Here is a 71701-nt window from a genome sequence, read left to right on the forward strand (position 1 = left end):
AGATTAGAATCAAGAACTTCTTTTCATCTATGTTATTTCGAGGATAATGCAGGATGAGGGTAATAGAGTAAAGAGAGATATGATGACGTGGACCGTCTATATATATTTCTAATGCAGTATGGATAAGAACAAATCCCAACTCTATTCTGAATAGCACCGGCTAAATTGCAAGTTTCAGGCCACCTAAACGGAAATGAAACTTAAACATAAAATCAATGAAAATTAGAAGCAATAAGTTAGAATGGGAAAATTATAAATATTAATCAATTGTTTTAACTAATTTTCCAGGGGGATAAAAGCAAACTGTTTTCCATGGGCACCGATTTTCGGTTCGAGAAGTTTGAAGGTCAAAATATTTTTGCTTTTTGATCAAATGCAAGGGGTAATTGGGCCACCATGGAAATGGTGTGGGCCGAACCCACGGCATTTTCTAGGCTCCTTTAGCGCAATATCATTTAGCCCAATAATGGGTCTATCGAGGGCCAAAATTCCGAGCCACAAAAACTTGCCGATGGATTCATTGGCTAAGCCTAAGACTTAAGAGGGAACGCATGCGGGCCCAGCAGATTGCGATGGGCTGAAGCGTGGAAATTCAGCCCCGGGAAATTTCCATATGCCAAAGAGATTAAGATTTAAGAGCCCATAACTTGGGCCTCTGCCGTGTATTGAAATCCATGCGGGTCCACAAGAGCGTTCTAGGCTAAGTGTCCCAAATCGAACCCAACCAGATTTCGGAGTGACAAAAGAAAGCACTGGTTGAGACTTGGGAAGCATATTGGGCTTACGAAAACATAAGCATCCCAATACTAATATCAAGTAACTAATCAACTGGCATAAACCAGTTAATGTGAATTACATGTATGGAACCTCATTTAAATGTACCAAGGTACCTGTTTGACAGTTAAAAAAATACGAAACCAAAAAGCGAACTCGTGTAATATTCAGTTAAAAGTTAAAACGGAAAAGTATGAATTTGTCCAATGCAGATTTTTTATTTATTCTGCAGGGCTATAAACATTCAAATGGACCGATACCCACACTTTCTGCACCCACGTCTACCCGTAAATTGGCATCGATTTCAAGCTGGCACCTACCCCAAACATACATTAAACCTACAAATTCTGACACTGGGGGTATCGATCATTCTCCGAAGTTAAAACAAAGTCCTGTCATTTACATATATGGCCACTCAGTTAAATATAGGTGGGGAGGGGGGAACAACAAAGTAAGAAACAATTAATTGGAGCTCACTGAAAATAAAGAAAGTGAGACATAGGGTCTGTTTGGCAAGTCTTTTTGAGAAGATCTTCCCATAGCTCTGATAGTCAATAGACACATTGAGTTTTTGACAGAAGATCTAGGCAGCCTGAAAACTGTTTGGTAGACACGCATCTTTCCGTTCATCGTTTCAAGTCTTTCCGCTCGAGATTAAAACGTGAAAGATGCGGGAAGCTTCATTTGGAGCTTCTTGAAATCAGCCCAAAATGGGCTTCCCGCATCTTTTCGGTGCCCCATCTTTTGGCGACGAGATCTTCTGCCTGTCAAACGGGAATAGACCAATTTTCAGTCTTCCCAGCTTGTAAGGAGTCGAAAGACCGCGCGAAAAGACGTGCCAAACAGGGCCATAGCTGATGAGGGCGGATTTGGCCCTCCAATGACATTGTGACACATGGCATCCCGAAACAGTTGGACGACACCCAAACGCCACCTAGGCAATGATTTGGAGTCCTAGATCGTAGTTCATCTTTGCCCCGACCTGGCAACCTGCCTTTACCGCCAACCTAGCGACTTCGACCACAACTTAAGCCAGTTAGGAGCACCTCGTCTAGGGCCAACATGTACCACCTCATCACTGGCCGGTGTGACCTCGACGCGAGGAATGACCTCCCTCGAGTTGTGAGTTGTGCTCGTTGACAAATTCAGTATGCATATTTCGACACTCCCAAGTTTCTTGGAAGTTGGCCCACATACCGAGTGTTCTAGAGGACGACCAACGTGTGTGGCAGTTACCTCTGGGATCTCGGACTAGTTAGGCAACCTCCCAAAAATCTCGGATGTTGTGCGTGAAGCCCACGCCAAATAAAGCCTATAGAAAGGCACCAACCCCAATGACACGAAAGGTAAACACGATTTAGTGCTTTCTAGCTCTCATTGTTTTCAAACTCTCAGCTCACATATACTATTACTGACTTAAGCATCGGAGCGACCTCGCCGAGTTAGCCACCCCGAGTTCTCTGATACCTCCATTTCCCTACAATTCGAGTGACCTACTTAGCGACAGGCGTCCGAGCTGCCCTACAGCTAGGAGCATCCAAATCACGCACCATCAATAACAACCAAACATAAAAGGAATTTCAAAAAATCAAAATTAAAGTAAAATAGTGGAAATGAGATCTAGATTTTAGAATTTTTTTTAATTAAAATATTTTTATTGTTGAATTTATTCCCACTTTATTATGAGGGCAAAAAAATATAATTTGAAGTTCTGAACTATTATTTATATTAAATTCATTTCATTCCCTCTTATTAAGTATAAGGTATTGGCTTTCATCCCTTTTATTAAATCTTATACTTACTATATATTAATTAAATGACATATGTGAACTTTTTTTATTGACTAAAACTTCTTTACTTTCCCATGTGATGCGACGCACAAGAAAATTTGATATTCAATAATGAAGGAAGAAGGACCAAGCAGTCAAAATTTTAACTAAGGGTCCGTTTGATTTCCAGTTGGAATCTGAATCGGAATGGTCCATTCTCATAGTCTATTTGGTTCAAACAGAAATTGTAATGAGAATTAGAATCAATAGGAATGGCATTTCATTCCTAAGGGAGGGGTAGGGGATGGCCATTTTCTCAAATGGGGGAATGCCATCCTAGCAGAAACGAGAATAAGATTCCGATTTCGCCCAACCAAATAATTGGAATCAGAATACCGATTCGAGACCCTTTTTTCCCGCCAAATAGGGCTTTAATTACATAAATAGTAGAGGGAAGGTTTTTACACGACTCAAAAACATAGGGGGAGCTTTAAGTTATTATGAACCAAGTAGTCATCATATGTATTTAATAGACAAAATTAATTATAATGATGTTAATTACTGTAGATTAAAAAAAAAGTAACTATTGAATTACTATTATTTTTTTAATTAGCAATTACTGTAGATTAAAAATCAGCCTTTGGCAAATTGGTTTTCTCCCATTCTTGCAAACCTTGGCAAGAAAACAAAGAATAATCAAAGCTGAAATTCCTAATGAAAACAAAGAAAGTTCAGAACCAAAGTATACAATGTTAACCATAACGAACCTACAAGATAGATCCACTTGAAAAAGATGAAGCAAAAAACTAGGAAAATGAAGAAAAATAAAGATAGAAACAACACAAAGAAAACCACCAAGAGGAACACGTCCATTGAGGCGTTGACGTCTTCTACTCTTTGTCGAAGATTGCTAATAATCACCACTTCTAGCATTCTCTTAGGCTATGTTTGGTTTAAAGGAAAAGGTAGGGAAACGAAGGGAAAGACAAGGGAACTTATACAGGGTTTGTAAAGGTTTTCTTATCTTTTCCTTCCTTTCCCTGCATTTTTCTGAAACCAAACATAGCCTTAACAAACCATGGAAACTAAGGAAGATAAGGAAAAGGGGAGATGTGAAAGAGAAGATAAAGGTGGGGTATATGGAGAAGAGAGGCAACGTTTTCCTATTAGAGAAAGACATGTGTAGAAAACATGAGAGTGCTTAGGTGGATACGTGTCAACAAGCCAACCCAAGGAATATACTAAATACTTGATTCTCAATTATCAACCGTACGCATCTAATGCTTTAAGTATATACTTATATACTAGTAAGGATGGGGATGATTTTCCCCTCGCGGGGAAAGAGATGGGAAAATTTTCATCCCCGATGGCATGAATGGGGAGAGCACTCCGCCCCATGGGATTCCCACTAATATATATGTATATATACATATACACATGTCTATATGTTAGTATTTTAAAAATATGATTGAATATGTTTGAATCTTTTCTAATAGGATTGTAAATTATAATTATTTTATTTTTTAAATAAAATTTAAAATAAAAACATAATGGTTAAAATTATAAAGAATCACGAGGAGTGGTGATCCCCGTAGAGACGGGGATGGGGATAACTTTGTCCCCATTAGCAAAGATGGCGATAGGGACAAGGAGGGAGATTTTTGCGGGGACAGTGATGGGGAGAGGCTCCGCGTCCCTGTCCTGCCCCGTTGCCATTCTCAATCAAACTAATAAAACTAACCAACCCGATTTCTAGTATTTGTAGTCGGCTTTGGTTCAACAATTTCCCAACCTGACTAGGTTGGATTAGTTTCGCTTTGGCCATTTGTAAACTAACTAAAATTGAACAACTCGACCATAGATATTTATTAATATTTATATTTTAAATATATTTTTTAATACGAGAAAGTGGAAAATTTTCAGTATTTCTTATGCTAAAATATTTTATATCATAAATTTATTTTTTTAATAATGCCTTGTATTTTTTTAATTTAAACTTAATCTTTAAATTTATTCTTTTTTAAGTTTAAATCTTTTGAACTAATCAACCAAACCAAAAATTGACCCAAACCGATATAACCTAAGAAACCAACTCTCACACCTCACTAGGTTGATTTGGTTGGCCAAACAACCTACAATTGGACCAAACTAACCCGTAAACAATAGTTTAATCTCCAATAATTATTAAAATTTTATAGCAAAAATACACACTAAATTAAATTTAAAAAGATAAATAACAATAGTTTAAACTCCAATAATTATTGAAAATTTTCTATTAAATAACAAAACAAAAATAGATTTATACATAATTATTGAAAATAAATTTATCACAAAAAACAATAAATAATTACTGAAATATAATAAATATTAGTTGTAATATATATAGGTTAAGTTTTTAAATTGTTATTAATAAACAATAATTTTTTTGAAAGATATTTTCTAGAACTATTAATTGGTATAAATGAAATTAGTTATTTACAATTTTATTTATTTATTGAAGTAATATCTTTATTTAAATTTTAAAATGTTAATTACTTGTTGAATTTAATAACATCATTATTGAAAATAGTACTATTAATACATAATTTTGTTATTTTAATTATTTGAAATTTAGTTATGTTAAATATCTCATTATTTAAAATATTTAGTTATTTAACTAAATATTTAAAATCTTAGAATATTATTATAGCTGAAATTTAATCAATAACCATTTAAAACATATTATTAATTGATTTAAAACATTAATTTTAATGTTTTGTTATTTAAGATATTTAGTCATTGACATATTTAAATAATATTTCATTTTTAATGTTAGATTTTTATTATTTGAAACATTTAGATTGAATAATCCAGAAAATCATAATTTATATTGTTTGTACATAATTTCGTAATGAACTTTGTAAAAATATATAATTATTAATAATACAAATATTATTATATTATTAAATAGATTATAACTATTTCTTTGTCTTTTCAATAAATATTTTAAAGTTATTATATAATTTCCTTAGAATATTTAAATAATTCTTAAATTTTTTAGTTCAAACTTTCTTTAGATAGATGTAGATAAAAAGTGGAGAAGATAAATAAGAATTAGAGAAAATTTTGGAGAGAATCTCTCTACTAAATTAGAGGTAACTTAGGAGAATGGGGATAGTGGTGGAGGTTGTTTAGGAGAAATTTTAGGATATTAGATTATTTAGGTTATTGGAACGTGTGGGAGAAATTCTAACTGCAATGGGAGGTCAAGGTCAGGTTGTTTGACACGAGGCTCAATGATAGTAGGAGAAGGAAGTCTAAGGTTGCTTTCAAAGTTTCCTAGAATCAGGTGATTCAATTGTTGTGGACATTCAGCCTCAAGAGTATCCTTCCGTTTACGCCTTATAAACCACTGTTGCCAAGACCACTGGAGAGGAGGAGGAGGAGGAACAGAAATACTGTTACTACAAGAGGAAGACAAATTAGGAATGACCATAGAGGTAGGAATAGGAAAATAAAAAGGAGTATGATCTTCACAAACACTCTCCCCCTGAAGAAAAGGACGAGTTGACTGAAATACAGAGTAGACTCAAGGAATGCAACATCCTTAGATACGTACCTTCAGCCAATATGGGAATCAAAGCACTTGTACCACTTTTGGATTGGAAAGTAGCCCAAAAATATGCATTTGACAAATTTAGAGTCAAGTATCAGGCAAGAAAGACTCATGTCATGAACAAAGCAGCTACAACCAAAGACTCTGAGATACAAACTGAAAATAAGATCCTTAGGAAACAAAAGTTGATAAGGTGATTGAAGAGAAAGGGATCATGAAGGAACTCTATTAATGAAATACATTGCTGCTTCAATTGCATCTCCCTAGAATCGAGTTGGTACGTTCATTTGGAAGAGAAGGCCTCTTGCCACCTCAACAACATGTCTATTTTTTTCTCTCTGCTACACCATTCTGTTGCGGAGCATGCGAGCATGAACTTTGATGAATTGCTCCCTTTTCTTCAAGGAATAATCGCATGTGTTTTTCAAAATACTCCTTAGCGTTGTCAAACCGTATTATCTTGATTTTTCTTTCAAATTGTGTTTCCACCATCTTGAAGAAGTTTTGAACAATGGAAGGGACCTCATCTCTACTCTTCATCACTCCTATTACTTGCAGGATATATAGTTCTACATTGTTTTGAGAGATGACAAACTTCACATTGCATACCCGAACTAGACTTAGACTGGCATAAGTTTGGAACAAAAATTTAATGGACTTAAAAGGCACATGATTGAGGCGACAATGCCACAACTTTAAAAAACTCAAATTTTCATCATGACATGACTCGATCTGGCATAGTAATCCTTGCTCGGAGGTTTGATAAAAAAAGGTAAACTCCATCAGCTTCATGTCCAGTTCTAATCATCCTCCCCATTCTTAGGTCCTGAAAAATACAATGAGAAGGGAAAAGGTCACTGAACAGTTACGAGATTTGGTAAGAGTGCCAACAGATAAAAGATTCTTGTACAAGTGGGGGACATGAAGGACAAAGCTCAGGGAAACATCACGAGTAAGCTTAACCTCCCCCAGACTAGAGATAGGGATCTGAGATCCATCAGCTACAGTGATTTTTTCTTCCCCTAGAGCCAACTTATAAGAGGTGAAGTGGGACGACATACCAGTCATATGTGCACTAGCTCTAGAGTCCACAATCCAAGAGCTAGTAGGAGAAGATTAACAAGTAAGTGCAATACCTGATTTTATATATGCATTGGAAGGATTACTATAACTAGTAGAGGCAGAGAGCCCAAACTTCTCAAGTTGAGTCAAAAGAATCCTAAGCTTCTCCATCACATCAGAGGAATCATGTGTGGGAGCCTATACATTAAGAGGGCAATCAACTCCAACAGTAGCAAGATGAGCATTACCCTTCTTTGCGGTTTTAAACTTGTTGGAAAACAATATCTACTTTTCCAACACCTATCATTCGTATGTCTCAGCCTCTTGCAGTAATCACATACCACAACTTCATGCTTTTTGTTAGTGCCCTATTTGTTTGTACTTGACTTGGACCTTGAAGACATGTAGGCAAAATGATCCATCACTGAGGTTTGCATCATAGCAACCCTTCTACTCTCCTCTCCTTGCACTAAGGAGTATGCAGTAGCAAGGGAAACAATATCTGCACTCAAGATGTGTTGTCGGGTAAAATCATATTCACCATTCAATCCAGCCAAGAAGTCAAACACTCAATTCTTCTCAATATACTTCCAATACCATTCACCGTCCTCAGGGTTCTTCCATTGCAAGTTCTCCAAATGATCCATTTCTTCCCATAGAGACTACAAGATGAGAAGTACATGGCTACAATCATCTCCCCCTGACGTATATTACAGGCTTCTCTTTGGAGTTGATAGACTCGGGCTATATTTTTTTTTCTTGAGAGTAGGTGGTTGTAACACGATCCCAAATATCATTGGCAGTGGAGAGGAACATATAATTGCAAGCAATATGTGGCTGCATTAAACACACCAGCCATGACATAACCAAGGAATTATCATGTTCCCATCTAGCAAGTTTGGAGTCATCAGCTTTTGGTTTCTCCTCCCTACCAGTAATAAATCCAAGTTTACCCCTACCTCCGATAGTAAGATTGGTTGATTGAGACCACTCTAGGAAGTTGGTTCCATCAAGTTTTATAGTGGTTATCATACCACTAGAGACATCGACTTTACCCAGCAACACTCCGAAAGTAGTTTGTAACTCCTTATGCACATCATTTGAGTTGGGTAGGCCTTTTAACAGTTCTACAACACTACAACCACTAACCAACACACACAAGACCCACAAAAGATGGGAAACACTCGGCTAGAATCCAATGGGAGGCCCAAAACTGAACTGGCGGCAAGATAAGGAAGGAAAAAGACCTCCCGTAGAAAGATCAGCGGTTATAAGGATGTGAAACCACTTCCCATACCTTTAGCAATGCCAAATAAACCAAACCAACAAGTTTCAAGCATGCATCGAACTCAAACATGGAGGAAAAAGACCAAACATCGAACTAGTATTTTTTTGTAATTTTTTATTATAAAATACGGGAAAATCATAGACACATTAGACGAAGATAAGAACCATACCACAATAACCCTAAAATTAGGGCAAACCAAAGTATATCAAATTCAAGGGTTGCCGCTGGTTCTTGTACGGATTGCTGACATCATCCGACAACGGTCTGACGCCAGTAGGTCTTCATGAGTTCGGGAGTTAGTAGAGGATCTAGTTCGAGACTTCTTCCCGCTCTGATACCAAGTTGTCGAGTGTAGGAAGAGGGAAGGAACAGGGAAGAAGAAGAAGAAGAAGAAGAGAAGAGAAGAGAAGAGGAAGAAGAAGAGTTATGAGAGAGAGCTTGGGTGTTACTATTCACACCTAGAATATTCTATTATATGATAAATCTGAAATTACAGCCATGTCCCTATAAGGGCACCCAAATACAAAAAAGGAAAAGACAACAATACCCCTAAAGCCAAATACACATTCTCAACAATAGGCTACTTTGTCTTCGGTTGTGCTCCTTTCAACATGGTTGACTATGGTAGAGGAGGCTTGAAGAATTTAGGTGAGTGGTCCGAACTTGGCAGTGGGGGTTGTGGCATGGGCGTCATTGCTCCCGGTGCAGGGAAAGGAGTAGCACCACCCTTGCTGCCACTACAACCGCATTTTAGCTTGTTGCAATCAACGGGTCATGCAACCTTGAAAGAGCACTCACTCGAAGATTGTTGATATGCTTTACTAGGAATGCAGTTCTTCCGGTCATCCAGCAAAGCCCTTCCTACACCGTTGGAGATCAATGTAGTACACTCCGGTGCTTCATTGGCGAAGTAGTTAAAACACTACCGCCAGTACAACCCCAGTAAACATGTTGTAAGCCACGTTGAAATGCTCCAAGCTCTTCATCTACCCAATGGTGGGTGGAAGTGGGCCTTGGATATGGTTGAAGCTGACGTCAAACACCATGACATTCTTAAGCAGGCCAATCTCAGAGGGCAAATAGCCGGTGAGGTTGTCATTCATGAGAATGATCTCGTTCAGGGTGTGACCCATCTTACCAATGCTGTTGGGGATGCAATCGCCAAGGTTGTTGTTGGACAGCACAATGATGGAGACGGGGGAGTTTCCAAGGTTGTCTGGAATGCCGAATCAGAAGCGGTTGTCGTTAAGGAAGATGGCATCAAGTCCTTATTAAAGAGCCAAATCCACAAAAATGGTATCTGGGACAATGCCATAGAAATGGTTGGAGTTGAGGTGGAAAAGAGCCAGTTTGCCAGATCTGTTAAGAGGCCAAGCTTGGGTAGGAGATACCTAGCAATGTCAGTGTGGTTGAGATTGATGTTAGAGACTTATGGTTTATGGTGTAAGTTGCTAAGGCAATAGGGAGCCGCTTGCACACTCAGCAATGGAGATCGAAGATCCTCCTCTGTCAGTCTTCCAACCCAAGACTAAAGATGGTCCAAAATTAAAGAGAAAGGATAAAATGGTCCAAAATTATCAACAAGGGGAATTTTGGCATTTTTTGAGTATTTTATCCACATATGGTGTCACATGATGGTGCTGGTGGATGGTCCATTAATGGCAGGTACCGGATTGTCACATTTTAAAAGTTTGAGTATTGGATTGTCGCATTTTAAAGTACGAGGACCAAATTACCACTTGAACCAAAGTACATGGTACTGGTTGGGAATTTTCCCTTACATTTAAAACTAATAACTTTCTTAATTTTTCATCAACAAATTTGTAGCATCATTTTATTTTTTTTAATGAAATTTAAGTAGATGTCAAATTATAAGATTTAACTTTCAAACTAAAATTTTCTTAATTTTTGTTGTTTTACTAATAAACATGTATTAATTTGTATTAACTTTATTTTTATGTATGAAAATTTTAGAAATTTTATTACATTTTTGTAGTTTTTAAAAATTACTGAAACTTTATTTTTAAATTGTTATTAAATAATTTCTTTACAAAAGTACAGTAATTTATCTTTTTTTCCAATATACGCTGATCACTATTTTCATTTTCCAATTTTTTCCAAAACTATATTAATTTATATGTTGAGGAAATACAATCCTTTTCCAATATAAGTTAATCAATGATTCCCTTTTCCAAACCTAATTTATCCTTAATTTATCTTTTGAAGAAATTTTCCAAAAGTACACTAATTTATCTATAATTGTCCAAAATGTAATTTTGTGAAAATTATGGAAAATTTATTACATTTGTGTAATTTTGACAAATTATTGAAATTTATTCTTAGATTCCAATTAAATAGTTTATTTACAAAGTTAACACTAATTTATCCTTTATTTTCCGATATATGTTAGTTAATATTTTCATTTCTGAAATTATACTAATTTATCTTAATGCATTACTACATTTTGATTTCAATTTCCAAAATCATAATACATTACACTATTTTTTGATAATTTTACACTAATTTCTAATAATTTTCAGTAATTAATTATTAAAATCAGAAAAGAACAATAAATTATAATAACAAATGAAATATTAAATAACAATAAATTAAACTAATTGTTGATAACTTTACTCTAATTTCTGATCATTTTCAACAATTAATGTTTAAAAATTGAAAAATAACAGTAAATTACAAAAAAATAAATATCAAATAAAAACAAATTACACTAAGTTTTTGAAATTTTCCAATAATTAATGATTAAAATCAGAAAATATGCAGTAAATTACAATAAAAATTAAATATTAAATAACAATAAATAACACTAAGTTATGACATTTTTCAATAATTAATGATTAAAAATCAGAAAATAACGGTAATTATCACAAAATTATTCCTATTTAAATAAATACAAATATCAATTTTAACAATATAAATAATTAATAATAATTCTAATTTAAATATTTTGAAAGGTGTTTGAAAACTTATTAAATATGTTTGAAAATATTAGAAAATTTGAGATTATTTGTGTATTGTTTAGTAATGGAAATCATTTGAGAGTAAATAAAGGATAAAAATAATAAATAAAATATTTAGTTTATTTAATGAAATAAATGTTAAAATATTTATAGTTTTTATATAAATTATAAAATAATTTAAATTATGAATATCAAATAATGAAAATTATTGCAAACCAAATAATTAATAAAATAATAGTTAATGGTTTATTCAAAGAAATTGAAAATTGAAAATTTAATTTTCTAAAAATTAATTTTCTGAAGATTAATGTATTCTAATTTAATAATATATTCCAATAAATTAAATTTTAATTTACGAAAGTAAATGAATGTTCTAAAAATAGGGATCATTATAGACATAGGTGACAAATCTGGTTTAGGTTTTGTCGGGCCTAAGCCCAAATTTTTTGTGCCACAACCTAGATTGGGTGGCCTCAGGCCATTGTAAGATCGATAAAAAGACAAGGTAGACGCTTGCCGTGTCAATCCTATCAAGCATCAATATTACCCAGATTTTTATATAATATATTTATTATGTTTAGCATCAAAACATAAAATCAAGGCTATGAATGGGTCGGGCCGAGATTCAGAGATATGTTGTATTTGAAAAACCCAACCTAAAACATCTATCTTCTTCACCCTATATATAGCTATAGTGGTTGCTCTAGGGTGACGCAACAACCATAGTAGTGCAAACAAGGGAGCCCATCCTCCATGGTTTTTCATTTGAGATCGGATTTGCTCCTCACACAGTGTGCCTTACACCGATCTCACACGCACATCCTACCATGCACTGGGAACATCTCCCGTATTTATAAGTTATTATTCACAGGAGATGTTCCCAATGCACGGTGGATGTGCTTTGTGAGGCTCCCCTGTGTGAGGAGCAGATTGCATCCCTTTTCACCCATCCACATTTTATTCTTGACGGGATCCGCTTCTCACACAGGGGCACCTCACAGGCACATCCACCATGTATTGGGAACATCTCCTGTGAATAATAACTTATAAGTACGGGAGATGTTCCCATGCATGGTAAGATGTGCGCGTGAGGTCGGTGTGAGGCGCCCTGTGTGATGAGCAGATCCAGTCTCGATTTATTCACACCAGAATAATGCTTATGACATTATTCATGTTGGAAAACAAAGATTTTTCACTCGGTTTTGGATTTTTATTGGATGGTAACATGCGCCCTTGATTCAGTTTTTGACGCCTGGTAGACATTATTCAAGTCAAAAAGAGTTCAAATGACATCGGAATAGCACAATTAACATACCTGGGATGTGATGCAAGAGGAACCTTTCACAATCAAGCTTTTGTTGTGAGTGTTCAACTCCTATTTTGAGTGCTCCGCCCATGTTTTGTGAATGTTCAACCAAGCTTCTACAAGTCTTTGAATCTCCACAATCTTCTATGATTCACTCACTGAGTGTTTCGTCTACTCCTACTTCAAACAGAGAGAATAGAGTGAGTCAATGGAAGGGAATAGAGAGATGATGGGAGAAATAAGTTGGCCTGTTTCTTATCATATCATGATTGTTGATGAGGGGCAATTTAACCCTCCAATGACATTCCGTCACGTTGTGGACTTGAACAGTTGCTTAACACCTTGGCGTCACGTAGGCACTTTATCCAAAGGTCAAGTTGACAATCTCAGGATTAGGTCACCCATCACATGACTAAGTCGCACATCGCAGGACCAGGTCGCCCATCACAGGACTGGGTTGGCCATCACAAGACCAGATTGCCTATCGCAAGACCATGTCGGCCATCACAGGACCAGGTCACCTATTATAGGACCAGTTTGGCCATCACATGACCAAGTCGACCATCACAAGACCAAGTCGCCCATCGTAGGACCAAGTCAGCCATCGCAGGACTAGGTTGCCCATCGCAGGATTGAGCTAGGGACCTCGGCATGAGGGGCGACCTCTTTCCATAGACCTAGCTGAAGCGCAGTTGGCGACTTGACAGACATGGTAGCCAACCCCCATCATAGGTGGGTTACCATCTTCGAATCCTCCGGGATCACATCACCCCATTGACGGAGATGACTCCCACCCCGCCCACTTTGAAGGCAATTGAGTGAGCTCTATCACTTTACGTGGAAACCACCTCCAAGTGAGGTGGGCCAGTAAGTCACGTCCCTCCTGCCCCCCGCCCCCCAAGAGATTTTGAGCGTGCAACGTGAAGCCCATGACAATCTGTGCCTATATAAAGGCATCCTAGTGATCAGAGAAGGTACACACAATTTAGCATTCACAACTCTCTAGCTCTCTTGCTTTTTATCTCTCTCAAAACTCTTTGTTGACTTAAGTATTGAAGTGCCCACCTTGAGTAAAGCAGCCCAAACACTTTGATCACTTCCTTTGCAGCTCAACCAGGTGACCTACTCAATTTGGTGTCCGAGCTGTCTACCAGTAGGGAGCACCAGATCATGCACCATCAATTGGCGTCATTTGTGGGATCATGGCATACAAAAGCTAAGTTCTCACCTATTCTCTGTGCCTCAAGCAACAATAGTAACACATGGATCAAAGGAACCCCTACAGAGGGCAAAATTAGAATGATTAGCTTAGACAAAATCTCCCAGCCTTGACTGTGAGGCCGCCCCCTTGGGTCAAGCCCTCCATGCTCCCTATGAGAGTTGATGGCCAATAGATTGTGAGGCCACCCCCGCAAGTCAAGCCCTCCATGGTTCCCATGGGAGTTGATGACCAATAAACTATGGAGTTGATCTGTAAGTTGAGCCCTTCATGGTTGCCATGGGAGTTGATGGCCAACAAATTGTGGAGCCACCCTCACAAGTCAGCCCTGCCAAGGTGACAAGGTGTTTGTAGGCCAAGGTGCTAAGAGTGAACTGGCCTATTAAAATTTTGATGACCTAACTGAGTCCTACTTTGGCGACCTGGACGAGCTGACTCACGATACACACACTTTGGTGAAAATCTACGAATGGGAATGCAAACCGCGTTTAGCATTAAGGCTCCCTCAAACCAACCTATTCGAAACACGACAACAATAGATGACCGGCCCACGCTTAGCACACTTTGACTTGCTCAAACATGAAACATCATCCTTGTCAGCATCATTCTTGTTGCCCTCTTCGCTATCCTCCACCTCGGTTTTGGACTCCATGCTGACCTCGTTGGCCACCCCTACGAGGACCGGCTTGAGGAACACTGCGTAAAAGCCTATGAATGGAGTGACCTGAGGAAGCAGTGGCATAGTTTGAAGCCCTTCTTGAGGACAGACATGATGAACTCTGCTCTTGAGGTGTTCGGGCGAACAATGGAACTCCTCAATGACTACATCCCTAGCTCAATGGATGTCCTCGGAGTACCCTCTCCGCCTCCTCGTGTTGGCGAGTTCACTCTTATACCCCGATGGTCAAGATGGCGATGTGTTGTGCAGTGTCACATTTAGCCCTTAGATGCTTCCAGTTCAGGCGAACAAATCGGGCCAACACCAACAAACCAACTGAACTAAGTCACTTTGGGCCAGTGACCTATAAGGAACTACTCCCTTCACCGAACCGACCTCGATTCGGGAGTGGGGGCAATTGATGATGGGTGATTTAGCCCTATAGTGACATTGTGCCATGTGGCAGCCCTGAACTGTTACTTAACACCTCTGCGTCATGTAGGCACCTCGGACCAAGTAACCCATCACAGGACTAGGTCTCCCATGGCAAGACCAAGTCGGCCATCACAAGACTAGGTTGCCCATCACAAGACCGGGTTGCCCATTGTAGGACTAGGTTGGCTATCTTAGGACCAGGTCGGCCATTATAGGACCAAGTCGCCTTTCGTAGGACTAGGCCCCCCATTGTAGGACTAGGTTGCCTATCACAGTACTGGGTTGCCCATTGTAGGACTAGGTCGCTTATCGCAGGACTTGGTCGGCCATCACAAGACCAGGTCGCCCATTGTAGGACGAAGTCGACCATCATAGTACTAGATCACCCATCGCATGACTAGGTAGCCCATCGCAGGACTAGGTTGTCCATCATAGGGTTGAGCTAGGGACTTCGGCATGAGGGGTGACCTCTCTTCATTGACCTAGTAGAAGCGCAGTTGGCAACCTGTAGGACATGATGGCTGACCCCATCATTAGTAGGCTATCGTCTCCGAATCCTCTAGGATCATGTCACCCCATCGAAGGAGCTGACTCCTACCCCACTTGCTTCGGAGGCAACCGGGTGAGCTCTATCGCTTTATGCAGAACCACCTTTGAGCAAGGTGGGTTGGTAAGTCACATCCCCCCGGAGATTTTCGCCACAACAACCTACGCCTATATAAAGGTGTCCTAGTGATTAGAGAAGGTACGCACGATCTAGTATTCACATCTCTCTAGCTCTCTTGCTTTTTTGCTCTCTCAAAACTCTTTGTTGACTTAAGCATCAGAGTGCCCACCCCGAGTAAAGCAACCTGAGTACTCTGATACTGTTCTTTTGCAGCTTGACCCAATGTAATCACTAGCTCGACATCCGAGCTGTCCTCCAATAGGGAACTACTAGATCGTGCAACATGAATTGTGAATTGTGGTCAGCTTGTTTCCTAATAGGTTAGGATCTCTTCTTAAGTTTTTAGCAAAAAAGAGGAAATAGACATGCTAAGTGCCAACTCCATGGACTTTGGGCTTCTAGAGGGAATCTTGCTCCCCCTCTAGAATTGATCCCTTAGGTTGTGTTTGGTTTGAAGGAAAAAGTAGGGAAAGGAAAAGACCTTTACCTACTTTTTCCTTCAAACCAAACAGAGCCTCGGGGTAATGGAGCATAAAGAAGTCACATGACGTGACATAACATTAATTTAGTATATACATAAAGAGAGAGATCTGTGTATTAATAATATGTAAACATGTCTTTATATATATGCAAGTACTTATGTATACGTATATATACGTGTATGTACTTATATGCATGTAATGTATATATGCAACTATGCATCCCTAAAATGTTCGCCTTGCATTATGCATATAACTATCTATCAATGTACATGTATGTATATATCCATCTACCTATCTATGTATATTTAAGGATGTATGTGTATATTTAAGTATGTATGTGATAATGCTAAAACAGAATTGACCTAAACCTTTGAGGTCAAGAGATGAGAACATGTGGATGTGGCAATTGGAAGTGGAGAAGTGGGGCCAACTCGAACCTAAAACGATCTCAAACTTCGGGTTGGGGACTAACCCGGCCCGACTTGCAGTCCGCCAGTCCCTGGTCTCAGCAGTTTAGAAAACAGAAAGAGTTCATTACTCATTAGTAGGGTTTTCAAAATTACATTCCGCGTCCGCTTCTTCTCTCTCTCCTGTTTCTTCGCTGTCTCTCTAGGGTTTTCAAATATTGTCACTCGAGAGACGCCCTTGACCGTGTAGAAGGATACGCGATTCATTAAGTAAGTTCTCATCTGAAAATCCATTGTTTCTGCACATAATTTCAATTATCGATTTGAATTTTTCATAAGAACCACTATTTTTGTAATATCGCCTATGTTGTCTCGACTTAGGGTTTAATGTATGACATCGATTTGGTCTCTGAATTAGGGTTTCTTTTTTTTCGGGGTCCTAAGAGGTTTTTGAAGTCCAGGGGTTTTGATGTTAGGGTTTTGAACGTTTGGTGGTGATGTGTTAGGGAAAACAAATTGACCTTTTTGTATGGCTGCCTCGTTGGTAGTCGTTTTAGGTTTGAAATAGCAAATAATCAATGCCCGTAAAAGGTATAGTCCAAGTTGAATCTATTTATTCTTTTTTGTTTCTTCTAACAGAGTAGAACTTAGATTTGAGAGCTTTTTATCCCGCTCTCTGATACCAGTAATCGTCTTGATTGGGATTGTGTATTCTGATCTGGTTTTGGTGATTTAGTCACAAGTATTGATTTTCAGATTTTAATTTGTAGAAAAAACTGATAGGCTGAAACCTCATAGAAAGAGTTCATTAGCATTATTGAACTCTTATTCTTCTATTTTTTCTATATTATTTTTTCTTTCTTTTCAAAACTATCCAGATCTATGATCTTTTATGATTCTGACATATTTCCACTTGTACGATCAAATATTAAAATGGGTATTCTTTTCAATGGAGAAATGTAATTTTTCTCAAGTTTTGTGATTTGGACAGACCCTTGGTTGAGTTTTCCTGGAGTGATTGACTTCGTTAACTAGCATGGAACATTTTTATTTTCTTTTTGGATAAGTAATGAGTGGCTTTTGTTAAGCCTTCCTTATTAGTTTTGCATCTGTGCTTTTACAGATACAATATGGCAATGGAAGTCACTCAGGTTCTCTTGAATGCCCAAGCAGTTGATGGCACAGTACGGAAGCATGCAGAAGAAAGCCTGAAGCAGTTTCAGGAGCAAAACCTTCCTAGCTTTTTGCTATCCCTCTCTGGGGAATTGACAAATGATGATAAGCCTGTTGATAGCCGTAAGTTAGCTGGTTTGATCCTCAAGAATGCCTTGGATGCCAAAGAGCAACATAGGAAGTTTGAGCTTGTTCAAAGATGGTTGTCCTTGGACTCATCTGTGAAAGCCCAAATCAAAACTTGCTTGTTACAGACCCTTTCTTCTCCTGTACCTGATGCTCGGTCTACCGCATCTCAAGTCATTGCAAAGATTGCTGGAATTGAGTTGCCGCATAATCAATGGCCTGAGCTGATAGACGCTCTCTTGGCAAACAATATCCATCAGGTTCCTGATCATGTCAAGCAGGCTACACTTGAGACTCTAGGGTATTTGTGTGAAGAAGTCTCTCCAGATGTTGTAGATCAAGATAAAGTAAATAAGATACTTACAGCTGTGGTTCAGGGTATGAATGCTTCTGAAGGGAACAATGATATCAGGCTTGCTGCCACAAGAGCATTGTATAATTCTCTGGGATTTGCTCAGGCTAATTTCACCAATGATATGGAGCGCGACTATATCATGAAAGTTGTCTGTGAGGCAACTTTGTCCCCAGAGCTAAAGATTAGGCAAGCAGCTTTTGAGTGTCTGGTTTCTATTTCCTCGACCTATTACGACAAGTTATCTCCTTATATGCAGGCCATTTTTAACATTACAGCAAAATCTGTGAGGGAAGACGAGGAGCCTGTTGCTCTTCAAGCTGTTGAGTTTTGGAGTTCAATTTGTGATGAGGAGATAGACATCTTAGAGGAATATGGAGGTGATTTAAGCGGTGACTCTGAAACTACTTGCTTTTATTTTATTAAGCAGGCTCTCCCTGCTCTTGTGCCTATGTTATTGGAGACACTCCTTAAGCAAGAAGAGGATCAGGATCAGGATGAAGGGGCATGGAACCTTGCCATGGCTGGGGGTACATGTTTGGGTTTGGTTGCAAGGACTGTGGGAGATGATATTGTTCCACTTGTTATGCCTTTTATTGAAGAGAACATAACAAAATCAGATTGGCGACAGAGGGAGGCAGCCACTTATGCTTTTGGTTCCATCTTGGAGGGTCCAACGCCAGAGAAGCTTACATCTATCGTTAATGTTGCTCTAAACTTTATGCTCAGTGCATTGACTAAGGACCCAAACAACCATGTGAAGGACACTACTGCATGGACCCTTGGAAGAATTTTTGAATTCCTTCATGGCTCAACAATGGAGACACCTATCATTACCCATGCAAACTGTCAACAGATTATAACAGTGCTACTTCAGAGCATGAAAGATGCTCCGAATGTTGCTGAGAAAGCATGTGGTGCTCTATATTTCCTAGCCCAAGGTTATGAGGATGCAGGCTCATCATCCTCCCCACTAACACCTTTTTTCCAGGAAATTGTTCAGGCCCTTCTCAATGTGACACATAGAGAAGATGCTGGAGAATCTCGCCTCCGGACTGCTGCTTATGAAACTCTAAATGAAGTTGTTAGGTGTTCAACAGATGAGACAGCTCCGTTGGTGGTGCAATTAGTTCCTCTCATAATGATGGAACTCCATCAGACACTAGAGGCCCAGAAACTTTCATCTGATGAAAGGGAAAAGCAGAATGAATTGCAAGGTCTTCTCTGTGGGTGCTTGCAGGTCATTATACAGAAGCTGGGGGCCTCTGAGCCAACAAAGTATGTCTTCATGCAATACGCTGATCAGATGATGAGCCTCTTCTTGAGGGTTTTTGCTTGCAGAAGCGCCACTGTACATGAAGAGGCCATGCTTGCCATTGGAGCCTTTGCTTATGCAACAGGCCAGGAATTTGCCAAGTACATGCAAGAATTTTACAAGTATTTAGAAATGGGTCTTCAGAATTTTGAGGAGTATCAGGTCTGTGCTGTCACAGTAGGTGTAGTTGGGGATCTATGCAGGGCATTGGAGGATAAGATACTTCCGTACTGTGACGGGATCATGACACAACTCCTGAAGGATTTGTCTAGCAATCAGTTGCATCGGACTGTGAAGCCTCCTATCTTCTCATGCTTTGGTGACATTGCCCTGGCGATTGGAGAAAATTTTGAGAAGTACTTGATGTATGCGATGCCCATGCTCCAGAGTGCAGCCGAACTGTCTGTCCATGCATCTGGTGCTGATGATGAAATAATAGAGTACACCAATCTTCTAAGAAATGGGATCTTGGAAGCATACTCGGGGGTTTTCCAAGGCTTCAAGAGTTCCCCCAAGACACAACTGCTGATGCCCTATGCCCCTCACATCATCCAGTTCTTGGACAGCTTGTACATGGAGAAAGACATGTGAGTTTTATTGGGGGCCTCGCATATTGGTTTCCTGTTTACTTCATTTCTTCAGTCTTTAGTTACTAACCAATTTATTGGTTTATTTATTTATTTGTAGGGACGATACAGTGACTAAGACGGCAATTGGAGTACTGGGAGATCTAGCTGATACACTGGGTAGTAATGCAGCATCCTTGATTCAGCAGTCTGTCTCAAGCAGAGACTTTTTAAATGAATGCTTGTCATCTGATGACCATTTGATTAAAGAATCTGCCGAGTGGGCCAAGTTGGCCATCAGTCGAGCCATGTCTGTTTGAGGCTGCTGGAAGTCAGTATTTTTCGGAAGTCCCTGCATGCATTTGGGTGTGTTGAGTTGGGGTCCAGGATTGCATACCATGTTTTTGGGTTGTCACCATTTTCACACTACAGTAATTGGGGTCGTTGTCCACTAGCTCTTGTCTCGGCACCATGGAGTCGGTCAGTGGGTGTTTTTTAGTTTGCGTGGAAATAGTGGGTGGTTATGACCCACTTAGCCTATGATAACTTTGCAGAAGTGGGCAAGCCTACCCTAACGGAAGAAGTACATAAAAACGTTAAAAAGAAAAAAAAAAGGTGTGGGAGGAATGGGGGAGGGGGTGATAAGAGCTGTGAAATGTTGAGGAAACACATCCCTGACTGGCATTAGTCATTACCACCACAATGTCCGAACTGGTTCTATTTGAAATTGCATCTTCTAAAGACCCCTCCCAATTAGCTGGTTCCTTCCTATGCGCAAACAACTGGAAGGCTTCAGTGTTTGGAGTGGATTACACCCAAAACACTATTCAGGTGTTGTTTCACTTAAAGACACCCCAAGAGAGGAATATTCAAAATTTGCTTATTGATTTGCATCATTTCATCTCTACCCCCTTTAAAATTTTTGTGTCGAGTCCTGCATTAAGTTGTCCGTCTGTCTTAGTTGGTCCGGTAGCATTTCCTCTCTTGCCTTATTTTTATTTTTATTTTTTTTTGTATACTCAATATGTGCGGCTCGGAATCGTCCACAATTTTAGGGCATTTATTATCCACTGTTGATCATATTTCATGATTATCCTCACTTTTTGCGTAGTAAGTTATGTCAAATATACATGCATTCCATTTTGCCCTTTGTTTCTTTTTTTGCCATTATATATATATTTTTTCATTCTTAGCTTTGTGGGTCAATTATCTTCAATTCATTGCTGTGTGAAATGTAATCATTATGATTACTATCATGGAAGGTAATGGAATGTACAGGCATATTAGGAGTTTCATGACATGAATATGTCTGGAAAGAGGGTTGGCGTGGTCCCTTCTTGATAGGGGTTGTGTATCTTTTTGTAATATTGTTTGTCGTATTCTGGTATAAAGCATATACAAAAATATTTTTTGAGTGAAGGTAACCCACCGTCGAACCTCTGCTGCTGTGTTCGTTTGCTTTGTTAATTCAAGGTTTTTCTTTTCTCTACAAAAAAATAGTGAAGAGAAATTTACTCTCTCTCTCTCTCGGACTTATCATGGCCATTCTTTCTTTATTTATTAAGCGTAAACAGGCAAAATTTGTACTTGTATACAAGGCCTGCGTACTGGATAAAACATATCTAGATACAAGATGAGCGGCCATATTGTCCGACTTGGGAGTACATCTTCACTGAACATCGGGATATGATGGAGGAACTTGAAGCGCTGCGCACTTGGTTTGGATTGAATTGTGTTGGGTAGCAAGAAAAGCAGGAGAGAAGAAGAAAAGAAATAGCCCGGGGGACCATCACTGTAAGTAATTTCTGATGGTCTTCATGTTGCTCCCATAACTTCTCCCAAGTCCCATCGACCATGTGTATGCATGTTTAGGAACATTGCCAGTTTTGAGAGCATACTCGATCTGCGTAGTCGTAGGGGTCCTTGACATGCTTTAGAAATAGGTGGGTCACACAATTGGATGGGTGGTTGATTTAGAAATAGAAATTGCCACCTCTACTTTAAACCTTGTTGATACCATAATAATAGTATGGTCTAAACCCCACCAATAAACAAAATGCCATATGTCATGTTTTACTTTTAAGCATTAGTGGCAAACTTTTAAGCACTAGTAAGTGCACTTGACAATTTTTTCTGATGACGACGATAATGGTAAATAATGCATATTCAAAATCTTCTATATTTTTTTATACTTTTATGGTTATAACTATTATTCTTATTTGTCAGACTTATTTTTGTTTAATACGATGAATATATGATATTAGAGATGCGACCAAATGTTTTTACAATTTTTTTTTTGTATTTTATACTTTTGTGTGTTTTTATCTTTTATTATTATTATTATTATTTAATTATGACATCAAAGATATTTTATGAGAGGAATTGAATGATGAGAAATGTTGTAGTTCAAATTATATTTGGTGCCCTCACAATTAGAGATAGACTAAATTCAAAAATAGGGGTATTCTAGTTACGAACAGGATTTAATGAATGTTAATAAGAATTAATACCTTAAATATAAGGCATAATTAGAGGCATTTAAATGAGAAGAGTGGTTGGTCCAATTACATTTCTATAATTATAATTAGAGAGGAATCAAATTCAAAAACTGGGATATTTAACTCAAGGTAAGTTTGATTTGTTATTTGAAGAGATTGACAATAAAAATTTTGGTTCGATAGCTTGTGAGCCTAGTTCGATTAACATATATATACATACATACATACATACATTATAGAATATAAAAATATATTTTATAATATATTATGAAATATATTTTTATATTATATATATATATATATACATGGATAGATAGATAGATTCATTTTCGAGTTTTTGAACCAACCTTGAGCTCATTGAATATTTAATTGAATTGAGCTCGAACTCGAGCCTAATAGTATTTTAGTCAAATTGACCTAAGACATGAGGAAGTTTGGCTCGCCTCGACTCAATTGCATCCCTAATTTCACTCTTTGATGTGTATTTCTATATTATTGCAATTTGAAGTTTTGAACATGGGTTCAATTATGATGCCATAAAGACATGATACCTAATAAACTTATAACCAATCAACTGTTATCATAAAAGTAAGAATCAATTAGGTGGGTTTTCACCAAAATTTAGGGGCAGGATAGTTGCTGTTAGTTCTATAGGCTCAATTTAGGTATACAAATACAAATATGTAGAGTGCAAAATCTTGTATTTTGTATGTATTTGTATTGTATATATTTGTATTTGTACTCTTTCAAACCGAGCCTAAAAGATAAAAGAAAGCTGATTAGAATTGTGACAAATCATTTGCTTAGCTTGATTCATTGCAATATCCAATCAGATCCAGATCTTCAACATTGGAGAAATCATGGTCAATCCAATGAAAGTGTTTGCACTATTTTTATATTATATATAGGGAATTTGCTTAGTGTAATGGTAAAATTTCGGACAATAGCCTGACAACGCAGGTTCAATATGAAATGGATGGGTTAAATTTGGTTAAGGGCAACCTAAGCCCGGGATGGAAATGTGTATTTGGTTGGACTTGGGCTGTTTGTTCAGGTTTGAATGTGTCTTTTCAATCATGTTTTGCAGTGGTTTTTTTTTTTTTAATTTTAAATTTAAATTTTGGCTGCATAATAAGATAAGATACAAGTACAAAATTGTAAAACCAAAGTAAAACTATTTACGAGGAAGGGGCTCTTTTTCACACGGGATGGGACGTTAATGCTACCTCATCTAACACTCAAAACTTTTTTAGAAAAAACTAAAAACCTTATCATTTACCATATAAAAAATAATAACTTGCAAGATTGGTCCATTCTTGGGAATGCTTTTAGGTTCAGTTTAAAAAAAGTATAAATATAAACATTTAGAGTATAAATATATATAAAATAATACAAAAAATGTATTACAAGATTTTGCATTTTATGGAAAAATCTATGATACGAAAGAGAGATATGGTATGGAAAGAGTTTTGATTGATCAAAAGTTTAAAACCCATTCATGATTTTTGATAAATAACACCTTATTTGTTATTATATTTATGATTCAAAGTTGTTTTTTAGATATCATATATTTGTGGAATCCGCACTTATAGATTTTTATATTGTACTCCTTTCAAATTAAACCTTAGTTACATGGTGAATTTGGAAATTGGATTGCATTAATATAACCAAAAACTTGAGGAGCAAAGTGAGTAGGGGAACCGTTTAGGAATTAGGAGGGGAGGGCTTCCTTGGTGATTGAGCTTTCTTCTTGACTGCACTGCTTTTCAAGTGAGATCTAACTCCAGACTGCTGTATAAAAACCTACAGCCAGGATTGTAAAAGTTATAATCTAATTTATATACTTAAAAGTATTTGGGGGTGTAAGATCGATGGCCGAACATTCAGAAAATGGAAATTAACGCCTACACATTTAGGAAATGGAATTTTCGCGTAAAGAGAGCATGTGGAACGAGGGCTGGTTTTTATTCGTGCGGGTACACAGTACGTGTGACAAAAGTATGTAATCTTGAGTTTTGTTTTGCTTTTACCGAGAGCGTCATTTGTAAAAAACAACCATAAAGCTGCCCATCAATTACTTCCTATCAACCGATCAACTATCTGATACACAGTCATTATATGTTGAATTGTTAATGCTTGATGCCTTCACCTGCTGGTACCGGTAAGAACGTAATAGTTACAAATGTCATCCTGACGATCTCGTTCCCGACGTCTACCGAACTGTTGTGTTGATCCATCTGACAAAGTAGTTCAGGGGCCGAATTTATTCCCAAAGGAAAAGAAAGGGTGAGAGTGAGACCTGGGAGTTACAGCGACGCAGAGAGAGAGAGAGATGGCGGCCATGGAGAAGCTGAAAATGTTCGTCGTTCAAGAGCCCGTGGTCGCAGCTTCGTGCCTTATCGCTGGTGTCGGTAAGTATTTCACCTCTTTCAAACTCTAATTTCAACATTTGTACCTTTTTTCTTATCTCTCTCGATTTTGTTCATTAATTGTCGTTTGCTTAAGTTTTCTTCCTCCTGTAGATTTTGGTATAATTCAATTAACATGTAGGAATATGTAAGATGAATAATAGCATATTCTCTTTTTCAGTATGCAGATGAATCGGGTTTTGATTCCTCTTTTTTCGACTTTTCCCAGTCGATTTGATTTTCTAAACTATTATTAGGGTTTTCCCTCCCATTAGGGGTTCATTATACCCATGCTCTCTCGTGTTTTAAGTTTCTCCGGTCCAATTGTTAAATTACGACGAAACACATCAGCTCTTGCAATATCTATTGTTAGGCTTCTTCCAAAAATACGTTTTTTTTTTGCTTGAAAATGTAGTGTTTCTGTTACGATCCATTTGTCCCACATTGGTAGTATGGGATGGTAACGTGAGATAGATATCCCACATCGGTAGTATGGGATGCTGTTGTGGGGTATATATATGCTTGGGTTCCCTCCCTCTAACAGTTAGCTTTTAGGGGCGAGTTCTCCAGGAACGTATAAGTTTCTTCCCGTTAACATTAGCAACAAGGTTGTTTTCTAAAGCTGTTGTTTAGGACTTAGGAGGTCATGATACCATAAAGGCATAAACACCATCTTTGATGTAGCCTAGGGGATATTTGTGCTTTCATAAATGCCCCCCAACTGGAGCTTCTCCTAAAGAATGACTGAATTGTTTGGTTTCTAAAGGCTCCAACAACCAAGCATCGTAAAGATATGCTTAATGAAAACTAAAATAAAATATTTCATTCAAGTGGTTTCCACATCTCATATGGAGTATTATTCCAGGTGGAGGAAACCTAGCAGTGCATTTAGGAAAGCATAATGCAAAAATGTAATTGGAATCTCTATGTTGTATGAAGGAGAAGCAACATTACATGCATTAGGTTCTAAGTTGAAGTTTGCTCAATGATAAGCAAATGGCATCTAACCTGTGAAGTCAAGGTGTTAGCTAGCCTACTCTCACTTTCATCTAGGAAATGACTTATGTGGGCCATGCACCCAAAATGATCATAGGGCTTTAAGTGGATTAGATCCAGAGTACCTAGATCTGAATCCAATCCCATTAATAATCGGATTCAATTATATCTGTTGGATCCAACTAGGACTTGGATCTGATCTAGATATTATATATCACTAATAAATTAAAGTAAAGAATGTTTAGAACATCATGCATTCTTAATAACATGAACTAAAATTTGACTATGATGTCATTATCCTTAGTAAAATGAATTACATTTTAACTTCCAGAAAACTTCCTAACACACTCAATAAAACGTACACCTACTAAATCTGCCTTGCTAATGAACATGATCAGTTTTATATAGATATATGTATATACACTGATATTATCAGGTTTGGGTCTTGATTGGATTGGGCTGGACCCAATTCTGATTCAATTATAAATGGATCTTATAATTGGACATGGGTGGTGTTTCATCAGATCAATCCTCTGATAGCTTATACCATCTACCGGGTTCAGGTTGTAGAAGTGCCAAAAAGAGTTAGGACTTCTATGATGAGGTGGTGGTGAAGCCCAGCGGTAGAGGAGCTTGTAGTACTAGAGGTAGGGGTAGAAGAAGTAGAGGAAGATCAGCAACTACTGGCTAGTCATTTATTGGCTGAAATGTTTTCAGTGTATACTGTTGAGTTTTTGGCTACTCACTTACTGGGCTTCAGTGTGCTTGATGTTGTCTTGAGGAGTTGTGTGTACACTAGTTCTGGTTTTGGCCGTTCATTCTCTTAGTCTGGGTGGTCGTTTTAGGGCCTAGTCCTGATTCTATGTTGGAGTGGGTTTTGGCCCTTTTATGGAGTTTTGGTTTTGGTCTTTTTTGGTTTGAGGCCTCGAGCCTCCCTTTGTATACACCTTGTATACTTTTTTCAATAAATAATACCTTACCTTTTTTAGAGAAAAAGGATCTTATATTTGAGATTTGAATCTGGTTTAATCAGATCAGATTTTGGATTTGGACTTGGACAATCAGATACCATTGACATTCCTAATGGTCACCTAGGGATGATTGGACACCTTGAAACAAGATCAATGTTGATGAGAAAATATTTTCCTTTTTATGTTTTAGTGAATTATGCAATAAGCATAGTTGTCAAGGCGACGCCTAGGCGACAAGGTGCCCTTTGAGGCTCGCCTCGCCTAATCGCCAAACAGTTTTGTACTATGTATTATAAAATACTTTTTTGACATTATAATTATAAAATAGGCACTATTAAACTAAAATATTCATTTTGTTTGTTTATATACTAATTTCTTTTTATTATTTTCTTATTTGTTAGGGTTTAATCAATATAAACATTTCTACATGCTGTATTAAATCCCCAAAGACTTTAAAACCTGAACCAATAAGTAAGGAAGAACTTAAAATTTTGTCTACTACTATAACAAAAATAAGGGTTCGGCCCTATATTTTTTGAAATTTCTTTTCCTTCTTCTTTTTCTTCTCACGAATATGTTGATCTTCTATACTTTAACATGAACTCTATACTTTTCTTATGAAAATTATGAATAATTATTAAGAAAATATGGTTATACCTAGGGAACTACCATAGGATCTATGTTTTCTACATAAAAAAATCCATCGCTTAGGCGACCCCCTTGTCGCCTAGCCTCGCCTTGGCACCTTGAAAACTATGGGAATAAGTTAATTATACTAGATCATTCTACATATACATGAGAGGAGATGTAACGCAGGACTAAAATTACACCCCTTCCCAGCTCAAAAGAAAAAAGAAGAAAATAAAAGACCAGAGCACAAGATGCTAGGATTTTGAAGGAGAAAATAGTAGAAAAGGGGACTAAGAGAGAAGCAGCCTCAATGATCAAGGGCCATGCTATTATAGGGAGGGAGTGGGTTTGTTATATCAATTGTTAACTTAGGTTTGAGAAGTTAGGCAGTTATTATAAATTGTGCAAAATCCAATATAAGGATGTGTATAGGGCTGATGTAGACTGCAGGATGACTGGATGAACATGTGTATAGGGCTGATGTAGACTGCAGGATGACTGCAGTTATTATAAATTGTGCAAAATCCAATATATGATGAACTGTTCAGATTGGCTGTAAGATTACTCCACATGGTAAAGCAGCCAGGGTTTTCTAGGGTTTCCCTACTTGACCCAATTGAGAAGCCTGTTTAGTGAAGTGTTTTGTCCCTCTTACCATTTAATGTATTAGTTCTTTGGATTTGTATAAATATGGGATTTTAGTTATTGCCCAAATCAATTTTTATTTGGTTTTCTTATCTCCTATGTACCTTGTCTAGAGACAAATGCTTAATCATTTTGACTCTATGTAGCAGATGATGTGATTTTAAGATTATGTGGTTCATCCCCTCTTATTTTGGGCTTTTGGCAGCTTCCCCATCTTTTCCACCTTCATCGGTTGATTTCCATCATATTTGCAGCCTGATTCATGGCTTCACTGTGATGAAATTGAACTTCATTTATTTAAAGCAAAATTTCAGACTGCTGCTATGGCAGTGATTTAGCTACTTGAGGAGATTTAAGGTCCAGAGAGGTGCAAAATAAAACATACTTCCCTGATTCTTATATCCATTAGCAAATATGGTTCTAGATGCTTCAATATTTGTTTAATAAAAAAAAAGATGATTCAATATTTCAAGAACAAAAACTATTATTTTCTTTTGTGAAGTTTCCATCTGATCTATAGTTGCTTCTAGTTGATGCTTCCCTCATGGTTGTGTGGTATATACATGATAGCATGTTGAGTGTTGGAAGGTTGCACATCTTCTTCTCCATTGGATGATCCTTTGCTTCAAAGAAGGTTGTTGTTCCTGGGTGGTTGCACAGATAACAAAGGAGGTTTACTTGTCTTCCAACATAAATGTCAACCTCAGTTGGTTTTTCCATCAGCCATCTGATAATTTTTTGACTGGAAGATGATTGGCAAATTGTTATGATGCCAGAACACTGTTTTGCATAATATGCTAAAAATATGGCAATACATGATCAATCTCACTTTCTGAAAACAAGCAAATTTATGCTTTGTGGAGCTGCATTAAAGTGGATATACATTGAAAAGCTTCTTGTTTTTCCCACATCACCAAAAGTATGCATAATTTTATTTCTAATCCTTCTCTTTAAATTTCCAATCAAATTCAAACCAACACATGTAAGGGCTAGGTCATTATGAAGGAGATATTATTATTATTATTATTTTGAAATCTGAGGTATTGTATTCAATTATAATAGTCAAAGGGATTACATTGCTTACCAATGTACAGCAAAGCAATGTACAATGGGTAATATACAAAAAAGAAAAGAAACATCAAAAAGTATTGCTGCTCACAAAAAGGGTTTCAGCATCAAAACAATAAAATAAAATAAAAGAGAACTATGTGGCACCTCCTTAAAGATTATGTGGATTGCAAACCATGAGCACAAGGTACCTTTGATTCTCCTCATTATTGTTTCCTCATACCTCACTTTATTTTCAAAATTCAACAAAGCATATTTTGATTGATATGAATCCTAATTAGAATTACCTTCTCATGTGGACGTCCATAACAAGTGTACGGTAGCTCATCTCTATGATCCCTGAAAGATGTGAAACCAGAGATGATTCCTGGAATGGCTTTTATGAAACACCAGCATTTTATGCCAGTATAGTTGTTTGTAAGATGACAAGTAGTATTTGTGCCCAATTAGTTAGTTTAAATAATTTGTTTGGTGGGATTTGTTCATCTAATCTGGTCATTCATTTGAATTTCAGGCCTCTTCCTTCCAGCTGTGGTCAGGCCTATCTTGGATTCCTTTGAAACATCTAAGCAGGTATCACAACCTGCTTTAGGTGATGTAAGTATTTAAGTTGTTAATCGAAGTGTTCATCCACATTACTCGTCTTTAGAAATTGTTTTCATTTGTCCTAATTTGATAAATTGGCTGTTCAAGACGTCTGACATGATTGAAATGCTCATCTAAATGCTATGTAATTTGTCTTTGTATGAAGTATAAATTGTAAGAAACTGCAACTCCAATGCTTGTACCTTAGATAAGCATCGGAGTTGTAATGCTTGATTTGGTCACAAGCCTTTCAACTTCTACAATGTTAAACATTTTATTTTACTAAAATCTACTGTTTTGCAAGAGATGTGTTTAGTTATAGGTAATTAATTACTTTCTGATTATATCTTTGCAGGTGGTTGCAGGAATGACCGGTAAAAAACAGTAGCTGAGGCATTCCGGTCCTAATCACTTATGGAATAAACCTTTTTTGTGCTCTTCCGCTCTTCATAACTGCATGATCATGTAGATTGTTGCACATTTCCATTTTGTATTTCATGTTTGTTTCCTTCTCATTTTTTGGCAAGCATGTGAATGAATGCAAACCTTGAACAAAGTTCTGATCCTTTTCTTAAACCCATTATATTGCTCTAGACAATCGATTGGAGTGAATGCATCTAGTACATGCCCTCTACTATTGAACTCATTTGATCTAATACTTCTATGAGGTGTCCTGTTTCAATCTTTGGTATTAGGAAAGGCAACTGAATAATGGTAGGGTTACACGTACAACAAGAAAAAGCAAGCTATTCAACAAGGGAGTTGGGATTTCCTGCACTCGGTTTCCTTTGCGCAGGGGTGCACTCCCAATCAAATTGGGACACGTCAGAATTTGTATAGAACTCTAATTCAGATATGTGAGCCATTTAAACGGTCAGTTTAAATCTGTTAGTTTTGCTTTTTAATACTTAAAAAAAAAAAAAAAGAAAAGTGAAAACTTAACAGCAAGACTACATTCCATCGCAAATTTTAATGTTGTCTGTAAAACCGTAATCCCCTTTTCTATATTTAACATAGAATGAAAGAAGAAGAGATCGGAACTCCAAATAGAGAGCAATACGCTACTTCACATATCTCCCGAAACATGGGATGAAGAAATTAGAAAATTTTATTATCGATGGGCATAAATCTATAACTCCATAAATGCCGACTTCCACAGGTGAAGACATTGCTATAGAAAACTCAAGAAATTTGTGAAGCATATGAAATCTTGACTGATGAGTACAAAGAAAACCATTGTTAACCTGGTGTATTAACAAATGATTGCAGACCAAATAAGGGTGGAAGTCATTTGCAAGTAATTGTTTCATGTGCCCATAATTTCTTCTTCACTTGAGTACTCTGCTTTTTTCAAAACACCTGCCAGCTCTTTTTGAATTGGATTTGGTAATGGCTTCCTTTTTATGGAGTAATTAACGTTTATTAATTCTTCTCTTGAACTTATCTCAACTTCAAGACTTCTAAATCTTTACCTCAATCAAATGGATATAGCATACACTGAAGTCATCAAAACAGCAAGATTTTCCGGTTTGTTTCTTCTGTTCTCATTTGTGGAATAAAAGACACTGAACCTTGACTCAAGTTTAATATGGATGAGCCATGCTGGCAGTTTAGTATAAACTTAGAGGTGGTCAAAATATCTATTTTACTCTATTTTTTACTTTTTAATTTGAAAAAAAATGTGATATTGAAAAAAAAGTGGTGCAAACGGTCCGTTTAAAGAACTTTAGACATGTGACCTCAGATGCCATGCAAATTCTGACGTGTTCCAATTTAAATGGGAATGCACCCCAGCACACATGTAACCAAGTGCAGGAAATCTGAACTCTCTCAACAAGGAGCTTTTTCATTGGTAGTAATGACTCGATGCGGGACTTACCATTTCTGGCATCATTTGGTTAAATTGATTTGCAACCATCAACTGTAATAGAGAAATGAAATACCTACTGAGATATTTCTAGGTTGTGTGGTTTGAGAGTAAACAAGAGAATCAGAAAATTGAGGGGAAGCTTTTCAAGAAATTTCATAAAATCCTTGAGAACTTTACCTAAACTATCTGAATTTTCTCTTACTTTCTATCAAACCAAACACATCTTTGGTCTACTTTGGCTTCATTTGCACCTCTTTATATTTGGCACTATTGCCTTTTGTAGTTGATCAATACAGAGGAAAATATGCTGTTAGATCACACGAGAGACATTTATTGATCATTGCCCTCTAGGCCTAATTTGTTTTTTGAGAAGTCATTTACCTTGTTAAAAAGCATTTATCCGTTGAAATGTTTTTTGAGAAACATTTATCTGGACAAGTGTATTTATTAGTATTTTATTTCTTGTTTTTTAGGTAAAGTTAGACAATGGCCGTTTTATCTATTAAAGTCTCATTATTGAAGAGGCAATTGCTAGTTATAGTTATCCTGATAATTGAGTTGCTTGGGAATCATTCTTTTGTGTGTGACCTATTAATATTAAAACATGAACAGTTGGTCGATTCTTGTGCGGACCAACTTATCTATCCTCACACGGGTGAGTTGGACGAACAAGGCCTTAGAGTTGAAACCTCAGATTTGATGTTTCACTACTAAAAGCAATGACATGCATGTTTTAATTTTAGTCTCGTATATATGTGAATGATAAAGACATATTTTCATCAATAATGGTATTGATCAATCCCAAAGTAGTCAAGAAGAATGGCAATGGGTACCAAAAATTCTAACATCGGACCGTGGGGACTGCAAGTTTGGTAGTCTTCTGAAGCACCATCACTTTGGGCGCTCAAATGGGATTTTCTCTGGTAACAACTTTGAGAACTTTTTATTATTCCCCATCGTTGTCGTTGAATTGAATAATGACATGCATGCAAGCAATGTAAACTATTCTTTGCTAATCTCTGAGCGGTAAACAGCTGCTTGTCTCGTGGCGGCCGGCAGGATTTCTTGCAAGCAAAACCTGATCTGCACATATAGCATGGAAATAAATTCGGCTATGAGCAGAGCTTTTACTTGTAAAACATCTGTACTGTACTGTACTGTCTTGTGATTCGTGCTTTTTACGTTGCGGTTGGAACTATTGGAATAGCCCATACGCAATTTTTGGTACAGCCGGTTCAAATGGTTTTTGTCAAACATATATACTAAATTTTTAGCACATCTTTGTTTAACTTTAGTATTGCTTTGGTGTAATGGTGTCTTTGATAGAGGAAGAGGTAGAGGTAGAGTGCACGTATTAAATTTTTTGAATAAGATGTAATTATTCTGATGATTCTGATCGCCGTTGATAAAAAACAGTGTTTAATCCTTAATTATACTATACTGCTAATCACAATACATTGCTGGCCATACTCATCCAGTCACATATATGGAATATCGTCGGTTGTAATCCAATTTCAGTTTTCAGAAAGAAAAAAAAAATTAATTATTACAATTAGTATATTTTCAAGCATTAATTCCTTCCAAGTTCCAACCATTAAACAATGTTTCACGAGTGTATATGCGTGGTATCCGACTAGTTTATGATACTTCACACTAATGAAATATTTTTTGTAGCTTCTTAAGGTTTTATTTGTATTAAAATTGCCTTGCAATGGCATTGCCCCGCAAACCAAACCAACCCTTATCATCGATCGGCTATGTTATATATTATATTCCTTGACGGTTTTGGAATTAAAGCAAAGGCGGTACATGTGCAACCACGATTTCGATAGATTGTTATTTCAATATCTCAATGCTCGTAATTCATTCAATTAACGCGTAATCAATAAACCCCAACACCATGCACATACATTGGTTACATTAATTCCTAAATAATTAACTTAATTACTCTTTCTCTCTCTCACACACACACATCGCACACACCCACTGTCTATTCCTTCTCTAACCTCCATCCCTCATTTAATGGTCTCCATGTAATATAACATACATGCATCCATGCATTTCTTGTTCATTTGTTATTTTTATAAATATAAACTACAAAACAATTATGACCCCAAAACTGTGATGCAGGCAGGATTCGATCACCATTACAACCAGTTGTGTTTTAACTTTGGAACTCGATTAAAAGAAAAACTATATATATATATATATATATATATATATATATATATATATATATATATATATATATATGATATATTATGATTCATGTCATACATATTATCAGTTACTGTTTTATGAATTATGAGTTATGACTAGGAGCAGCATGAGAAGAGCATTCAATCTGACTCTGTACGTCCCCTTGGTTTTGATTGGTAATAGTAAAGGAGTGAATACCATTAATTAAAATCCTTCCCCATATTCCATAAAATAATTGTAACACCCTCCCAAGTCATGCGCACCAACTCCCACTCTCCTCCTCAACCTCAATTTAAAGGGACCCTCCATAGTCCATACCATTTCTCTTCTGATTCCATTCTCTCTCTCTCTCTCTCTCATATACAGTACAAACACACACATGGATTCTAACCATGTAAAAGTGGAGAGCGAGCAAGTGTTTGAATGGTTATACTTGCAGCAGGGAGAAGGAGAATCACATCTAAGGTAATAATAGATTAGCATACTTGTAGATTGTTAGTTACTTAATTTCTCTCTAATAATTTGGAGAGTTAATCACACTCTTTGGTGCATCTTCCTTTCTAAAGCAAAATATATAATCCTTCCCTACTCCTAATTATCCACTTCCACATGGATTATTTTCACTGTTTCTCTTTAATTTGCTGCCTTTCTATCTAACGAAATCCAAATGTGCATGCAGTACTGGATCCACTGTGCCAGTAGAAACCTTAGAGCAGTCATGGCATACTTTCTCGGAACCCCAGTACGAACCAATGGAGTTGATGATGTGGTGGCAATGGCAGAACCAAGTACAAGAGTTGTTGTTCAAATATGCCAATGATGATATATATAGTGATTTTGGATCGTTCGAGGCTAGTTTTCCATGTTACCATGAAGATAGTCAAGATAATATTATAAGCAAAGTGGCTCCCCTTAATGCAGTAATAATGGATTGGAGTGACGACAGTGACGGAAATGGTTCTTGCATTGAAATTCCTACAGGAATCACAGGAGCAATGGTAGAGAGCTCTTCTTCTTCTTCAAGCACCCAGCAGCAGAAAAAGATTTGGACGGTCCAAGTCGATTTCAATAGATTTGGAAGAGATTAAGAGACATTTCAACGTTCCAATAACAAAAGCAGCCAAGGAAATGAAGGTGGGCTTGACAGTTTTGAAGAGGCGCTGCAGGGAGCTTCAAATAAAGAGATGGCCCCATCGCAAGATTAAGAGCCTGTCTTCCCTCATTCACAACGTTAAGGTAATTACTGTATATTACCAGTTCCCACGTACGAACCCATGAGAATCATGATCATGAGATAGGGTCATCAGATAATCCCAACCATCTGTCATTGGCCTGGGTCCCAAATTAGTCAACTGATTAATTAGATGGTTGAGGTTTCCCTGGCGCTGTCTACTCTGAACTCTCCTTCGGGACAGGCCCACCGACGATGATGTTATTGTTACCAGTCAGCTTACTTTTTGGGTAAGAAAGAATCCAAAAAAACAAAAACAAACAAACAAACAAAACCGGCTTACTTGTTGCCTCTATCTAGTATCCTTATTTTGTTTTTCTGTTGAACAACTGCTAACTTAGCGTAGAACCGTGAATGTGAGAAGGAGTTGGGAATGACAGAAGAAATACAGAAGCTGGAAGAACACAAGAGGGAAATGGAGAAGTTGCCCCAGATGGAGCTTACAGAGAAAACCAAGAAGCTGAGGCAGGTTTGCTTCAAGGCCAAGTACAAGATGAGGAGATCCTTGGCTGCTGCTGCTGCTGCTGTTGCTACAGACTAGTTTTTCTTGAACAATTTTTCATAATAGGAATATGAGAGAGCAATGGTTTGCTTACTTAGGAAATTATAATGAAGAGGGGGCAGGATCATTTATAAAATTAAAATGGAGTTTTACAAAATGTCCCAAATTTATTAAATTTGAATCTCTGAATGCAGAAAATGGTTGGCTCATTATTCATAGTATTATTGTAAATCCTGTAATGATTATCAAGAATTCAAGATTCAAGGGAATCCTCCCACTTGATGCTTTGTTCTCAATGTCTTGTTTATTCATGAAATCATCCATCTCTTATTATATGCTCTTTACCTTGAAATCGATGACCAATTATTGTATTACTAATTAGGATAGTAGTTATTAAAGTAAAAGGGAAAAAGATGCAGAAGAGAATCAATAGTAAAACTCTGGAATTAAATAAGCAAATCTACCCTTGAGAAACCAGGAAACAGTAGAACTAGTTGCTGGATGCTGACTTTGTATATATACTTACAGATGCTCTTATGGACTGCAATTTGTTACCAGAAAAACAAGGTGGTATATCCTTCTTGAGATCCTCCTGCAACATCCTGTGAAATAAAAATGGAGTAGGAAGATGCCATCCTAATGATATTCCTACATTCGGTTGCTTTAAACCTACTAACTTGTCTAACTGGCTTAAGCTTTTCTTTCAAGATAAAGTTTATGAATGAAAAGTGGCAGGGAAAGTTCTTCACATACAACTCTGGATTTACATAGTTGAGGACTACGAATTCAACCAAATTTTTTTGAAATATAACTCTGAAAGAAAGGACAATATATAAATAAATTAAATGGGGTTGTCTTCAGAAGAGAGAAAACCAATCTCTGTCATAGGTGTGGTTGTTTATTGGCTAAACTAAAAAAATGAACCTTTCTTTTTCTGATAGGAAACAAGACAATAAGCATTCTTGAACATTTTGAACTCAATCATCACAGTCTTGGTTTGAAATGGACCGAAGATTGAAAAGTCTCAATAGCCTGTTCCGTTCAAAATACCATTTCAGTGCCAGAGTTCTGCATCATGAGTTTCACCAACAATCTGGAGGATTTCTGTAGAAAGATGGTGATACTATTTTACTACTGGTGTTGTGATGAATATAATGAGGTGGAGAGTAGGGTATTACTGGGTTACAGGAGAAATGGAGAATAGAGGGTTGGATGTAATCACAGAAACAGGGGATGATGGCCTACGGGCTTGGACCATTTTTACACACGGATGTCCACCTTGATACTTAGTCTACATAATGTCAAAGGTTGTCAAGCAAAGTGAATTTTACTGCACTCTTAATTTGGTAGATTAAGAATTGTGTTCTTTAAAACGTGTTATACAATTGTTTACTGTTAGAGAGGGTGACTGAATCAACTTGTGACATTATTCATGGGAAGATTATGATGTTTGATGTGTTTGAAGAAGTCAACATCACCATTGCATATATTTTATTTTCTATGCAATGGAGACAACTCATCCGCTTGTCATTTCCCTGATTGTGAATTGTGATGCATAATAAATTAATAATCTGATTGGAAGTTACCTCCAAGTCTACCATGTAGAAGAAACATCCATCACATTTGCTATATAGATAATAGAATGAACGTCTCTTTGGTTGACTAATTAATTCATCAAACCAATAGACTAAATTCATATAAAATAGACATGTATATAGTATAATATTAGTCAATCTGATATAAAATGGCTGCAAGAAACAAAGTGGTCTAGGGAATTTAGTTCATTTCATTGAGAATTAGCAATCGAGCTTGATTTTACACCCTAAGGCACATTACTTGATTTTACAGTAAAGAGAGATCCTAGATTTGAAGCTTCTCAATTATAACATCCCCTTTAAAATCCTAGATCTAGTATTATTACTTAGCCTCTTAATTTGATCTTGATCTATATTAGTAGATTCTATTCAAGTCATTTGCATATCCACCTCTAGCCTTATTTCCCCTAATTTTTTTACCTATATTTCGTTGACATTTGATGCTTTTAAACTGTAAATCTGAAGTTCAATCTGTTCTGTTTCTCCCTTAACTCTAGATTCCCTTTTCAAAATGTTCTAGTTTTAGCCCTACTGCCCTTACTTTGCAGTACCATCAACTGGAACCTGATTCAACCCTAAAACCCTAAATATGGTGAAGTCCCTAACTTGTTCTGCAACATGAGGCGTTTTGTTTTCATTGTAAGAGATTCTGTTTTCATGCTTAACTTCATGTAAAAATGCAAGTAAACTAACTTTTACATAGGTTGGAAAAGAGAAACTTCCTGTTCAATAATGATTCTTAAAGACCAATTTAGAATCCTCTGTCTCGAGTTGTATATTTCCACAACTCTGAGGTGTCTGAAAATGAGCAATCATGCATTATGATGCTCAATCAATGGCATTAGAAGTGACATGCTGCTAAATAAGAGCCAGAAACCTTTGGTCAGCAAAACAATGGATCAGAATGTAGAACCAAAACTACTTCAAACAATTGAATTAGCTCCTATATACATATTCAACTGTAAGAATTTGACATGGACATACCTATGACACAACAATTCAGAGCCTTGCATTTGGCTTCTGCACGCACAACACACAAAACATAAATACAAACTGGAACTTATGATCTATGAAATATGACCCTCTCATGTAGTTAAATGATTAAAAAAAATCTACATAGGGTTGTCAGCAAGGAAAATGATGCTAGTTACTGAAATGTATAATCCCCTCACATGCTAGGGTGCCTTCAAGATCTCCTATAATCCGAGCAATTCGGACTTCTAGTCCCCGTTGAACTTCATTGAAAAGAGTTCTGACACCATCAGCAAACCGCCCAAGATTGAAACCAGTGGATCCATCAAGCTCTTCGGCACCCTCAAATAAACCAGAAGCCACCCTGGATTGTATCTCCATCAATTTCTGCCCTGTTGCAACCATGTATCTTTGTAGTTGAAATGTTTCCTCGAGAAAGTGCTCCAATGTTTTAGTTTTCTCCTTTGTTATTGGCATATTTGAATCTCCACCACTCCCATCTGGATCTTTCTCATGCTGAAAAGGAACGAGTTGTTTATTAGGAAGCATCAGTACATTTATAGTTCTAACTAAATAAGCTAGTTCAGCTGATCACACAGTGGACTTGACTTTTATATTTCCAAATCTTTCCTGTGGTATAGACTATAGAGGGGTTAAGACTTGAGAACTTACCATCCGCTTGCATAGATTGTCAGTCTTCTCTTGGAGTGACTGATACCTGCTAACTTGTTTATTGAGCAATAACATTAATAATAGGAAACCCTTTGCCTGTGAATGCTCTTGATCATCTTTCTCACTTTCTTCATAACTTCTTTGTGTTCCCACCAACCTCTCAAGCATGATGAGTTGCTGTTTCAGCCTTTTGATCTTATAGAAAACTCCAAGAGCCTGAAGATCCATCTTCCATGGAGAAGAATCCTTCTTAATAAGACAGTTCCCAATTGATGATAACTTACCAACAACCTCAACCTCCTCCGGACCCACAGACTTTTGTGGAACATGACCTGGATCAATGCCAACCTCTTTCTCTACTTCAATATCTCCTTCAGGGGATTGGACTGTGAAACTTATGTGACCAGGCTGGTCATCAATGGGGGGTTGTTCAGCCTCCACCTCCTGAGGAATTCTAAGCAAAATAGCCTTTGGTTCTTCCTCCTTTTGCCTTGACTTCCTCTTTATTATCTTGACTTCAGAGCAAACAGCTTCGTGGTCTAGAGCCAGATCCATTGAGGATGAATTCTTGTCATTCTTTTGACAATGAAGGGATTGTAACTGTAAAGTGAATTTCTCTTTTAACGATTTCAATTCTGATTCTTTGTCTAACAATAAGGCTTCACGTTTCATATTTTCCTCCCTGAGATGTGACATATTCTGGTCAAGTCCATCAATGTGGGATTGAAGCCGCTTGGACTCTAATTCCATGCTGAGCAACTTCCAACGAAAAGCTTCTAACTTCTCATCTTTGAGTCTCATTTGTTCCGCAAACGCATCTATCTCTAAGTGATGTCTTTGCTCGAGCACAACTGGGCACTTTTCCGTTTCTGAGTAAATCCAACCTTCCAACTGCCTAACATCTGTCGCCATCACTTCAAAACATGAAAGAAACTAATCAGAAGGAATCTAGAAGAAACACGTGATCATGATCCAAAGCCTTCGGACTGTAGACAGAACAATCAAAACTTTTAGGGCATCTAGACACGGAGCAATCAGAACCGAACCTAGGATTCATAATCCAGTTGGCTGTATGTGGTTACCAACTAAAACTTTATACTCACTGAATTTAACAATAAAAAAAACAAAGATTTATCAAGTAAAAATGGAATAAGAATTTTGATCTTACTGGGTTATCCAAACAGAACAACCAGGATTCTTAGTCTTAGGACATCTAGACACAGAACAATCGGAACCGAACCTAGGATTCCCAACCCAGTTGGTTCTACCTGGTTACCTACAAATACTCTATTACTCACTGAGTTTAACATTAAAAAAGGAAAAAAAAAGAAAAGATTTATCAAGTAAACATGAAATAAGAAGTTTGATCTTACTGGATTCTCCATCTCCATCGGGTGAATATCCGTTGGAATCGTCAGGAGTTGCAGTAATAGTTCTCTTGGTGACAAAAGCTTCCCGCTCATTTCGGTGCCCTGCTTCCGAGTATTCAACAATAGGAGTTTTTAGGGTTGACTGCGATCCAGCTCTTCGATAATGTGAAGATCCTATTTTGACCGTGCGTGTCCTGTTTGCACCTAATAACGCATCTGGTAATGATTCCACCTCATCGGCTGAATTACTTGTTAAAGAATGTAACTCTTGTCTAGACCCGCACACTGCCCTCCATCTCTCTGTTTCTAGCTCGGCTTGTTTCTTTCTTGACTGGGATATTTTAATCTCCTTCAGTAGCATTTGTTTTTCAGTTGTATCCAATTTGGATTTCCTCAGCAACGCGGACAAGATTTTATCCTTCTGTTCCAAATCCCTGCGCAACTTTATAATCTCCAAAGAAAGCTTCTGGACCATTGAGAGCGACTCCTCTTTCTCCTTGAAGACCAAGTCAAGTTCTTGCTTTGCAGCCTCCACTTGTTGCAGAGCACGACCCATCTCCGCTTCAAGTTGCCGCTGGTTTGAGACAATCTCAATGAAGGCAGTCTTGTGTTTCCAGAGCTCAGAAGAATGCTCCTGATTTTGTCTTTTCACAGTTTCCCTTAATTCCTCCATGATGGCTTCGGCCTTCTGTAGCTTTTCTTCTAGATCCTTCCTCTTCCCTTCCTCTTCCTGCAGTGCCTTGTCTCGAGATTGTATCAGATGCTCTTTCTCCCATACCTTTCCATTTAGACTTGATATAACTTCTTCTTTCTTCGTCTCGAGAACCCGTAATTCATTTAGAAGAGCTCCAATCTGCTGACGGAGTTTCTTCCTTTCACTCAACCAGCTCTGCTCCTGCGCAGCAAATATGCTGACGACCTTCTCATTAGCCTTTGCATCTTCACTTCTTCTTCTCTTCAACTCGCTCAACTCTGACTCGGTTCTTTCAAGCTTCTGGCGAAGTTCAGACCTCCCCTCGTTGGTTTCTCCTCTCTGAACTTTCCACACGAGCAACCCCAGGAGATGAGCACTTCCTTGAAGCATTTTATCCCGTGTCTCAGACCACTTTGCACTATCCATATCGGATCCTGAAAGGAGTCTGAGGGCAACGAATGCACATGAGAAGCCAAAGTACATAGGATAGAAGCTATCAGTATTCTTTTCGGGGGTTAACAGACATGGAGCTGAGATCTCCTTTTCACCCATCACTCACGGATTTGCTTCCTCTAGCCCTCTGGAAATGGCATGCCGATTAGGGACGCAGGTCAAGAATTCGCATTATAAAAGTGAAAAGACCATATCAGAATAACGGTTGGAAATTCTTGAGAAGAATTAAGAAACAACCAAAACCATAATAGTGTTGTTTTGATGGGTAAAGAGGACCGGGTGAAAGAAGGATCTTCCCTTGAATACCCTGGTTCAAAAACAGAATAAACGAAAACACAGCAGGCTTCTCACTTCTTAGGAAGACCAAAATCTAACCTCCTCTTATTCACAAGACCACCGATCTTTTACAAGTAAAAATTTACATGAAGCTCAAAAAGGAAGATTGGAGCTGAATGCATGGTTTTCACACGCGTAGGAGATGGCAATGTCAGTTAGAAAGGAGTGTACTACAAAACAGAAAAGCCGGAGAGAATCATGGAAAATTATTCACAGGTTTTCAGAAACATACTCCGTCTCCGTCCGATCAACCCCCACCCAGTTGTTTTCTGTTCATTTTCTCAAATTGGGAAATGGCCAGCGGAAGCAAAAGCTTTGGATTCCTGGTGGTTGGTCGCGGCCATTACTAACTGTTACTAAAAAAGCTGAGAGAGAGAGAGAGATTTCTCTATCAGATTATCTAGTCTAGTCTAGAAAAAAATCGTATTTTTTTGCAGAGATGCTGACTAGCAGGAAAAGGGTAAAGAACACCTTTCCTTCACCCACCACAAAGCTACAACAGAACCAGTAAATAATATTCTGAATTACTAGTATAAAGAGCAGAAACAGAAACTTGTATTCATGGTTGATTGCATCTCTCAACTACCTTCCTCTTTTAGACCATTCACATTTTACAGTTTAACAAAACACAGGGATCAGGTCAGGGATGGAGGTGAAGGAGCATCTAACATCTAACATGGGCCACGTAAGCTGACTAGGCAAACGTGGACCGGTCGGGTCAGTGGGTGGAGAGAGAACAAGGAAACAGTGAAACATACATACCATATACACTCCATTACTCCCTTCCCTGAACACTCACTTCCTCTCTCTCTCTCTCTCTCTCTCTCTCTCTCTGGAAGTCTGGATCACGGTTCACAGTGGTGGGAGACTTGAGTTGACACAGACACGTACCTCGCCACCACACTTTTCTTAGACCAGTAATAACACAACGCATCGACACTGACAGAAAACTAATAATAATAACAATACCACAATGCATCTATTATTGTAAAGTCAGAGAGCCACTTTCCGTGCATTTTAGTGCTTCCCTATCCAAAGTTTCTAAAAAGCGCCGGACAAACTCGTCTCTTCTGCTTGATAGGTTTCTGCATTCCGGCCCTTTTCAAAGATGAACCCAGGAAAAAACGGCCAAGTAGAGAAGAACCACCAAAAAAAAGGAGAGAGAGAGTACTTAAAGAATCAAACACCCAGAACGGTAAAATGGCCAAACGTTAGAAAACTGGAAAAAAATCTGAGATCAACATTCATCATCTATGATGATATATTTAAATCATCTCCTAACAGAAGGGTCCAACCAGACCAGATTTCCGTATATCGGATCCATTTACTATAGATAATCAAACCGAATCACCCAAGCCTTATCGTCATCATAAAACCCACCTCAGAGACGACATTATGATGGGGATTGAGCCATACCATAGAACTTGGTTTCTCCTCTCTTTTCTTCCTTGCCTGATAGATACCTGTAAAGCAGGAACTTGTTGAAGAAACACGAGACCATCTCCTTCACCTAAAAAATAAAAATAAAATAATCAACTCTAAATATACAAGTTAAAAGGATAGCAGCGACCTCCTTTTGACCTTGATTTCAAGATACATCCTTGGAATCCAGACATGGAGGAGCTGTACCTGGACTGGATTCATTTTCTTTGTCAAAACTCAAAACTCAAAAGCAGCAGCCACCAGCCAGCAGGTTTCTTCAACAATTAAACGGAAGGAGCCCCACATCCACACAAGGCTTGGCTTGCTTTTTCACCGGCCTCCCTTAATCCAGAGTGTAAAGTCAGGGCCGGTTTGGATGCTAGTTTTCCTAAAACTAATGTTGTCTCAAAAAGTGCTTTTCTTTATCGTAATTAAGCTTTTTTTTTCTTTTTTTGATAAAGGTAGAATTTCAATGTAACGAGTAACGACTCAGAAGTCATCAGAACCTCTGGCTCTTGTTCCAAGTTAGTGAGTTACCAACTTACCCAAAGTTACTTTTAATCATGTTTGACTGTGATGCAATATCAACATTTTAATCCAACTAGCATAGGCATGCATGGAAACCAGGTTTTAAATTCAAAAAATTATGTTGTTGGAATTTATCCAAACAGGTCCCAATAACCCCGTTATAAATTTCATTTTTCCAAATAAAGAACAATTATTGACGTTCGTCTTCGTCAGGGAGGGTCCCTCATTCCTGCACTACCCAAACAGTATCTTATCCCCCAGAGGAAAATTGTCCAAAGATCTTATACTTGACTCTTTTTTTATTGATAAGCAATGAAAAGGAATTTATCAAACTTGTATATATATATATATATATATATATATAATCAGCCTTGAAAGGATGTCATCCTTAACCGGAAGCATCATTATGAAGCTGGAAAGAAGTTTACATCAATAATAGTTGGATGCATGATATATAGATCAGCCGGGACCAGCGTCCCCAAAACTCGAAATTCGGCCTTTGCTTTTGAGTCTGGCAGATGATGGGTCAAAGAGTCCGACCGTCTGGTCTGACCACCACAGTACTCGTTCAAATAAATGTGTGAATAAAAGATTAAAACAAGAGTGAGCACTTACAACTTATCCTCTTACTCCAATTTTTATGTTTAGATGAAATAAAAATAACAAAAAATCCATTTGTTATAATTATGGCTTTCGAATTGTTATTGATTCGGACAGTTGAACCATTCAGCCCGGAAAACGTTCAAGCAATTGGTTCTATTTCATCCCCAAACCATTCTTTTGTCAAAGACTGTTGATTTTATTTGGTCAGTGACTCATTGACATGGGAGATCAAACCATTGATCTGTTTGACATGAACAATGTTTTTTGTTTTTTTTTTTTTTTTTTAAATTGCAATGAGCCGTCTGTTTGGACTGGATGGTCAAACCACACTGACCCGGAAACTGGTGGCCAAAGTGGTTCTGAATCTGGGTCAGTTTAGAGAACATTGGTTATAAGTTAGAACACCTGGTTATTTGAGAAGATTTTCACCAAGTCACCACTACAAGTCATCTGAATAACCGTCTGTGACTGGTTATGGCCCAGACGGTCCAACCATGTCTAAGTCGGATCGAGTGTGCTGGCTTGGTCTTGTTGACCTGGGAATTGAATCTTGCACTCAATGAAGATTTGATTCCAGTTTCCAAATCATATCTCATTTTTCAGTTGCACAGGATGATGTTCATATCATCACACAGTTTTCAGTCTATTAGGCAGTAGCCCACCGGCCAGCTGAAATTTGACTCCAATAATGGTGCACCTTTTCTTTCTTATTCTCACGGAACTTGGGTCTTTGGCAGGTGAAAGATTATTAGTATATATGGTCGGTTCGGTCAGACTCAGATCGCTTTCTACCATCTGACCTCTCTGTAATTCTTATTCTCTTTTTTGAGCTTTAACTTTAGCTTCTTTTCCCCTACCATCCAAAAGCGTACAGATAAAAACTAACAGAAATATTCTCTTTATAAAAAGAATAGATGAAAAATACATTTTTTATTTATAAAGGTTTTCCTACCTTTTCCTTTCTTTTCTTTACTTTTTTCCTATAAACCAAACACAACCTATTAATAAAGTCAGGCTGTGTTTGCATACTTGTTTTATTTTGCATTAGGTAAGATTTTAAGGGGGTAAAAATAAAATCTCGGTTCATTTGGGTTCAGATACTTTGCTTTTCTTTGTTTAGATTAGAGGGGAGTAAAATCATGAGGAGGGAAAGATTTTAATTTGCTTTTTCTTAACATCGCATTTTTTGGTAGATGAAAATAATGTGATCGATCCTAGCGCAAATTTTACTCCTTAGAGGTGTACACAGTACACGATTTCTGTAAAACAAACTCCAGGGGGAAACACAAACTGGGTGCAAAATTTATACCTGGTCCACAACACAAAGCAGTATTAAGATAACATTGGAAGGGAAATGTAAATGATCTCTTATAGAAGCTAGAGAAAGTAGAAGAAAACAATATGGAAGAGTCATGAAGCAAAACTGGTCCCACTCTTCAGTAAAAGAATATTTTATTCAGTTTTCTTCACAAACCAGACAATGTGTAATGTCTGTGGTTGGTCTCTCAGGATCCAGAGAAGCAGCCTATCATTTATATATAGGCATAACTTAAATTTGATTAGCTATGTGCGCCTACCAGCAATGACTAGGTAGGAGTTCTTGTGGGAAGATTGCTTTTAGCCAAATATTGTAAGGCTAGGGTGAAAGCAGTTGTGTATTAATACAGAGGCCCTTGAACTAACTCTTTTGCTCATATTTTTAGACAACTGGCCTAGAGTTGGAGCTTGAAGCTGTCTCTGAACTCAAAATTTAGAAGGTTTGGCAGCTTTTGTGGATTGTTTGTGGTAAATCCTTTATTTCTTTTTGAAACCTTTTCCGTATCAATTTAAAAATGTCTTTTCATAATTAAATTGGCCATATTTTTCAAGATTGAATAGTCTCATCCATACAACTTCTAATCTATAATAAGGCTATCTGGATGCCTCCTCATAATGGGATTTCAGAGCTTGACCATAGTCGACAGAGCAAGGACATTTCAAGCAAAATATGGAATGCCCGAGTCCCACCTTGTTCTCAAAACTTTCTTCGGAAGGCTATTATATTTACTATATAATGCCAATACTTGCTTCAGACAACCATATGAAAAAAGTTTAATCCATTTCTCTCTCTCACACACAGCTTTTCGACTTTAATCTCACTCTGCAATGCACATGATGAACAGTGCTCATTATGTCAAGTTAAAATTTATAAGGCTATCAGTTTTTCATGTATATCAGCTGAAATCAAGCATGATATTGATGCTGTTTATTCTTGATTATTTATTATATTTGGAGTTTTGGAAGTCTTCAATCTCAATGTATCTATTTTTTGAAAACCAGCAGCTCCTGCCATTGTTCATAAAATTAGAAGTATTCACATTGGGGAACACCCCCTAAAACAAACTATGTCAGTTTTGGTATTGCAATCCAATCTATAGGATCCTTGTTTAACGGTTTGACCCATATTGGATTAACCTCGTAGACAATATTTTCAGATGGATAGATGGCTACATGCAGAAATTAGTTTACATGTGGAATCAAGGTTCAAAATATTGATACCAAAATATCATAATATTGATAGTTTTTTTTTTTTTTTTTCGAATCTGATTTAGAGGGGCTGGTTTAAAGTCTGTCCACCCTCTGAATCGGTCGAGACCCCAAGAGACCCCCTGTAGGGGCATATCGGGAAGCCCCGATATGATACGTATCAGTATCGATACTTTGAACCTTGCATGATTCAAATTATAATTTTAGTTTTAATTTTTTAATATAAAAACAGGATTTGAGGCCAAACAGACATTTTTTTAGCAAAAAATAATGGGAGAAGGTGCCTTGAAACAGGTCCAGATGTAGTAGGCACGTTAGGTATGCACAATGAGTGAGCACATAATAGCTATGTGACACATGTCCTAGTTAATGTGCCTTTCATCCAAACGTTTTGCTCCGTTAGATAGAAATTATTCATTATTTTATTATCTTTGTCAAAATAATTAAAAATAAAAACAATGAAAAAGAAAAATGTAAATGAATCCCAACTCCCAACACGTTTAGGTTTTTTCTTTTTCATTGTTTTTATTTTTAATTATTTTGATAAAGATAATAAAATAATAAATAATTTCTGTCTAACATAATAAAAATGTTTGGATGAAAGGCACATTAATCGGGACATCTATCACACATCTATTACATGCTCACTCATTAAGACACATTAATCGGGACATCTGTCACACAGCTATTACGTACTCACTCATTATGCTTACTTAATGGGCCTACTACATCTGGACCCCTGGAAAAACATGTATCGCAAAATGTTATCTAAAATGAAAAAAAAAAAAAAATCACCTCAATTGAATAACCAAATGTAAAGTTATAGCCTCCAATAAAAATGATAAAAAGCAGGCCGGGTTTATGAAACGGGGACTAATCCATTGGCTCTCCTGTGAGAATCTGAGATAGAACACCAATTTTGGCCAATTTTTTTATCACCTCTGGTTTCGAGGGTACGACTGAATCAGCTGGTGGACCAATTCATAGCTTTTCCAGTTATACCGGCTGGTCTAATCCAGTTCTTTGAACACTGAATATTTTTTGTCACTTGATCAGGTCAGAAATGCAAAGGACATACAATGGGAAGTTCACATCGGCTGCCATAATGATAGCACCACATTTTTCAGTCTTACTTTGGGATCTAATTTGTGAATGGTTTTGTTTTCTAAAACAAAAACAACTGTGCTGCCAACAAAAATAATACTTTTTTTTTTTTTTTCTGATAGCCACAGATGGACACACCAATCAATGGTCCCGCCATGAGAATTATGGATGGTAGCAACCATCACCATCTGAAAACAATTCCGTTGACTCCTCCAATGTCCAATCAATGCAAATTAATTCTTTGATCATGGCTTCCTCACTATCAATCTGGATAATTTCAACATCCACAAGTAGCATCTATTGGCTCAATTGTTTCCAAAAGAAAATCCTTTGCTATTAGCTTCAGAAATATAGCTCGCAATTCAAGAAAAGAAGAAAAAAATGATGACATTGACTAATTTTTCTTTCATGCTTTTCTTTTGGAGGAGGATGCTCTAACCAGACTTCTGGTATTTCCTCTTCCTTATCTTGAAGGTACAGGATCGGATAACATCATCATCCGTCTTCAGTCTTTCCTCAAGTGCTTCTATGGACTCTGGTTTGGTGAAATAGGTGAAAAGAAGGTAGATTCCATCCAAGTATGTGTTGCTCTCTCCAGCCGTATTTTTCTTCTTGATGCTGTATGCAAGCGGAATGACTCCTCTGTTGAATACCTCAACATACATCCCACCTCCAGCAACGAGCAACTGCAAGAGAAAACAAATTAACAAAATCCTTAGAATGCACCAAGAAATTTTTAAAATAAATTAATTTATTGAACAAGAGGAACCATTTCCTAGACAGGCAGGATGAGACATTTAGTATTCTGCGTCATAAGTGATCCACCCTAACTGTGTTTTGTTTTTCTCTTAAATTTTATTAACGTGTCATGGGAAGAAATACAACCAAACCAAACTTTTTTGCATTTACCCTTCATCAATAAGTTTGCACATACACTGACAACGTAAGATTAACAGTAGTTGTTCTCTTGGTCTTCCAGAGAATGAACTAGAACTCTTTGCCAGATGAAATTTCCTACTTATGCTGCAAGGAGAGATGCCATGCATCAGACCATCAATCAGAAAAAGGGACCTTATAGATGGACCACATGTTAGGTGCCTAGTCCAGTTCTTCTCTAAATATTACCATGTATCTACCTTTCAAAATAATATTAATGGTTGGAACAAATATTTGTATAAAGATTGCTAAATAAGAGGCTTTCATTTCTTCTATGTCAGGGGCTCTGTGCCACCATGGGGCTGAAATTTGCCCCAAATCAACTTTCAGGCAACCACCTAGGTTGTCACATGGAAGACTATCCACAATCTTTTTTATTTTTTGATAGGAAACGGTAACTTTCATTAAGAATATTAAAGAAGAACAACTTTCACCACCCAAAGGATGGCTAAAGAGATCAAAATTATAAAAGTCTACAAGCAAGCCCAAAATAAAGCCCCCCTATTTACTCCTTGATTTGCTAGAGCATCAGCCATTCCATTTGCTGATCTGCAATCTTATATCCACAGTTCTTGTCAAGAAATTAATACTATTTCAGACAAATTTCCCAAATCAGACTTTCAAAAAGTAAGTCAGTTGGTTATTGATATGCAATCATGATAAATGGATCTTAAGTTTAAATATAAAGCCAGTGGATATTTGAATTTTAAACCCATTTGTTTTTGAAGTTTCTACAAGATAATATAATGTGAATGTGGTGCAAAAGATTCTACGTTAATGTCTATAAGGTAATATCTTGTAGATTTTCTGCAACATATTCATCCTCAGTTTAATGAAAATAAAATAAAAGGAACCACAGCGACTTATTATCAACTTAACAGAAGATAAGACTTGACAATTAGAAATCCGAATATTGAACTGTCATACATGGTAAAACTTTCAAGGCGTTGTTCTATAGTTCATTAATCCAACAGAATTAAAAAGGAACTTTGCTTTGCCAAGAAAAAGAACTCAATTTGGTTGCAAGAATAATAGTTTTTATTGACTTTTGTTTAGATCCTTGAAATGGTGATGAGAACATTCATCCGTCTATTCAAATGAGTCTTGAAGTGATGAAAGCAACACACATTTTCCAAGACCTGTCAAGTGTCCAGGTTAATCCAGTCTACCTGAACTGATCTGATTCTAATATTGGGTCAGAACCAATAATTTAGGTCCAGTTACTTTAGTCACAATGATAATATTGGGTCAGAACCAAGTGTACCCTAATCTGGCCCAACAAAGCTCCAAACCAATTATTTAACACTTGGAAAAGATGGCCCTCTTGAATGTTAAAGAGAATATATGTATTTATCATTTTTTATATGATATATAAATTCCTTTTTATATCCAAGTCTCAGAAATTCGAAGCCTCATTATCTAACTGCCCATGTTCTCTTGCCTGCCCTAATTACCTGTTTCACAAGGGAACAGCTATGATTTTCTCCCCATTTAGTCAGCCAGTTGCACAAGCAGCCTTCACTGCATAATTCACACTTCACACAATCAAACAACAGACAACAAGAACATTTTTGAAGGCTCCCAGCTAAGTTAGTGCTTCGTCGTTAAAGGGAAGTGTTAGATTCCATGGGAATAACCTGCTTCAGATTTAGCATTCCCTCCCCATTCATGGATGTTGCCAAATTTTCTGTTATGCTAGCCTTTGATAAAAGCCACTGTGGCATCAAAGAAGGTGGTTTCTTTTAAATGATGACCGTTTCTTGCAGGGGTGAAGTTCTGAATAGCTGTTTACATTCAATTAGGGAGCTTGTGAGACCAGCAATGCTGCGTGGAGCAGAGTGTTGGGCTGTCAAGAAACATGTTCAAAAATTGAGTGTGACAGAGATGCATATGCTGAGATGGATGGGTGCAAAAAAGGATAGAAAAATGAACTTATTCAAAGGAACCTAGGAGTAGCTCCAATAGAAGACAAATGAGAGAAAGTAGACTAAGATGGTTTAGTTACATGCATGGAGAAGACTATCCACAGCATCTGTAAGAAGAAGAATTCTGTTGCAAGCTGAGAGAGCTAGAAGGGCTAGGGGCAGACCAAAGAGGACACGGGTTGCAGTAAGAAGTGATTTTAGTGCCAATAATTTAACAATGAATATGGCACTAAACAGAATGGAATGGCAAACCAGGACTCATATAGCCTACCACATGTAGTTGGGATATCATAAGGCTTAGATGATTAATGATGACATTCAATTATGGAGCCTAAACTTGTTTTACTTTTTCTTCAAGAATTACTATAAATCAACAATAAATTTCTTTCTTTTCTTTGAAAAATGATCTCTTCCAGAAGATTAGTTATTAAACAGCCCGATTAATGAAGTGGGTTTATTCTAGACCTGTTACTCCCCTATAGGTCTCAGTTGGTATTGGGTCTTTGTATCTTCTTATTGGTTTGGAACTGGGTCTGCCCTGATCCAAGAGAGATCCAATAAATTGACAGGCCTAATGCAAATAAACTATATTTCATCCAAATAAATTACTTTGCCTGTATTGAAATGAGTCTGTTGCACATCTAGAAATTCAAGCAAGTGTTCCTGCCAAAAATCAGGATTCAAGTAACTCTAATTAACCGAGATATATAACTTTTTAGCTCTGCTGAGAAATATAAATATATCTCTAAAGAATGCATTTTTTTTAGAAAAAAGAAAGAGGAAACAAAAACTTAGGAAGCCATCTGACAACATGTCTAAGTCACTCTAGTCACAGCACAGCATAATCAAGCTAACCTACATGTTTTGTGCAATAAGTATACTCATGCTGCCTGTATACCTAAGTATGAGGTAGTAAATTGTACAATAAGCTTGTTAGAGAATAAAACCTATTCAAGGACCTCACTTAACAGCTTAAGCTTTTAGGTTGAATGGTTCTTTGAGATGGTATCAGAGCCACTTTGACCAAGTGGTCTAGTGTTCGATTCTTGTCACCCCCATTATAATTAATTAAGTTTCAGCAAGGTATGGGTGCGCCTGTGCTGTCCACGCTTCAAGCCCAATGGGCTTTCGTGTGAGGGGCCATGTTAGACAACAAAACCTATTCAAGGACCTCATTTATCAGCTTAAGCTTTTAGGTTGAATGATTCTTTGAGAAAACTGTTTAAACCTTTTCCATACAAAGGAAGCTAATGGGATAAACTGAAAACAGCTGACAAAACGAAAATTCCAGGCTTGTCGATCTTGATTATAAAGAAAGAAACAGATGCACATACGACCATGACATATTCACAATCTTCTTATTCAATAAGATTACCAGAAAGAGCACTTCAAGTTACATTTACAATATACAAGCAATAAAAGAAGCACTTATTCGTAGAAGATTGCAGTTAATGGAAAATCATGCATCTAGAATGTGACTGCACCAGTAAGAACAAATGTCACCTACCGTCTTAATCATACTTGTTATATTTAAGGTTGTTACAGAGAACCAAGATGCACCAATTTACCCTTTAGAAAGATTTTAGTATAGTTATAGAGACCAAAAAAATGAAACATCGTCCTAATTAGACCTATTTCAATAGAACATGAAATGAGCTCCCTCTCTTGCTGCTTTGACGCAACTCACAAACAAAAGAACCCAAAAAATAAATTTACTTAGAAACTTTGCACGAAAACTGCTCTAGTGAGAAATTCATTATGGTTTGATCTTGACCAATCAGGATTAAGCCCAACTGACCTTAGATTTCATTTTCTTCCTACAAAGTACTTTATAGATACCCCCCCCCCTTCCTGATTTCTTCTTTAGTTCACAATTAATTAACAGAGAGAAAATCGTAACAAAAGGAAGAGTTAATTAGAATTATAAATAAGTACTCCAAACTTAAGTTAACAATGTATCATTGTATGCACTGAGGCGAGGTGGAGGGAGAGAGATTAAGAAAGAGTAGTCAAAGATTTGACTTACCTCTTCATACTTTTGTGTGAGAGCGAGACGTTCGTCCTCGGACATGTCGGGCCTCAAAACGGCCATGGTCTCGTACTGGCGGAGGCCAGGTGGGCACTGAGGCTCCTCTTTGCCCTCCACCACCGAAATCGAAGAACCAGGTGGGGTTGATGGATCATCTTCTCCGACTCCTGATTCAAAGAATGAGCCAGAGAAGTCAAGAGTTAGGGCTTTGACAGACAGACCACGGAGGCAGCTCCTCTGCTGTTGCAGGTGCTCGATTTTTCGAAGGAAAGCTCTTGAACTGACACTGGAAAAAAGGAAAGATGGAACTAACGACGAGGAAGAGTTGAGATTGTTGAGGAGTTTGGGACAGAAGGAAGAAGTGAGGGTTGAAGCCAACGAAAGAGAGGCCATGATTGCTGATTTTCTCCAGCGAAAAACAGAGCCGAAAAAGGAAATCTGGATAAGGAGTCATGTTGTGCATTGCCCACCCGGGCGTTCGCTACTCTCTCTCTCTCTCTCTACCTCTATCCTGCACGTGCAAGTACACATGTCATTGTATTTAGGATAAATTAGAAACACCCCCCTATACTATGCGGTCTGTGATAAAACCCCCTTGTACTTTCATTTGCGACAACCTCTCCTATCCTATCATCGTGAGACCAAGACCCCTTTCTATTATCCTTCCGTCTAAAAAGGATGTTATAATATTTGTTAATCCCCATATTAGCCTTGTAATAATTATTCGGACAAGGGAAAAAAACATTGTTCATCTTCCCCGACCTCATTATACACGAACAATAGTGGCGATTCATGCACTCCAGTCCAATTCCCCTTATAATGGGTTGCGAGAGCACACAGTGATGTCGTCGATCCCTATTTCTTCCTCCAACTTTTGCTTCGATTCATGCACTCTAGTCCCCTTGAAAATGAACGAAGAACCTTCAATGGTGTCATCAACATTTCCATTCTCATCCATAACATGAAAGTAGATTGTCCGACCATTAGCCTTTGGTGGTGAATTATCAAAAGAATTACTCGACTAAAAGCAATGGAATAAACAGAAAACCACCAACAACTCAGTATCAATTGTAGAAGGTACTAAATCTATATATTGTGCATGTTGCAAGAATCAAATAAGACGAACCTCTAATTTTGATCATTTATTGGACTTAATCGAGATGGATGAAGGTGAAGTTGGTTCGAAATCAGAGGTATCATCAGACTGGGGAATAGTTTGTGCAGGATGAACAGGGGAATCAATATGGATTTCAACGACACCAACATCCCATAAGATCCAATCTTGAGTTGCAATTCTGTGAGGGATGTCGTGAGTGACGGAATTCCTCCAAAGAGGAACACTGCCATTTGCGTGCAAGAAGTTGTCATAGCGAGTCTTGAGCTTAACTTGCGTGCACGGAGGAATCCAGCTTTCTGGGTGTAGTCTGAAGAACCTTCTTCCCGATCATCCCAAGAAGGAAGTCCTCATTAGAGGCAGTGAGATATCTACCATAGCAGCTCTTGAGACGAACATAGTTCCCCCCTTCAACGAACTCAACACCTCACTTGGCATTCCGAGACGAATCGTTGCGATTTTGGAACACTGATTTCTTGTCTTCCTCGGCAAAGAGGTATTTCTCGTGGTGGCTTTGGAGATGAATAACATTCAAACTTTTCAAGTTCTATTATGGTCTCTTTTGTTTCTGAATCAAACTAACAATTTCAAGACTACAACGCAAAAGATAGGGTTGTTCACAAGTTGGGTTGGGTCGGTTTACTGAGGTTTTTCCAATCGACCCGACCTGGTCGGGTTACTTGAGATGGAAACTGAAACCGACCCAGTGTTAAGCAAAATCGACTTCGTTGGATATATATATATAAACAAAATATTTTTTGAAAACATATATCTGACATATTTCATAATATATATTTTTTAGATATAGATATTGGAATATATATTTTCAGATATTTAAGTTTTTAGTTAAGTAAGAAAACCGAAACTGACTCGAACCATCAGCTTATGAATTTGTACAACCCAAAACTGACCGATGCTGATGAAAACCCGGCCGGCTCGGGTTGGGTCAGTCCGGGTTGGTCGGTTTAGTCGGGTTGGGCCTTCTTATGAACAGCCCTAGCAGAAGAGGCATACCAAATGGGATCAAAGAAAGAGCAGAGATACACTCCTCAAAATAGGACAGAGAGAAATGATCAGAATAAAAAATAACAACATATATAAAATCTGTATCTAGGCTTCCTCGCGTGAATCGAATCAGTCAGTGAATAGGTTAAATAGGTTTTAAGCGAAAAGGGCAAAAAAAAAAGAAAATAGAAAAAATTTAGTGGGGTATTTTGGTAATTTAACACATTCCGTCATCTGACTTAACGGTCAAGGGGGTCTTTGTCTCACGGTCATAGTACAGGGGGGGCCTTTATTGCAAAACAAAGTACAGGGGGGTCTTTGTCACAAACTCCATAGGGCGGAGTGAAGTTATTGGCTGAGCTCCCCCAATTTTTTTCCGTCTCCCTCGCCTCAAATTTTTAGGCTCAGTTAGGAAGGTGTTATGTAGAGTGTAAAATCTTGTATTTTGTATTATTTTGTATGTATTTGCACTCTATATATTTGCATTTATATTCTTTCTAAAGAGAAAATGTTATTAGATGAGTGGACCTCAATACTTATTTATTTCAATCTAACCTAATTTGATTTATTAAAACCTCAATTCTAATTTTAACATAATAATTCTTTTTTTTTTTCCTTTGTTAATCCAATTTGTTTGAAATAGATTTTTCAGGTTGGGTTTGAATTATTTATTTTATTATGTAAGGTTAAAGTGGACAATGCCTAAAAGCTCCAAGCCACTTTGAGTGAAGAGAAATTCCAACCAGCAGGACTTGGAAGAATAACTGAAGGAAGAACTTAAGAGAGAGAAAATTATATGGGCCCTGAAATCCAGAAAAAATTGGCTATGATTAGGAGACAAGAATATATACAAGGTTATTCCATCAGGCTACGATGGGAAGTAGAACAAGAAATAGAATAGTAACCATCAAGGATGAATGATCATTGGGTAGTGGGTAGACCTGTTTATGGTCCGAGCTTAGGCTTCGCTTTTGTCAAAATTCTAATGGGCCCAGCTCGTAGCCCGAGCCCAAGATACTGTAAAGTTGGACCTAAAGCCTGGCCCGTGAATAGGTCTAGTAATGGGGCAAGACCAAATTTCAAATACCTTAGTTAATTATTTCAAAAAATTGTTTGAGACTTTAGAGCCAAGTTTGAAAGGGAATCTTCTAGATTTAGTTTAGGTAAGTGAAGAAGAGAATGAAAAACATCAAGAAGAGGTTAGTGAGGAAGAAATTAGAGGATGCATCCCCACAAAGCCCTAGGCCCAGATGGCTTTCCTAACTCTTTCTTTAGAAATATTGGAATACTCTGGGTCAAAGTATAACCAAAGCTATCAAAGATTTTTTCTCTTTGGGTACTTTGATGCAAGGTTTTAAATTTCGCAACGTATTAGCTGATATGCATTGCTTCGGAAGAGTTTTGATATACAAAACATGTATAATTATATGGTTTTATATTTTTTCGTTCGTATCAAATCGGACACATTATGTATAAGCCGAATTTAATTTCCCTCTCCTTTTTAAATTTAAATTTAATTCATCTCTTTGAGACAATTTGAGACGTCACTAAATGCTAATATTATTTAATTAAATGCTCAATTGAGTTACCTTTAATTATGACATTTAATATGTCATTAAATGTTATTTAAGTCAAATAACTTGTTAAAAATCACAACGGAAGATAACAAGTTTCGAACCAAGTCATTTGCTTACAACAATAATTAATTAACCATTATGCCAACCTAAATTGATTATTAAAACAACATGTTTTTTTTATACTTAAAGTAATCTTTCTTTACTTGGTGGATGTTTCCCAACAAATGCTAAAATTTGATTATTAATATTTATATAAAAATAAGATGAATACAAATATTTATATACTAATAAGTATTAACTAATAAATGACTTCAAAAAATAATAACTAATAAATATTAGTATATATACACACATACATTTTAATTCTTCTATTATTTTTCAACGGTTACTAATTATATCCCGATACTTTATGTAAATCATTAAAGAATGATTTTTATGTTTAGTTAAATTAGTTATAATCACATAAAACTCATTTTTATTGTTGTTCATATTTTTTAAGGATTTTTTTTTGGATTTTCTAGTGTATCCACCTTGCGTTTCCGATACTTTGAACATTGCTTTGATGCGAGAAGTAAATAAGACATTCATAGATCTCATCCCAAAGAACAAAAGTCCTGAAACATCTCCCATTATAGACCCATCAATTTGTGTAATACCCTGTACAAAATAATCACAAAAATTCTGGTAAACAGATGAAAACCTCTTCTCCCAAAAATCATTAGGCCAAATCAAAATGCTTTTGTTCCATTAAGGATGATCTTTGATAATGTGTTGATTGCACATGAGCTACTCCACTTCATGAAATCATTCAAAGTCAAGCATAATTTCATGGCAGTCAAGCTTGACATGAATAAAGCTTATGATAGGATAGAGTGGGGTTTTGTCCAAGAGGTCTTAAAAAGAATGGGGTTTGGGGATAATTTTGTAAATTGGATCGCACAGTGCATCACATTTGTCTCCTTCCAAAATTTGGTGAATGGAATCTCTAGTAAGAGCTTCTATCCTTCCAGAGGTCTAAGACAAGGGGCCCTCTATCCCCGTATCTCTTTTTGATTTGTTCAAAAGTTCATCTCTTGCTATTCAAAAGATGCATTCATTGGGTAAGATTTCTGGTATAAAACTGAATCGGCAAAGTCCAACTATTACTCACTTATTTTTTACAGATGACTTGTATATCTTCTCAAAAGCAAACATAGCTGAAGGTGGGGAGATTGTGGAATTGTTGAAGCAGTATGATGAAGTATCGGGTCAAAAAGTGAACCTCTTGAAATGCGAAATTTTGTTCAACCCAAAAATGCATCCAAAATTGCATAAGCTAATTCCTAAGGTAATGAAAATTAAGAAGGTAAGCTGTACATCTAACTACCTTGGGCTCCCGGCAAGCATGGGTAGATAAAAAAGAGGCCTTTTCAACTTTTTATGTGAAAAGATGAACACTAGATCCAGCAGTTGGAAGGCCTACTTTCTTTCATTTGGTAGTAAGGAAGTGTTGATTAAATCAATCCTAAGTGCTATTCCCTCCTATGCAATGTCCTGTTTTCTTCTACCAAAACGAATTTGTAACTAAATGGCTAAAATCCAAAGAAACTTTCTGTGGGGAAATTAAAAAGAATAAAAAAAAAAAGTTAGTTGGGTTGGTTGTTAGAAAGTTTGCAGGGTTAAGTTTAGTGGAGGATTAGGGTTTAGAGATCCAAAAGCTTCAAACCTGGCTCTCCTTGCAAAACTTTCATGGAGCTTCTATTTCAATAAACAAAGCTTATGGGCCCAAGTGATGGAAGGCAAGTACTTGAAAAATCAAAATTTTCGGACAGCAAAGACCCCTGCAAACAACTCATGGTGTTTCAAAAGTCTGATGACAAGTAGGGATGTCTTGAAGGAGGGTTTGTGCTGGAGTACAAGTAAAGGGGAGAGTTAGGACATTTGGGTGGACCCTGGATTTTGGGGTGGCTTTCTTTTAAACCCGTGAGCCCAAGGTTCAACCTGAATCAGGCTAAATGGGCCAGTGATTTGATTGACACCCAAACAAATGAGTGGAACATCTAAAAGATCACAAATTTGCTTGACTCAGAAATAGCATCTCACATTTGTGCTTCAAAACTCCCAAGACTGGGAAGGGGGGAAGATAGATTAGTCTGGACCCTTGATCCCAGGGGTCAGTTCTCAGTTAAATCAGCTTACCATGTGGCTCAGAAACTTTTTAAGTTGCTCTCATCGAAACTCTGGACAAAGTCCTCAGTCTTCAGCCCAATGGAAAACTACCTGGAATTTAAATGTCCCACCAAAGTTTAAACATTTGTTTGGAAAAGCTGTCTAAATAGTATAGTGGTTAAGGAGGTAATGGCCAAAAGGGGAATGGGAGAAGATGTTTCTTGCTCGGTGTGTGGAGGTGCTGAAGAGAGTATTATGCATGCTCTGTTTCAGTGTGACCATGCTTGAGCGGTTTGGCTTGGAAGTAGATTAAATTTAACAGTTTCTTCTAAATTTTGACTATTAGTGGTCCTGGTGGTTAAACTAGAATCCCTCAGCTGGGAAGCAAGGGTTGCAAACTATAGCTTACTCTGTGTGTGTGTGTGTTGTGGGCTATTTGGAAGACAAGGAATAATATGATTTTCAATGATATAAGATCTAATTCTTCACTAACTATTCTTTGTGCGAACAGGATGATGGAGGAAGTGAAGAGAGCTTCCCTTCAAGAAAAGTTCATCAATACTAATATACCTCTTAATGTAATTAATATACTTTAAGATATCAGACTTCAGAGCAAACGAATAGGCCCTAAAGCTACTCCAACCTCTAGTTTTTTTTTTTTTTTGAATATTATGCCGTGCTGTAAAGTGTATATTGATGGCAGCTTTTTTTTGGTTCGGGATCGGGAGGTTTTGGTTTCCTATTGAGTTCTGGCTCGGATGTTTTATTGAATGCTGGTTGTGTCACTGTAAAGCTGGGTCAGCTGAGTATGCTAAACTCTTTGTTATAAAAGAATGCTGCTTGACAGCAACTGGCCTGGGTTTTGTGGATATTTGGATGTTTTCTGATTCAAGAAACGTTGTTAAGACTTTATCTGCTAGATCTTTTGATTGTGCTCCGTTAGTTTGGCCCCTTTTGCATGATATCTTCAATCTGATAGGCCATGGATCGAAATTTTTTCATGTTGATTGCAGTAAAGTGAGGGTAGCCCATGTTTTAGCGGCTAAAGATAAATCCGGTTTGCAAGCAAGTTGGGACTCTCTTCCTAGTTGGCTACAAAGTCTCTGGAATGATAGTCTGAAAGTGCAGTAGCTTCTCTTAGCTTGTTTTTTCTTTTCTTTCTGTATTTGGTTTTCTTGTGTTAGTATACTTGTTTTCCTATCCACTCGACGATGCCTCAAAAGTTAAAAAATAGGGTTCATATTTTTTAATCGAAACTTTAAGTTTTTGGTTGGATTTTAGATGAAAAATATATCGCATAGGTGCATATATTGTGTCGAAAATTTTGACTGGTCTCCATTCTCCATTGTCCCTCGTCTCTTGCCCCATAAGAAAAAAAATCCTGGCTCCACCACCGTTTTCACAATTCACTTTCATGCATCATAAATTTTACTTTAATACTAATATATTACTATAATTGTTTTTTTTGCAACATCAATGTAATTTTTATTTATATTATTAATAATTTATGACAATTTTATACATCAAATTTGAATCTAAATATTATTTGGGATCGTCACCCAAATGAAGACTCCTCACAACTACATTATAATAGAACAACATGTCAAAATAGATGGTCGATTTTAAGTTTCAAAATATTAATGAAAATATTGTTTTAATAAACCTAGTAATAATGAAATTCATATTGGAGTTATATATATATATATATATATATATATATATATATATATATATTGCATACTTTTTATTTTTAATGCCATTTCTTAATAATTTTTGAGCGAACCCCAACGTGTAACTTTCATGTATTTATATTTTACAAGTAAATCTATGATATGATATGGAAAAGGTATGATACACAAAGAGCATTGACCGTTCAAAGCCCTCTAATGAATTTTTGATGAAATACTAGCTAGCTGATTGATTATCACTTTTATAATACTGATTAGTTGGTTTTAAGTATAGTGGAACTCATTTTTTATTCATGATATTTTGATTCAGTGGGCTTAAGGTTTTTTATTTTATTTTTTGAGTATCATAGGAATTGCCTTTATGAAGGAATGACAAAACAAAATTCATGTTGCTGACCCTAACCCCATATAGTTGGAGATAAGGCTTGGATGATGCTAAAAAAATACCTTGTAGTAGCTTTCACACTAAAAAAGAGCTCAGTAGTGTATTGACTATCCATTCATGTCATTGGATTGGGAGCAAAGTCACAAATCACTCTGATCAGTTAATTAAATAGAGAGTGTGAATTGTGAAAGAGAAAGAAGCACTCTACCATATCTTGACAATCTGATCGATCTAGTGGTGAGGCACCATGTCTTAATTCTATCCACTAAGGGAGATAAAAGTAGTCCAAGAGCCCGGAGCCCAGATTTGCTCTGTGTAACCCACTACCCAATCAATCACAAGTGAACAAACCAGTATTGTGTAAAATAACACCGACGTGTTCAGTCATGATTGGTCACACAAAGTGGAGAGACCCTTCATCATCCATCAACAACAGTGGTATCATCCTCCCTCACTAATAGTACAGTAATTCTGGACAGGAAATTCCACCATAGATGCAGGCGAGTGGAAAATGGAGCAACTTGTCACATTTGCAGGATTCAGTCAGCAGGAATTTTTAAATCACAATTTATATAATAAACTTCTTAAGCTTCATTCCCTTTTCTGGTGGAAGCTCTGCATCTGTGTTTTTCTTTCTCAATCCATTGATGATTGATGTGGCAGTAACAGGAGATCTATGTTGGTATAAGGAGAGACCATCATCACCCCTTTAGCCACCTGACAAAAAAAAAAAGAATTAATTTATGCTTTGAAAGATTTAGTGTTTCTAAGGCTCAGTTTAGAAGGAATAGAAATACATATATATAGAGAGAGAGAGTATAAAACCTTATAATTTGTATTATTTTGTGTATATTTGTATTTGTACCCTTTCAAAGCTCAATTTGGAAGGAGTATGAATGCAAATATGCACAGTGCAAATATATATAAATAATATAAATTATACAAGGTTTTGAATTTTATATATTTGCATTTATATTCCTTTTAAATTGAGCCTAAGGCTGTGTTTGGTTGCAATGCAAACGCAAATATATACACTACATATTTATTCATTTTTCGGTTCATGAATGCAAACATAGTTCACATTTTAAATCGTTTTTGCATTCATCTTATATGTTTGAAATCGGTGTAAAGTGTGGGCCCATCATTAAATGATCCAACTATCTTATGCTCCAATGCCTTAACTTTGATCAAAAAGTTAAACACAAAATTGTATCTAAAATATAAGTACAGTAATATTCTCTTTTCAGAATACAAAAGTGTAATAAAATACATTTATACTCTAATAATCATTACCTTTTTACGTATCAAATAAATGTTCGCAAACACGAACCGGAATACATAAATATTCCGCTTTGGCATTTGTATCGCAAACGAACGGAGCCTAGGTAAAATTGGTCTCAAGAAAAAGAGTAAGCCCAAATCTTTCTTTTCTTTTCTGATTACAAGTGCAATTTTGTCAAAAAAATTGATGAAAAAGATGAATTGTCAAGAAAATCATCACTAGAACTGAAAAAATGCATGTGAGGAGTGATCATCGCTGTTAGAGTTTGAAAAATCAAATTCGATATTTCAAATAACAATAGCAACTTGTATAGATCAACCCAAAACTTTTCTGATTATGTGACATGAAAAATCATATTTTAAAACCAATTTCTATTGATCAACCCTGCCCCAATGTTTCATGAAAAAACTACCAACACTATAATAGACCACACCCACAACAAAGTAGAAACTAAAACCTTTTCAGTTTTGAGTTGTAAACTGTAAGCGCATGGACTGGGGATTAGGGTGGATTTACAAACTAGTGAGTGTATCTATCTTCCTTGATATAATGGAATGCCCACTAACTAAACCCATCCACTGTAGTTTTAGATAATTTTATATGCTCTCCATCTTTTCAAGCTCTAGCGAAATTAAAATTATCAGCTAGCAAATCTCATAATTTAAGTATTCAACTTGAAGAGAGTAGTGATCATGACCCGATGACAATTCGGTAAACAATGAAAGCGGTGCTGATGCCTTTATTTATCATTCCTTGTGGATGTCAGGATGACATGATCGTTCCAAGTTGAATGCCCTCCAGAGTTTGATCATGTCTGCAATTCCCATTCCAAGCTATTGCAATTTTAAAATTCTTAATTGAGTGATGATTCAGCAGGGGTTGGTCATGCTGAGGAAACCAAGTATGCCTCAGTGCACTAATTAATGGGCATGTGTTTATAGCTTATTGGCTTGATTTTTTTTAACAAAAAAAAAAAAAAAGATTTCTCCATTTCTGAGACAGTGACTGATGAACAAATAAGGGCTTACACAGTTTTGTTGCTGCTTGGTATGACCACTCCACTTGAATTAATCATCTTTATTTAATTTGATAAGGAGTAGTGAGCATGACAAGCCTCTTGGCTCGTGCAGATGGGAACAAAATATAAACATAGAATTTTGTGCAAGTGGAAATACAGACTAAATTAAAGAAGAGGGATGTGGTTAATTTGCCCCAACCAGAGAGCAGCTACAATGAAATTAAGTAGACCAATCAGGGAGATAAGAGGTGGAGCCCCTTTGGGCAGCCAACACTGAATTGCCACAATTAAGGAAAGCCCTAAACTAGTCTAGCAAGATGATCCCATCATTAAAACACGAGTTTTTACTTTACTTGCATTCATCATCATCTACCAAATCAATCATCACGGCTCTATTGTATCCAGGAAAGCAATAGACTAAGTGATGAATGATGAAATTTGAACCCATGATTTGAAGGTGTATGTATTACTATAATGGGCCTTAGTGCCTGGCCGTTGGGGACCCATAACTTTAGTGGGGAACTATGGGCCAATCCCATCATAAAAAGTAGAAAAATATCATAATGAATGGTTGATAAAAGGAGAGCTATCCAAGGTTTACATTTTTTAAATGTGTCCATTTCCCAATTTTAATAGGAGAAAAACCTTAAAATCCATCACCTTTGTCTCTTGAACTCCAATATCTATCTTCTCTCTCTCTCTGACCATAAATACACAACAAGATGGTTTCAGGATTTCCCCATCTCCATAAATCATCTTCTTAGTGTTTTCTATTTCCATCTCTTCAAATATCAGGAAGCTTGGAGTTAAATGGGCCTCCCCAACACTACAACTACAAGCCCTCCTCATCCCTATCCTCAAGCAATTCAGCTTAAGTTGTACCAAGCCTTCATATTTTCAATTCCAATTCTCTTCTCTATAATTCTTTTGCTATTGTTCTACCTATTTTACCTCAAGAGGAGGGCCTCCAATCTCCCTTCCTCTCCTCCAACACTTACAGGGAGATTGAATCAAGCCACCAATTACAGTTACCCGGTAACTCTCTCTCTCTCTCTCTCTCTCTCTCTCTCTCTCTCTCTTGCAGAAGATAAACAAAACTTAGAAATCAAACATTTTCTTTGGAGCCTGAAATTAAAAATTAAACATATTATATAGTAAGAAGTTAGTCATGAATGTCTGGTTTCGTTTTTGTTGTCCTTAGCCTCCTGGAATGGATTTGAAAGAGGAAATGAGAAACAAGCTTCCCATAATTATATATGATGAGGAATTAAGTACCCGAAGTTCACAGTAAGTGCAGTTTCTTTTGCTTTTTTGCCTCTGCTAAATTTACGTTTTCTTATTTGACGTTCCTTTATTCTCTACTCCTTTTTCTGGTAGGGCTTTATAGTTTACAATCTTCTTACGAAACACTGTCTATATATCTACTTCTTTTTTTCTCTCACTTTTTTGGTCTCTCTGTGTCTGTGTCTGTGTGCGTGTTGGTGGTGGTGGGTGTCTTCTTTTGATGTTGATGTGGGATATTTTAGGAAGGACTGGATTAAAGGATCCCGTGGTCAATACCCTTATTGAATTCTGAATCATGGATACGATCGAGGGGTGCAGATGTATATATATTTCAAAATTTCGAATTCCAAAGCTCTGGAGATTATTAATAAGAATAAGATTTCTCCATGATCCCCCAGTCCCAGGGGCCACCTCCAAGTTCAACACTGGCTAATTAAGCCAAAGTTGAGCATAATGATCACATACTAATAATTTAAACCATTTAATTCCTCTTGGGTCATCTGCAAATTTATGAAGCAATATTAATCTGTATTCTGTAGTGTTGGTTGAATAAATTAAGTTTCTTGGTTAAATTAAAATACAGTACTAAAGCTAAGAGTAGGGTTTAATTAAGTGGATGAATATGGATTAAAGTGCAGATGTTGCGTGTGCCTGGGAGATTTTGAGATGAAGGAGCAATTGCACCAGATTCCTTCTTGCAACCATGTGTTTCACGTCGATTGTATTAATCACTGGCTTCAAGCAAACACCACATGTCCGCTTTGCCGCTGCTCCATCCTTGTAATTATCAGCAGTAGCTAGGAATTACAAAAATCTGTTATCTAATTACCCCGATCGAGACTCTCGATCATGCGCCCACCACAACAATCTATATGCATGAAGGAAAAGCCAAGGATCTCCACTACTACCACTAGCTAGCTAGTGACGACATGTTTAAGTTTAACAGAGCCCCTGCCTGTGCTTATCTATGGCTATGGCTATGGTGAATTGGTGATTCACAAGACAAAATTCGTCTATTTTAATGGATCATTAATTACCAACATGATTCTTACTCAGTGGTTTGTGCAGATCCTTTATGACTTTAATTATCACCTAAATTATGCCCTTTTTGGTAAATTCAATTATATATACCTTCATGTAATGCCCTGCTTTTAGTTGTAAATTTTAAGATGGTGGGGGGTGTGCTACCTCTTCAATATAAATTGTTTTCTTTGTTGAGATTTTAAGAAAATTAGGCAAACACAGGTTCGACTATACTACTAGAAAGACATGTTAACAAATCAGGTGGAATTTATCAAAATCCATGGGTGCGTTTTGATTTCCCAGTACCATATCTTTCCGGCATCATACATTTTACGGTCCCTCACCATGCCTCTCTTTGCTCCAAACCCATCTTACTAATTTTTTCTTTTTTTAATTCCACATAATTATCCATTAAAGAAAGAGACATTTTCTTTTTTTAATATTTAGTGACCTAAATTGTCTCTAATTCCTATTTGTCTCCTAAATTATCTCAAATTCCTATTTATCTCTTAAATTATCTATAATTTAATAGAGAAATTCCCTCCTAAGCTATCTCTAATTCTTATTTATGCTCCCACCTCACTTTTTATCTACATCTATCTAAAGAAAGTTTCAATTAAAAAATTTTAGAATTATTTAAATCTTATGACAAAATAATATACTAACTTTAAAATATTTAACACAAAAATTAAATTATAATAGATTTAATAATATTCATATTATTAATAATTCTCTATTTTTCTAAAATTCATCATGAAATTATGTAAGAATAATATAAATTATAATTTCACAAATTATTAAATTTAAATTTTATTCAAATAATAAAATTTAGCATTAAAAAATAAAGAATTATTTAAATATCTCAATAACTAAATATCTTAAATAACAAAAAATTAAAAATACCTAAATAATTATATAAAAATATTTAATATTACACAATGACATTAATATAAATAAAATTCAAATAACGAAAATATTTAAATATTTTACATATTACTTAAATATTTAGATAATGAAATATTTAAATATTTTAGATTGAGAAATATGAGAATTTTCCCACTTTGTTGTATTAAAAAAATATATTTAAAGTATGAAATATTAATATACATCTATGGTTGGGTCGGTTTACAAATGACCAAATTGAAACTGACTTAACTTGGTCGAGTTGGAAAATTGCTAAACCAAAGCTGATTGAAATACTAGAAAGCTGGCCAACTCGGGTTAAGTTCGATCAAATGGATTATTAAAAAGTTAATGTGTATACACACACACACACACGCGCGTGCACACACTAGTGGGGACCCGTACAATGCACGGGATGGGGCGCCCCTCCTTGTCCCTAGCCCCCATAAGTCAAGACACTCTACTCCATCTCTATTCTGACCTAGTGGCGGGGTGGATTTAGGGCTAAGCACCCATGGGGAACCCCCAAATTTTTTCCACTTTGAGGCAACCACCTAAAAAATCTAATTTATGGATATTTAACAAATAAGGTTATGGGAATTTTAGGGTATTTTAAAAATTAATATGAAACCTATGAATATTTTACTTAATTACCATTGGATTTGGGGAATTATATACAAACCCTATCCCTAATTTGGGAAAAAATGTTTTCCCTATCCCTACCCTGTCTCTGCCCCGTCCCCGTTTAAAATTTGAGAAAACTTGCCCCATTCGGGGTAGAGCAGGGTAGGGCCCCAGTTTTACAAGGAAAATTTTTCATCCTTACAATTCTAATAATTTTCTATAACTAATTAGCTAACTGTAAATTAAATAACAATAAATTACATTTTTTATGATAATTTCCAAAAAAAAATATTGGAATTGCTATTGATTAGTAGTAATGTATAGTAAATTAATTATTTACAATAACAATAAATTAATGTAAATTATTTACTTTTTAAGCCTAAATTGTTTACTATGAATCAAAGTAAATGCAATTATAGTAAATTAATGTAATTATGGTAAATTACATTATTTTTAATTAAAAGTAAACCATTTGTTGTTAATTAATGTAAAACTAGGTATGGTCGAAGTCAACCAAGTGGTCTAGATTGGTATGGATAGATTTAATAACTTTCCTATATTATTTATTAAAATAATAACAATGGATTGCTATTTAAACAATTATGAAACATTTTCTTATAGATTAATTTCCAAATTTTTAGACAATATAGTTGAATAATGATAATGGGTTATTATTTAAATAGTTTTGGAGACGTTTTTTTCATAGATTAATTTCTTAATTTTTTATACTCTTTTAAAAAATATTTAAGGATTATTAGTTAAAGAGTTTCTCTAAATTATTTGATAATTGTTAACTATAATTATTGATTTTACAAAAATTAGTAAATTATGCTAATTAGTAATATCTTTTATCAATAAATAATTATTGTAAAAGTTTAATGAAAATTTATTAAATTACAATGATTAATTTAAATTATGCTAAGCGTTGAAATTTGAACATTTTTAATAACCAAAATTATTAAATAATGGATTGTTTATTAATTTTTGTTAGATTATTAAATTATTTAATATTTATTAAATAATGGATTATTTCTGAAATAATTATTTTATAATTTTTGGAAGAATATTTTCCAGAATTTTTTAATAATTTTCATAACTAATGGGTTATTTAATAATAGATTATTTAACAATAATGGAGGATGGCATGAATATATAGGAAACATTGAATCCCCCTTATTCCTCTCTTTAATTTGCTTGAAATCACATCTATAGATATAAATATTGTTTGATTTGGAAACTAAATCTTAATAAATTATGTCCCTATTTTTATGGGAACGTTGAGAGAATAGAGAGGAATTAGAGATGGAAATGAAGGAGATGATAAAATATATATTGAGCTAATTAAGGAGAGAAGTTAGGTTGTTATAGAAGGTGAAAGACATGAGTTGTGAGGGGGGGAGAGAGAGAGAACCCAATAAGAAGGGAGAGGAATGAAGTGAGAGGGTGCTGAGATGGCAAATTAAGTGATGGGAAGGGGGAGAGGAGAGAGAGTCAAGGAGAAATGGAGAAATGCGGGGTAATGGAGCAAGGATAAGCAAGATGACATGGACCGTCTTACTATATATAGGGTTGTGTGATCAACTCATCACCTAACCCTCCCATTTAAATGGGTTGGGTCGGGTTAGGTTGTGGATAACCATTGGATTAACCATTACAGACATAAGTATTAATTCCTTAGCCTTTTTTTTTAAATTTTCTTCATTTGAATTAAATAATTTATAATTAATGCATTAATTTTCTATTAGTTGTTGACTAAATTTAGTTTTGTCTTGAATCAACGTGGTCCAAATCAATTTGACCCGAGTCCAGACCAGTTCAATGTGGTCTGACCCAATCCAACACATACCGATCTAGGTCAACCCGAATTCGAAATAGACCTAGGCAGGATGGTTCGGTACCACTTTGCCCTACCCGGTTTGGGTTGTCCGATCCAACCAGTATTCACACAACCCAACCCGATCCGGTACAAGTTGAATCCAAAATGGACCTTGGGCGGGATGGTTCGGTACTGCTTACTTTGCCCGGTTTGGGTCATCCAATCCAACCAGCATTCGCATAGCCCCGACCCAACCTGGTACAAGTTGGTCCAGGTCAACCCGAATCCAAAACGGTTTCGAGCAGGATGGTTCGATGTCTACGTGTCTATATCGTCCGATCGACCAATATCCACACAACTCGACCTGAATACGAACCAACCCGATTTACTTATGTTGACCCACTTTGGGTCAGTTGGTTCGGTCCCAAACTCGTGCACAAAACTGATATGATCCGGTCCAAGTCAATCCACCATTGACTTGAACCTTCACCACTTGTGCAAATAATAACTACAATTACCACCAAGCTATGACCAACTTATTTGTTAAGAGAGAGTTAGTTTGTTTTTTAAGTCTATAAATATAAGATTAATGGGTTTGGGCAGATTAGATTGGGTTAAAGCGGTTTTGGATTGAACCCAATCCATTTAATTTTATATAACTGAGTCATTAATGGGTTGACAGGTTAGATAGATTGGATTGAGGCTCAACCCAAACCAAACCCAACCCAATCTGCCCAATTGCCACCACTAACTAACTAACTAACTAACTAACTAACTAACTAACTATATATATATATATAGCCAGATATATATTATTTTTGAGAAAGATAATGTTCTTGATTGTGTAAGGGAAATTAGAAATGAATTATTGAATTCTGGTTTCAAAAATATGATTTAATTTCCACTAGCTAGTGATACAATGTGATATTTTACAAATCAAATAGACATCTGATTGAATTGATGTTAACTTACCATTTTATTTAACTCCACCAATATCTAGCATGTCTTAATTACATTAATGCTGGTCCCAAGCCTTGGATGAAGGAAGATGAATATTGTATCGAGCAGGCACTTTGACACAAAAATTTTTGTCAACCCCTAATGAATACGGTTTAAATCGTAATTACATGCTCATGACGCTTGAAGAGTTGATGATATATGTATGTCTATGGGTGGTGGATAAACAATTTTGTATATACAAGAAGTAAAATTTCGAGTACCCTCGGTTACTTATAATTCATGCAGCCTTGGATAATACTTTCCCGTCCCCTCCCCCAACTTTTATTTGTTTTTCTGACTCTTGGGGGCATGCTACCCCCTCCCCCCCCAATAAATAAATAAAGAATCACTATAGGGTGCTTACAAGAGATAAATAAAAAAGGAAAAAAACAGAGAGAGAAATTGATGAACATAAACTATGGTATACATATAAGACAAAAATTAAAGAATTTTAATTTAATTCAATTTTCCTACAAATGGTACACATGAGACAAAAGCTATTTGAGTTTGATCATTTCTTATGGCTGGACATGTTTTATAAGTTTAAAAAAATAATAATAATAAGTAGTCCATGCTTCAGGTAAACCCAATAGTCCTAATCTGAGAAAGCTTATACATGTTTCTTATATAGGATTTGCCAATTTGTCAAGAGATTTATAACTAATTTTCAGAAGAGAAAACAAGAGAATTAATAGATTCCTAGCGGGCGGGCCCCTGCGTTGCAGGGGCTGATTATAAGGAATGTGAATTAAATTGTGCAAAAATAATAGTAAAACAAAACAAGTGATAATGTAAATTAGTTGTATTGCATATAGATGCAGCCCTAGTGCACAGTTATCCCAACCCTCCATGACTCCACCCCACCACCCCCCAAAAAAGAAGGAAACGGAAAATAAAGGATTTAAATTATTCTCTTTCTTCTTCATTGTAGGTTCTTCCATTCTCACAAAATTGATAACCATATTCAAACAATTTTGTGTTTAGAAGCAGCCTTGATTAACCACAAATTTAAGTTGCATATATTGATGGATTAACCAGTTGACAATTGGCCACCTTGATTAACCTCAATACCAAACGCCCAGAAGTAGCTTTATTTTTCCAAGCTCTTTATTAATTATTTATAGCCATTTGAATGGTTTACCTTTCGTTTGGAATCCAACCAAATACACCTTTCACAAATTTGAAGCATTTACTTAAATAGGCTATCTGAATTAAATGAAAAAAAAAAATGAAACCCAACAAACAAAAAGCCTAAGAGAAATATAAACTGAAACACAAGAGCATAGGATTCCATCAAACAAAAAGAAGAATAATCATGTGGTATTCGATAAATGCAAATGTCGAAATCAGCATCTGTTCCACAAGCTGATTCTGGGCTCATTAATATCTTTGCAGTCTGCATCAACGCCAATAGAGTCCCACCATCTAAAGGAACAATTCTTTTTTTTTTTTTTTTTAACATTAACCTTTTTAGTGAAGATGACAATGTATTTACAAGAATTCCCTACTCAGGGATGTCGAAACATAGATCCATCTTATAATTACAAGCAAAAAAAGGCAAAAATATGGTGAGCTATATCATTGTCTATCCTACTGACAAGTAAGATTTTATACACATCAAAAGCAGAAATAATGTTATTCATCTTTACTTGGCAAGAAAAATAAAATAGAAATCATGTTCTTCACAATCTTAAGTATCTTCTCAGCCCAATGGCATTCCAATTGCGGCTGGTTCATCTATTTCATAACAAGTCCATGGCTCCTATAACTGCCCACCATTCAGCTTCAATGTTGCTTCTTGCCATGCATTGGTATTGTGAAGCAAATATAACCTTGTCACTTAGAAACTCAATTCCTATCAAACCTATAGTAACATAATCTGTAAGTGGCTCATA

General features: G+C 36.6%; 6 protein-coding genes and 1 long non-coding RNA gene across 18 annotated transcripts in view; 4 read left to right on the forward strand and 3 right to left on the reverse strand.

The window, feature by feature from the left end:
* Positions 1-16772: 16772 nt before the first annotated feature.
* LOC148864413 (importin subunit beta-1-like) lies at positions 16773-21596 on the forward strand. The gene is made up of 3 exons (XM_088980987.1): positions 16773-16910; positions 17764-20193; positions 20294-21596. The coding sequence occupies exons 2-3, from the start codon at positions 17771-17773 to the stop codon at positions 20490-20492; spliced, it is 2622 nt and encodes an 873-aa protein (XP_088837113.1). The 5' UTR covers positions 16773-16910; positions 17764-17770; the 3' UTR covers positions 20493-21596.
* Positions 21597-24698: 3102 nt separating this feature from the next.
* LOC148864414 (uncharacterized) lies at positions 24699-30619 on the forward strand. The gene is made up of 3 exons (XM_088981331.1): positions 24699-25081; positions 29903-29985; positions 30329-30619. Exons 1-3 carry the CDS (start codon positions 25003-25005, stop codon positions 30359-30361), a joined length of 195 nt encoding a protein of 64 aa, XP_088837457.1. The 5' UTR covers positions 24699-25002; the 3' UTR covers positions 30362-30619.
* Positions 30620-34421: 3802 nt separating this feature from the next.
* LOC148864415 (uncharacterized) lies at positions 34422-36072 on the forward strand. Its single transcript, XM_088976316.1, has 4 exons — positions 34422-34507; positions 34722-34962; positions 35045-35278; positions 35638-36072. The coding sequence occupies exons 1-4, from the start codon at positions 34422-34424 to the stop codon at positions 35812-35814; spliced, it is 738 nt and encodes a 245-aa protein (XP_088832442.1). The 3' UTR covers positions 35815-36072.
* Positions 36073-36191: 119 nt separating this feature from the next.
* Positions 36192-43768, reverse strand: LOC148864416 (Ribonuclease P protein subunit P38-like protein). Of its 11 annotated transcripts, none has more exons than XM_088979411.1 (6): positions 43497-43768; positions 40388-43377; positions 39015-39928; positions 38543-38858; positions 38355-38390; positions 36192-36367 (listed from the first exon to the last, which is right to left on the reverse strand). In XM_088979411.1, coding segments are annotated over exons 2-5 (2475 nt in total). In that variant the 5' UTR covers positions 41631-43377; positions 43497-43768; the 3' UTR covers positions 36192-36367; positions 38355-38388. The 11 variants fall into 11 exon arrangements, with proteins under 11 accessions (XP_088835537.1, XP_088835533.1, XP_088835534.1 ...); XM_088979407.1 differs by having other exon boundaries at positions 36192-36377; XM_088979408.1 differs by lacking the exon at positions 36192-36367 and adding an exon at positions 38018-38225.
* Positions 43769-48362: 4594 nt separating this feature from the next.
* Positions 48363-53353, reverse strand: LOC148864417 (small ribosomal subunit protein bS6c-like). The gene is made up of 2 exons (XM_088977763.1): positions 52938-53353; positions 48363-48736 (listed from the first exon to the last, which is right to left on the reverse strand). The coding sequence occupies exons 1-2, from the start codon at positions 53331-53333 to the stop codon at positions 48485-48487; spliced, it is 648 nt and encodes a 215-aa protein (XP_088833889.1). The 5' UTR covers positions 53334-53353; the 3' UTR covers positions 48363-48484.
* Positions 53354-63813: 10460 nt separating this feature from the next.
* LOC148864418 (putative E3 ubiquitin-protein ligase RHA4A) overlaps positions 63814-71701 on the forward strand; it is a 12767-nt gene continuing 4879 nt past the window's right edge. The window contains exons 1-3 of one of the 2 annotated variants that reach the window (XM_088981332.1): positions 63816-64192; positions 64359-64444; positions 65080-65672. In XM_088981332.1, coding sequence (XP_088837458.1) covers positions 63968-64192; positions 64359-64444; positions 65080-65242 — 474 coding nt within the window. In that variant the 5' untranslated portion in view covers positions 63816-63967 and the 3' untranslated portion in view covers positions 65243-65672. Of the gene's footprint in view, positions 64193-64358; positions 64445-65079; positions 65673-71701 lie in introns of those variants that run through there. The other variant, XM_088981333.1, reaches the window with a different exon arrangement.
* Positions 71233-71701, reverse strand: part of LOC148864419 (uncharacterized) — a 4223-nt gene continuing 3754 nt past the window's right edge. The window contains exon 3 of the long non-coding RNA XR_016110833.1: positions 71233-71670. This is a non-coding gene — a long non-coding RNA (uncharacterized LOC148864419). The remainder of the gene's footprint in view (positions 71671-71701) is intronic.

The sequence above is a fragment of the Nelumbo lutea genome, chromosome 3 (assembly GCF_056320005.1).
Source record: "Nelumbo lutea isolate HS-2025 chromosome 3, American lotus-T2T, whole genome shotgun sequence".
Classification (NCBI taxonomy): domain Eukaryota; kingdom Viridiplantae; phylum Streptophyta; class Magnoliopsida; order Proteales; family Nelumbonaceae; genus Nelumbo; species Nelumbo lutea.

Coding starts and splice junctions, on each gene's coding strand:
- LOC148864413 (XM_088980987.1), top strand. CDS start 17,771: ATGGCAATGGAAGTCACTCAGGTTCTCTTGAATGCCCAAGCAGTTGAT. Junction 20,194..20,293: donor TTGTACATGGAGAAAGACAT/GTGAGTTTTATT, acceptor ATTTATTTGTAG/GGACGATACAGTGACTAAGA.
- LOC148864414 (XM_088981331.1), top strand. CDS start 25,003: ATGGCGGCCATGGAGAAGCTGAAAATGTTCGTCGTTCAAGAGCCCGTG. Junction 25,082..29,902: donor GTGCCTTATCGCTGGTGTCG/GTAAGTATTTCA, acceptor TTTGAATTTCAG/GCCTCTTCCTTCCAGCTGTG. Junction 29,986..30,328: donor CACAACCTGCTTTAGGTGAT/GTAAGTATTTAA, acceptor ATATCTTTGCAG/GTGGTTGCAGGAATGACCGG.
- LOC148864415 (XM_088976316.1), top strand. CDS start 34,422: ATGGATTCTAACCATGTAAAAGTGGAGAGCGAGCAAGTGTTTGAATGG. Junction 34,508..34,721: donor GAAGGAGAATCACATCTAAG/GTAATAATAGAT, acceptor ATGTGCATGCAG/TACTGGATCCACTGTGCCAG. Junction 34,963..35,044: donor AAGTGGCTCCCCTTAATGCA/GTAATAATGGAT, acceptor GAGCAATGGTAG/AGAGCTCTTCTTCTTCTTCA.
- LOC148864416 (XM_088979401.1), bottom strand. CDS start 41,630: ATGGGTGAAAAGGAGATCTCAGCTCCATGTCTGTTAACCCCCGAAAAG. Junction 39,929..40,387: donor CGATGGAGATGGAGAATCCA/GTAAGATCAAAC, acceptor CATGTTTTGAAG/TGATGGCGACAGATGTTAGG. Junction 38,859..39,014: donor ACAATCTATGCAAGCGGATG/GTAAGTTCTCAA, acceptor GTTCCTTTTCAG/CATGAGAAAGATCCAGATGG.
- LOC148864417 (XM_088977763.1), bottom strand. CDS start 53,333: ATGGCCTCTCTTTCGTTGGCTTCAACCCTCACTTCTTCCTTCTGTCCC. Junction 48,737..52,937: donor TCACACAAAAGTATGAAGAG/GTAAGTCAAATC, acceptor TTTCTCTTGCAG/TTGCTCGTTGCTGGAGGTGG.